We start from the raw sequence: 58056 nt of genomic DNA on the forward strand, positions 1-58056 counted from the left end.
ATGCAATTGTTGAAACGAATTACTTCACGATGTTCTCTTGATCAACGATTAGTAGATAGTGATTTCAGTGGTGTCTTGGCCGGTGATGTTTCGGTCCATAGTAATCTTCATGAATCTTTGGCAACCAGTGGTCCACATGATGAGACATCTTGGTTACTACTCTAGAAAATAATCTTTTCGGCTTTAATGCAGTACGTGATGGAAGTTTATCAGGTCTTGCTACCAATTCTTGATTGCTAACCAACCATCTACCTTCATAACAAAAATAGGAAACCATTCAAGCTTTATACATATTAAAAGATTTATTATCAATGCCAAAATGACTTCAAAACAGTTGTTTTTTCGCGAGTGAACATACCTTCGGCGCCGTAAATATGGAAGCTTGAGAGAAGAAACAAAATGAACATTAGATAAAGCTTCATAGTTTGTGAGTATTTAAGTAACCAAGTTGAGTAACAATTTGTGGGCAATGAATAAGAGAAACTGATTAGAAATGGTTTGTTAGATGGGCATCTTCACAAATTATTTATACAAACAAGCTTTGGATAATGCTATATTTTCCTATACTTTAATGGGTTACATGCTTTGTGCTCCATTAATTTGATTATTAAATGAGTTTGAGGTTTCAAATGAAAAGGTCAATGTGGTAGTAGGGGACAAAAGTGTTCAGACAAAAAGGCATTGTTTCCATTTTCTTAAAAACCATGATCTTTTTGCAACTTTATGAGACGAATTGTTGTTATTGTAACATAATGTTTTGAGTTTGACCTATTGGTTTTTTTTGAATGGCAACCTATTGATCAGAGGTTAAATACTTATGTTAACCTAATCGCTATTAGGGACAATATGGGTTCGTTGTAGGCCATGCTGTGTTGAAGGCGGAATCATGTGAAGTAACTAAACACGCAAAAGTTATTTAGAAAAACAACACGCTTTTATCCGTTTTATTTTTATACATTTGGTCTCTCTTAGCATCGGAGGCCATATAGAATTATTGAACGGAGTTCAACGCATTGTTCATGGTAATTTTTCGGTCTCTAAAACTCAAAGCTTTGTTTTAAGTAGAACTGGTTTTAAGGGGTTGCGCTGTAGCTTCTTGCCCACTGTATTGTAATTGTTTGTCATTCACTCATTCAACATTCCAAATTTATTAACTTAAAAAGAATTAGTTATTTGGTATTTCTAAAGAGTGATGATATAAGGTATTCCAATACGTATTTTCTTTCTTTTTTTTTTTTTTTCAAAATGAAGAGATATTGGAAGTGAGGGGTGTATAGTACTAATTAACTTTTAAGGATTATTTGTATGACTTCATTACCCTTTTTAAGGTATGATGTCCGCATAGAAGGTATTCCAATGTCCATGTTATAATTCTTTAATGACTACAAGTACAACATACGCACGTATGGGTTGGTGACAGCTATTGTTTGTTGGCCACCAAATAGGCTTTTTATGCTTATTTTGTCTCACTGGGCAGCCTTTCATGACGCTCAAAGGTTATATGTTATGGTTTAACTAGCAAAAACTAGTTAAAGCGTTACGTCACTCGCACGAAGGCATTGATACTTTAACTAGCTCACATGTTAACTAGCAAGGGTGCTATGGGTCAACAAACTTTAACTAGCTAGTTATGGAGTTTGGATGCCCCACCGTTTCCATGTTGAGCGCTCTTTAATGTAGTACTAACACCCCATAACACCACGGCACGGTGAAGCCGGCGTTAAGGCCTTAAGGGTGCACCACCATAGTATAACGCTGGAGATTACCCATCCACAACAAGCCGCCTTATTATTAAAAAAAAACATATAGAACGCATTACACATCTAATAAGAGAGCTTGGCTGTAAAGAAACATCAAGTTCAATGAATTGCTCGTGAACTCATGTTTGACGGGAAGTTCGTTTATGTTTTTTTGTTTAATAAATAAAGAAACATGAACAAAGAATTTCGTTTGATTAAGTAAATGAATGAACACAAAAAAAACATACACTACGTTCGATATAAATTTTATTGAAAAACCAATAAAGGTTTAAGTATGATATGTACATTTTCTTACTGTTTTTTTATTAGTCAGGTTATAACTATACTACACTTTTCTTACTTTTAGATTTCTTTTGTTGTAATGCTTTTATCTTTTCATTAAAACTAATTTACACTATATTTTTCTAAAATGCCGTTGTGACATGATCACAATTTTTGACGTAATTGTGGAACCACATACGTATACAAATCATCAGAGCTCTTCAACGGCTTCATTTTATTTTTGTATAAACGCTATATTTAGTAATTTACCTTGCTCATGTTATGAAATTTTAAAACATTTTTATCTACTCTTACACATAAATTTTATTCTAAACCTAGTGTCACAAATTTCCACCATATCATACCTCCCCTCGCAATGCACGGGGTTCTATTCAATTTAAACATGCATCATGAACTTTAAAATCTTAAACAACGTACGGCCGGGCTACTACATCTAAATAAAGAACTGGTTCAACGTACTAATTCTTACTTAATGTAATGGTTTTGAAAAAGATTTGACCGGTCGATACCCATTACCAACTTATAAACAAGCTTCAAATACTTGCAACATATATATGGTCAAAAGATTGGGCTTTATAACAAGCCAAGCATATACACATAACACACTTGCCACTTGGCAGGTTCACTTCTCGAACCCCATCACCCCATCACATTCTTATTCATATGGGATGTTACCATTTTGCTTTGTCATATGTTAACATGTATGATCATCTCGATGGCGATATTACAAAGGTGAAACTCGTGTCAAGAGATCATATGGGGACTCACGGACGTACCGTCTAACCCCGCCTGACCAAATGTTTTGTCATGTTATGTATGTACAAGGCAAATTGAATTAGGCAAATTTCTTGATGAGGGGACATGCATGAAATGATCATCTTTTTCTCCTCAACCATACTATGTCGAGTACAATATTAAAATCTTTAATGTCAATTCAACATTCAGGGATAGTAATTATAAGACGAGTTTGGAACGAGTATCAGTATTCTAGTCCCACTATAGTCCATAATGTTTCGGATCTCAAACTTCTTTGCGGGTTCAACTTTTTCTACCATCGCTAGGATCATGGGATGTGGTTCTTATTGGAAGTAATTTCGGACTCCAAGTCACAAGTCGGTAAACTTGAGGGACCAATGTTGACAAGATTTTCATAGTTGGTTATATTCCTAATTAGATTATGTTTTCTAATTGTGTTGTAATTATAATAGGTAATGTCAACCAACTATGACTAGCTTGTCAACATTGGTCCCTCAAGTTCACCGACTTGTGACTTGGAGTCTGAATGTTTTCGAAGGTCAAGATCATGGGTCAAATCAAAAGGAACAAAAGAGATGTGTTCGAAGTTAAAGGTCCGCCTTATTTCGGTTTGGAAATTAAGGGAGTGATTGTTGGAGTTAATTCCCGAACCAAGTTATGGGTCGGGAAGGTGGGGCCGGTTCGAGCTAATAGATCGATCTCATTAATTAATTAATTATTATAATTAGAGATAATTATCTATTTTATTTATTAGATAGAGATGGAATTTTATTTAATAGATAAATAGGAGTTTGTGTTTTACTCTAATTGTAATCGAGCCTCTATATAAACCCAAAGAAATCATGTAAGGGTTATTGAAGATTTGATCAAGTTTTAAGTTATTTTCTAAATTAATAAAATTGGTGAGTTATGTCAAAATATTTTCCAAATTTAGTTTGTGTTCAATTCAATCTGTGCCATTAGTTCTTACTCCTTAGTCACTAGTATATTAGTGATACCACCTTAGCTTTCATTCTCTATCACTCAACCACGAAATTATCCATAACTTGAACCACTCTCCACTCAACCACGAAATTATTATCTAAATAAATACAAATAGTATTTTACATTTTAAACAATATAATCATATATAATATTATTATAAGACCAATATTATTTAAAAATTATTAATATTAACATAAAATACAAAATACACCACTTCAAATTGAAAAAAAAAAACGCAATAAAAAGTAAAGAAAAAAAAATACATAAAATAAAATAAATATCTAGTTATTATCGTCGTCTAGTTCTAATTAAGTGTGTAAATGAGTTCCACCAAAGTTACAGATTAAATTTGTGTCAAAGCCGCTTACGAGATTAACAAATGATTTTTTTTAAAGTTTACGATAAAACTTATATCAGAATGTTTATAAAAAAGATTAATAACTTCGTATTTGAATGGCTGAAAATGTTAAACATAAGTTATTAATTATATTATGATCAAATTAAATGATAAATGAAATATTATAATAAAACAATCAAGGTCGTTGCGCGTGACTCCAATCACATAATATTAATAGTTAATCGACGTTTATTATTTGTTAATATTAATACTTTTTAAACAATAGTGGTCTTATAATAATATATTATACACATTTAGTTTGTATGCATACATATTTTATTATTACTATTATTTTATTTTTATTGTTATCGTTGTTGTTATTATTATTATTACTATTATAATAAAGGTAAAGTTATCGTATAATAATCACTTAATATATAATAGGTACGTGAATCACGCTCAAGCCATTTTATAAAAACGCTCAATTCAATGTTAAAATTCAATACGCTCAAATCCATGCCAGTTTCTCCTAAAATGCTCAAATCACATAAATTACGCTTAGAAAACGTCCTTCCATTAAGAACAGTAAATAATTAATCAATTAACGATCCAAATGTGTTTTTAGATGATCTGATAATTAATTGGATGCAGATTGATGATTTCAAGGTCATATAATGTGAGTTCATTAATCAGTTTCATGAATATAGGTTCTCTTGTACCTAATGTGTGACAAACAATTATTGTATTGTATCTTTTATCGTTATAATATTAACTACACTATTTAGAGATATTTACGATGATAAGAAATGGTTGTTTGAAGTGAAAGAAAGCTAGGAGAGCGATTAGCATAGACAAAAACAGTTTTTTAGAAAGAACAATAATAAATAGAAACTTTTATTATATTTTTGTACGTGTACTATTACAAAGCCCTGCAAGGCTGACATGTGATCAGTGATTATGATTATGATTATGATAATCGGTAACTATATATCATCCTAATTAACCGATTAACCGTATAGAACTTGCAGCATTACATTTCTTCAATGTGTTATTATAACTTAATTATATGCTCCATAATATTCCACTCTATATATTTCCAAAAATATTTGTATGCTTTTGAATAATTGTTGTTCCTTATTATTTGTTTGGAACTCAGTTGTGTATTGGAGACTTCTTCCTTGCAGGAGTATAATCCATTTCCGCAATGTTTGTAACATCCGGATATTGCTCTTCCTTCCCAGCTAATTGACGAGTAGATTTCACTTGTAACTTTGGATCATGTTGATTCTTCTGTTTCTGTGCATGAGAATAGCTTTACAAAGTTAAAAACAAAAGGTTTGTTTGACTTATTAATCTTTTTAGGGGCTGTTTGTCTGAATGGAACCATTTAGAAGGAATATCTAATTCATTAAGACTTTAGACTGTTTTGTTCCAGACAGAAAAACATTTGAATAGTTAAAATTGGGTCTAAATCATTCATACTCATGTTGTTGCTAAATGGGACAGAGGCTTATTCAGATATAGCTCATTCATATCCGAATGAACCAAATAGCCCCTTAATCTCTTACTGTTCCTTAAGAAAATATAATTTTGATGAAAAATAAAACCAACCTCTGAGCCTATGGAAGTTGTACTAGAAGAAGTAACTTTTGTGATTAACTTTCTATTTATTCCTGCAAAAGAAAGAAAAAGGACTTAAAAAATAAGCAAGATTTAGGAAGGATTTTCAACAAACAAATGCCTACTATTTTGTAGAATGCATTGAATATAAACTTGGATTATTGATAGTTAGTGTTAGTCCACTGAAAAGTGATCAAGAGAAAAATGGTAGATTAAAGGCTTTATAGCATTTTAAACAGTTTTGAAACTAATGTTTTAAGTTAACTAGGTGAGGGACTTCAAAGGTGTCTTGGGCCATAGTAGTTTTCAGATTGTCCGCAGCACTGCAACACATTCTTCCTGCACGCAAACCTACTAAGCATGTCACATTAGATTTTTACGTAAATATATTTTTACCCTCAACACTATCGCATCCATTCTTCCCACATGCCGCCTACATTTTATTATTTATTTAAGTATTTTGTGAAATAAAAGAAAAGAAAAATTAAATCCGCACACGTAGCCCCCACATAGCCAAAAATGTAGGCTCAAGGGCAGTCATGTCTCAACGCGACATGGCCCACATGCGGGTGCCAGTGTGCCACATAAGGATGGGCCAAGGGTAACGCGTTGGAGGGACTCGTTGCTATTCTACAAGATAATAATATCTTCTTGTTGTAGTACCTGATGAAGGTTTGGCACTCTTTGCTTGCAATTGGTCATCTTAAAAGCTTCCTATAATTAATGATGAAATCTATGGAACATTGATAACCAAAATATACCATTAGCTAATTGATATTAAATTGCAAGAAATGTTTGGTTTTATACACAAATCAATGAATAAAGTACCTACCTTGATGATATCTTGATGGTTGCTAGCAGATGAAGCAACTTTTCCTTGCCTTATACCTTCATAAAATCACAAAAAAAGTATTTACATTAAGGATCATCTTCATGAGAATCAACTTTCATTAAATTTATACAGAAATTTGATCTTATATTATGAATATCATCCAGATAGAAAGATTGACATACCTTGAGCTTTATAGGTAATTAGGAAACTTGACATAACCAAAAGGGTCATCAGATAAAGCTTCATACTTTGTGATGGTCAAAGGATGAAAATTTGTCAACTTAAGCTGGTTAAAAAATTTTGTATATCCAATTTGAGTAACAAAGATGTGTGCGTTACATGCTCCTTAGCCCGGCTATTTATATATACGGATGAGGTATGGGACCCACTTCAGGTTACTGATTATTAGGGTTTCTAACTGTTTTTCTAACTTCTTTAATTGGCTTTGAACTATTCTAATACTTACATATTAAATGGGTTCGGAAAGGTTCATGTACAAAATAATCTTAATACGAGAACTTAGGAAATAATATCAATATACTAAAAAAGAGAATAGGAAGCAATATCAATATGCATAAACAATGCTTTATAATAACAAAGAAAAAAAAATATAATAACTGCAACAAAAGAATCAAAATCAGTAACAAAATACTAACAACAAATACTTATAATAGCATAAGAAAAAAAGCTTAATAATAACAACAAAATGTAAATCAACAAATACGAACAATAAATAACAACAAACAATTATAAAGCAAACCTAATAATAACAACAAATCGGTTCCAACTGCTTTCATGTTAAGAATAAAATGTATTTTATCATAAACCTTCAATTTAAAAAATAGTGTGGAATGAGGGGACAAAGTCACAAAACTGTCCACACAAAAATCTGGGTTGCCATTCTCTTGAAGCTATATATTTGTCCATATTTAGTGACATGACAAATAGTTAGACCTGCAATGCTATATGGAACAGATTGTTGGGCCATCAAGAAGGCACAAGTGCGGAAGATGGAGGTAGCAGAAATGAGAATGCTACGTTGGATGTGTGGGCACACAAGGCTAGACCGAATAAGAAACGTTGTGTTTCGCGAGAGATTAGGGGTGGCGAACATAGCAGACAAGATAAGAGAGTGGAGATTGAGATGGTTTGGACATGTAAAGAGAAGACAGACGACGAATCCTGTTAGATCCGTAGAAAACATTACTATAGAGGGGAGGAGGGGTAGAGGACGACCGAAATTGACTTGGGATGAGAGGATTAAGCATGATTTGATAGACCTAAACCTCTCCGAGGACATGGTTGAGGATAGGAATTCGTGAAGAAGTAGAATTAAAGTTAAAGATTTTTAGAGAGAATTGAATACCTTAGGGCTTAGACTTAACTTATTTAGGTCACATACCATAATGGTATTTCCCTTACATATATTATTATTATTATTATAATTATTATTAGCTTTTATATAGCTGTTAAACTGTGATCTTATTATTAATATTATTATAATTAGTAGTAGTTTTTATATAACTATTAAACTTTGATTTCCTTTATTTTGCTTCATACACATGTACTTAGAGCCGAGGGTCTCTCTGGAAGCCATCTCTTTATTCCTTTGGATAGAGGTACGGTGTGCCTACATCCCACCCTCCCCAGACCCTACTTATAGCTTTGCTGTCGGTGGTATTTTACTGGGCATGATTGATTGATACACTAAAACAGACACACATGCCACCTACTTCTTGTCAAACAATGCCACTCTTTTCCAAAGCTCTTGCACTAAAAGAAGGTATGATGCTTCCTTGTCTCACTTTCTCTTCTTGGCCAATGAGAGTGTAGGGCCTTCTAAAATTTATTGAAAATCACAGGTGGCACTCAGTTAGTCAGTTATAGCATGATTAATAGAAACCACATGAGTTTGTCCAAGGTTCACGTATGTTGTTAAGAGAATGGTTCAATCGGTTTTGGTGGTTACATGTTGGGCTATGACCTCATTTTCAATGGCAAGAAGGCGGTGGTAATTTGTATTGTCCAAGAAATCAAGGCGCTAGGTTTTTTTTGGGTTCAAAATTGTTCTAAGCTTACTGCCTTAGTCGAGCCTCTATGGTGTAGTTTTGATTTTTTGTAATTCTATCTTGGGTGATGTAGGTCCTCTAGATGGATCTCACAACTTGACTCGGATCAATTCGTGTTGTTGGTTAGCGAAAATCACCAACGACACTCGGATTTCGGATCTTAGTTTTGTTTATGTAAAAAGAGAGAAAAAGATGAAGCGGAAAGAGAAAGACTTTATTTCTTTGAATTGTTTCTCTTGAGTTGTGAAAAGGGTTGTTTGGAGAAATGTGTTAAGTGACCCTTTTATAGGGTCCTTATTTCTCCAAAGTTTACATAATAAACATACAAAATAAACATACCGAGTACGTACTACACCGACTAAAAGCAAACTAGAACGACATACACAATCCTAATAACAATATAGAATATTGGCCCTACAGTTGGTCTGGGCTTTGTTTTGTTCCGTTCTAGGTAATTTCTAGTTCAATTCGTTTTGTCTGTTTCTAATTAATATATCACCGCCTTTCGAAAAAAAAAAAAAACAAAAGGATTACCTGAGCTAGAACACACAAATTCTAACATAGTGTATACAGATGGTTAAAAAGTAAACAGAAAAATTACATTTAATAATACATAATAACATAACTTATGGATTTATAAGATATAAATAATTTTTTTTAAAATACATATATTAGTAAAAATATTTTGTATTTTAAAAAAAATCAAAATGGAAGGTTGTGAATCTATAACAATTAAGAAAAAAAAAGTTAATATCAATTCATTCTAGTTGAGTTAGTAAGTCACAAACACCTTAAAATTAAGGTAGTGAGTTCAATTCCTATCAACAACATGGAAAAAATATGTTGCTTTAATATATAGGTTGATTACATGAAGTGATCATGTAGAGTGTAAATTAAAGTAGTCATCGTCCCATTAGGATATTCGTAGAGTGTAAATTAAAGTAGTCATTGTCCCATTGGGATATTTCCTGATTTCCAGCAATAAGTTGGTGATTTACTTAAGTCATGGAGTATAGTAGCACAAGTTAGTCCCCAACTACCCCACTATCCAGTTTAAGTTACAATTAACTAATATTTATTAATACTTAACCTAATAGTAATAGGTTAATACTTATAATTCTAAGGTTAAAAAATAGGAGAAACCAAGGCCTATGAAAGCTCTGTCACTGAAAGGATTAAAACAAAATATGCATTTAATCTATTTTATTAACAAACTTATTTGACTAAAGTTAGCCCTTTATACTCAATTACCTACTCCTTTCTACATTAATCAAATCTCATGGACATGTTTATATAAAAGTAGTGTGTGGTCCTATCTTTAGATCACCCCACACACAAACAAGGCAATAAGTTTCAATTAGAATAAGCATACTCCACCCATAGAATATGTTATTATGTATGTCATTTTCCACTTTAATAAATCAAACCGAAGTTTAATTCTATAAGGAAAATATATATTGCAACTTCTATTAAAAATGTTGATCTTGAAATACCAATAACACCTCAATGATTAAACTCTTTCTTGTCATTCTGTCTAATTCTTTGATTGGATTCTACCGATGTGGATAATTTTGAACTCTCTGGATATAGCTCTATACTTCCACTACGCACGAAAACATTGAAAATATTTTACGTCTTTGATGAGCTCTCAAAGCTACGGTAAGGTTTAGCAAATACAGATAAGTATAGCATTTGTAGCTAAGATACGGATAAAGTTTAGAAAAGCTACGGTAAATCTTCAAATATAGCATGTAAAAGGTTACCGATTACTAATTGTATCAAAGCAATTTGTAAATACATGGTGTTGATAGGATTACTAATTGTATCGCCTAAATAACCCTTCTTACACGTGCACATGGAGAATTAAAATAATTTGTGTTTTAAGTGTGGAAAGGGTTATTGATTGTTTCAAATTAATGTGTTTAGACGCACATGCATGTCCAACTTAACATTTTTTAAGGTCTAAAGAGGATTCTAAATCAGGGCACTATTTGTAAAAAAAAAAAAAACTAATAATAATAATACATATTTTTTTTTGTATCCTAACATGTGATAATATGATTACAAGCAATTTTTAATATATGATCGATTTCTAAAAGGTACATAACTAATTAAACGTATTAGAGCTAGTTACAGTGAATTTTAATGAAAAGAAAACCTTTTCAAAAAACACAAAGATAAATAGCAACTCCAACTGAAAATCGAGAAAGCTGAGTGGAGTTGTGATCGAAGAGGATATTTTATAACTTTTTAAAGATGGAAAATGATTATTTAGTGATCAGACTATTATTTAATCCTCCATTTTTTACATGTAAGTATCACATCTTAATCTATCCATGATTACTTTATTAAGGTGCATGTTACAAATAATATTAAAAATGTTTTATTAAAAACCAAAAAAAGCTATGGCTATGTTAATATATAAAAGACGAAGGGTCTAAGTTGAAAGTATAAATATATATGAGGAAAGACACCAGAAACAAAATGAAACTAGGGTCCAAATTCCAAGTGTGTGGAACCTACGAGCATGTGGCAGGGGACTGTGAATAACCATGACCACGACTCGGCTACATCAACGTGTAGGATTTCTGATAAGACCATGTATCTGATAATTAAATATGTGATGATTACTGTTGTGTTATTAGCCGCTTGCTAGTTGTTTGGGTTCACTGAAGTGCTGCCTTTAACAAAAATAAATAAATAAATAAATGAAAAAAGTAAGTAACACGGGATGGGTATTGCCAAACTTTTCTTTACTTGTTAACCCATACACATGATGAAAGCAACGTTGTTCTTTGACAAAGGATTACGCGAGACGATTGAGGACATTGTAGTTTGCGGAGGTTCTACCTTGGAGACCTCCAACGGCGACTTGTTTCCTTACCCATTAAGAATGGGGGGGTTTGGGGTTGTATACGGCAATAAAGACTTCCTCCTATGCCTTTGTAGCCTCGAGTGATAGGGTTAGAACCAATTAAGAAGAAGAAACTTGAATAAGGGCAAAGAATATTATCTCAAACTGATTGATCTTTCATTAATCACGTACATAATTAAATAGAAATTCAAATTACAATAGACACCCCATACTAACCCAAAATAGCCACCCTCAATCCCTAACTTAATAATAATAATAATAAAACATAAATATAAATATATGAAACGTAACAATACCCCCCCCCCCCCCCCCAAAACCCCTTTTTGACCTCAAAAAGCGATTTAAGTAATATTGTCTTCATCCTCCTCTGTTGCTTGTTTTTCATCCTCTACCTCGAGTATATAAAGTTGTTTTTTCTTACACTTGTGCCCCGGAAAAAACTTTTCGGTACACCAAAAACATTCCCCTTTAGTCCTTTTTAACTCGAGTTCAGCACTCGTCAAACGCCTCGAGCTAAGAGTACTATACTAGGTTTAGATGTCGGTGGCATGGTTGTTGGAGTTGGCAATAAGGGAAGTTTTGAAGCATTAACCGGAGGTGTTATTTTGACATCTTCATCTTGCACCCCATCCTCCACATCCTTGAGTCGATTCATCAAGCTAGTGTTATTGATATTTTGCATTCTTGCTAACCCATACGCCTCATGTAGTGTTTGAGGTTTAAACATCTTGACAGACCCCCTAATGTCCGGTTTAAGGGCCTTAAGATAAAGGCTAACAACTTGGGTTTCACTAAGTGTTACCTTATTTAATAGTGAATCAAAAGCCGTATTGAGATCATGAACGAACCTGTCTGGTTGAGGGAAGCCATCTCCTCCAAGGGATCCTCACACATATTCTTCCCACGAGACATCAAATAAGGTAGCCCCGCGTATGCGCATGAAAGCCCTGTGCCATTGGATCGCGTCCCCTTCTAAATGAACAACAGGTCACCTAAGTTTCATCTCCACGGGAGTCACATCAATCGCGAAAAAGCGTTCGCAACGGTAAAGCCAACCTTCCACATCTTCACCCGAGAACTTGGGAAATTCAACCTTCCCGATTCGCATGGGTCAGGTACCCTTCGAGTCTGCATCGCTGAGAGAGAACTATGAACTCGAGCCAAACCCACCCGTACTAACCTGGATCGATTTATCCCGCACCGACTTCAAGATTTCTTCTTGTTGTTTAGCTGACTGTTCTTGTTGTTTCATTTGTACCGATAGCGCGGCTTGGATCTCTGTGATTGCTTTCTCGTGATTCTTGAGAGTGTTTTCAACATCTTGGTTGCGTGTGTTCGTCATGATAAAGGGAGTAATTCCGACCGGAGATCAAAACAGCTCTGATACCCTTGATAGGGTTAGAACCAATTAAGAAGAAACTTGAATAAGGGGTAAGAATATTATCTCAAACTGGTTGATCTTTTATTAATCACGTACATAATTAAATAGAAATCCAAATTACAATATACACCCCATACTAACCCAAAATAACCACCCTTAATCCCTAACTTAATAATAATAATAATAAAACATAAATATAAATAAATGAAACGTAACATCGAGGGCCTGATCGTGGGTGCTTCAGGACCATATCCTACGAGACAGTGGTATATGTGGTACGGATTTTATGACAAACTGAAATTTTTCTTCTTACTCTTTCAGACTCTCATCACGACTTGACTCAAATTTTCGGGACGAAAATTCTTTAACAAGGGAATGATGTGACAATCGTCAATTCCAGGTTAACTCCGTTAACTCAACTCCGTCAATTCAAACTTTAAGATCGTTGAATCTATAACGCACACTTCATTACATTTAAACTAGGGTTTAAATGACGCTTAACACTCACTACATGGGTAGTCTTTCGGGATTTGCACCGAAACGCAAACGAGTTGACGCAAACGATTGATAAATAAACGACAAACGTAAAAACAATAATTATATGATTATTATGTGTTAGGATTATGTGCTATGTGATAATACTATGGTCATGTTAACTTATTGTCCAAGTATGATGGAATGTTCTAGAAAAACAACACTTGGAAAGAAGAGGGACTAGAATGTAACTTGATTATTTATAAATATAACTTAAACACTAAACCCTAACTATTTTCCCTAACCCTACAACTTCCGATCGGAAGTCTCTTGTTCCCTCTCCACGGCTGCCGTCCACAAAGATCACACACACACACATCAATCAAGAGATTAATCCAAGAACTAGGTGCTAGGAAGGTATACTTGATCATCCCTTACCTCCTTGTTGTGTAATTTTGATGTTTAATGGGTTGTATGTAAACCCTAAGTAGGCCGATTATATGTATGTATGTGATCAATATGATTCTTGTTAGTTGCATAATAGATTGATAACTAGATTGATGTTGTTGCATGATTCATTGTTGTCTTTGATTTGGATTAGATCACAAACCCTAATCTTGTATGTATGGTGTGATTTATATGCATGGATAGTAGTTATGGTGTCTAGAGGGTTATATGGATGCATGATAGTTCATAGATTGTTATGATGTTGAGTTTTGATGTGAACAGATTCTGGACAGAATATATATACGATGTTTAACTGACTGTAACGAAGTGTAAACGTGAAAATTGATTGAGATTGTGGGTACTGCAGTAAACTAGGTTGAGTCTAGTTTCTATAAAGTATAAATTCGTAATTTTTGGATAAGTGGAAGTATACTTTTATGATTTTACAAAAACGTGATGCAAAGCTGAGCTGTTAGACCTGCTGTTAGGTTATATTGTAAATTCTATATCTCATGAACTACGAGGCCAATTGGGTTGGTTCCACTTCTGGAAGTTGACTCACTGAGTTAGGAACCAAACCCAAGTGGTCTTGCATTTATTGGATTTTTCGTTTACCGGGAATTGCAAATAACATTCTGTTGTGCATGAATCTGACTGATATGAGTTTACTGTAGTGTTTTGATCATTATGAGAAATCTATATGGAATAAAAATAATATAAAATATGTTCTGGAAACCTAAGACATGTATGTTTCAGTGGTGATTTTTGGTGAATTAATTGAGATGATATGATCGGTGAAATAGTACAATCTTTCAAGTAGAAATTCTGTCACAATGAAACTAGCTGCTGAGTTGTGTAGGAATGCATGAAATATGATAGTTTTTATATAATTGTTGTATTTTGACCAAAATACCCTTGCGGGGAATAGTTGCTAGTTTGATTGTCATGAATTGACCAAATTGCCCTTATGGGGAATAATGGTTAGTTAGTCTTTGTTTGTTGACCAAAATGCCCTTACGGGAATAATTGCTTGTAAGTATGTTATTAATACATGACACGAAAGTAATTGCTCACTCGTGTATCGTATCACAATTGTACTTGTTTAAATCACACACGGTTCACAAACGAAACACGAAACATGATACGTGCATAGGTATTATGTGCCGAGTCTAGAGACTCGTTAAACGTTCCGATACTTAGAAAATCTCTTTGTTATTTTAGAACGCTAGAGAGTTTTCTACGACGCGCATCACTCGGTGATCTAATTTGGAATATTCTTCGCAAACAGTGAGTTCACTTACCCCGCTCTTTGAACTGTTTTCAAACGTTTTTCACTTGGGGGAGATAACATACTCCGATAAACGCATTTTTGAGATAAACACATATTTAAGATTTTGTTATAAATTATATATATCACTTGTAGAGGCTAAGCGGCACGTAACCCTTGAAGTCCCACGCATCGAACCGGTTAATATTTGGAATAGCGAGTCACTGTTGAGTAGTACTACTGGGTTTGACAAACCCCACCCGACGCTAAGCTCAACTGGAGGTTGAGTGGGTGTAATTTTGGCTAACACTTACCATGGTCTGGGTTGACCTGGTGACGGGCACTTGATAAACAGTCAGCTTCGGTCTCGAACCACTTAGTAATACTTGTTGTATAGATTAGCTACCTATCGATATATAATTTGACATAACATTATCTGGTAACACTTAAACGCTGTAACGTGGTTACACACTTAAACGCTGTAACGTGGTTACACACTTAAACGCTGTAACGTGGTTACACACTTAAACGCCGTAACGTGGTTACGCAAAACATTTAAACGCCGTAACGTGGTTACGCAAAACTTTTAAACGCCGTAACATGGTTACGCAAAACACTTAACGAAAACGCTGAACTCAAACGCTAAACGATTTATCTTATATAACTTGTGAACTCACCAACCTCGTGTTGACCCCTTTTAGTATGTTATTCTCAGGTAGCCGAGGCGGGCGCGCGGTTTAGGAGCATGCATTAATGAAAACACTTTTATTCTGCAAACTAAATTTTAACAGTTACATTTGGTTTTAAGTCGTCCTGCGTGACGCAACTTTTGAATTAAGGTTTTACGCTTCCGCATTTACTTTCATTTAAACGTTTTTCTTTGGTTTGGTTATAACTAATGAATCCGATCCTGCCAGTTCACACCCTCTGACGGTAAAACTCCGTTAGTGGATTTTGAGGGTGTGACAGATTTTGATTATTCTTGTGTTTGGCTTGTCTTCGTGATATGACTCCAAGCTTCGATTTTAGCATTTAACTAACAAGGACCCCCCCCCCCCCCCCAAGGACAACATGCATTAGCGTACGCTCTTTTTAATAAAATTGTTCACGATTTGAAAACACACTTTAACAAGACAGGTAGACAAAAAGCTATTTTGAGAGTCTACGAGCACAACATGCTCAAGATTTTTTTCTCGATATCCCTATAGATGGGTTAGGCCAACATATGTCCCATGTGGAGTATCGTACTATCCTTAAGTATCGCTTCATGATTCCTCTATTCCTGGTTGATGAAATATGCCCTGTTTATCACAAGGCATGCTTGGACTCGTATGGGGAGCACATGGTACATTGTAGAGAGCTCACTGGGTTCAAGTACCGACACGATATGGTTAGGGATGTACTATTTGATATATTCAGCGTGCTGGGATCTCTATTAAGAAAAAAAACACCTGTAAATTTCTTGACTGACCAGCTGGATGGACCTTTAACTCTCCGTCTGGCTGACATTTTGGCCTTTGGATGGAGTGGAGGGAAACATGCGTGTGAGGATCTAACAGTGGTTTCCCCTTTGGTGGGCTTAGGGAGTGATAGTTTCACGGCCGGGCAGGCTCCTCTGAAAGTTGTTTCATGCAAGGTGACTAAACATGAGAAAACTTGTTTTGACAACCAACATGTATTTATCCCGTTCACATTTGGCACTTTTGGTTTCTTTGCACTTGAAGCCGTGGGATACTTAGCCGAGTCAAACGGGTCATGCATAGTAATGTTAATCTATTGATATAGTGTTTAAGAGATTGGTTTTTTCTGTTCAAAAAGGGCTTGCGGCGCCGTTTGTTACCCATTTGCCTTCTGTTTTGATGTCAACACTATTATTATTTTTATTAATCAACTGTAAATCAAATCTATGTAATAAGCTATCCATGTGATCAGATAATTTCTTATATGCAATAATTTTGACTTAATAATGTTTATGTGCATGTTTTATTAATTTGGATGTATACATTATTTGAAGATCTATCACTAACGAAGAATAGAGGTTAAAAACTATTGAACTTAATTAGAGTGCTGGATGGTGTCATTAGAAAGGAGATGCTGGATGACATTTCTTATAGAGATGTTCGTTCCAGGCAAGAAAACATCTGCTGATTTGGGCATGAAACTAACTAGGTGATCTCTTAGTTGTTTAATGTACAGGGAGAAGCAGTCGGATAATGTAATTAAGTTAAAGGCGGTTTATTTTAGGCTTTTAGCTTACTTGGTCCATGGTTAGAGAAGTGTGATATAAGGTAACAAACCTAATTAAATTATATCTCCTAATTATAGGAAAATTTATTACAATAAACTTTGAAAGATATATTGTTCATTATATCTACTAGTTTAGATTTCCTAGCTTGAAAGCCTTTATCAAACTCATTTATTTATTATCTTATAACAATTAGGAGATGTGTAAACCGATCAGTATGTTTTTAAAAGTGACCCTTTAAGAGTCTTATGAACCATTCAGAGATGCATTTTAAACACACTCCACGCACCTTTGACTGATTCAAATGTAGCATTTTAATAGAATCATTAAGATGTAACGCTTATTAGCTTAATCCTAGAATTGATATGATTTTTCAAACAGAATTCAAAAAAACTTACAACATGAAAATGTTAACTAAGTTTTAGATGCATATCGCATCCCCTAATATTGTTGATAATTAGTGGTGAACAAGCCCATTGAGTCAAGAGTCGGTAGTCATTATCATTCAAGTGCACATGATTCGTGGCTGCAAACTAATGCACGCGAATACCTTGAAAAACATTTGTCGTGTCGGCACCTGCATATTAATTAGATTCAAACAATTGAACGGGTGATTTACAAGTAACACGACCTCTCTCATTCGTTCATCGTCACTCACATGGAATGTTTCCTTTTGATTAACATGGCCATGGATTGTGATAGTGTAAGGGTGCATGCGTACTAATGTGCATGGGTTGGTCACCTGCTTTGTTAGACAGCAACTCGTGGATCAAGTTCTATCAAGACCTTTTTAGCCTTCTATAGGAGGACTTATATGCAAAATGTCTAGTCATGTCTAAATTAAAATTGAATAAGTTAAATGGCTTTCTTGTCAACAGGCCGATATTAAGATAATTAATTTGACCATTGACATTAATATATACAATGTTATATAGTTATATGGTGTATAATGAGGGACTTCGTAATTCGTATGGTATGGTGGTTGGATGTTCCTCATTATAATTTTTTTTTAGTATTATTATAGTGTAAAAATTTTAACAAATTCCTGCAAGTATATATCGATAGTCAACTGAGAAAATTTACAACCAATGTGAGAATTTATTTTGGGTCCGCCACTAATGATCTTTGTATGCTCTATTAATAGATATGTTGTTATACTCAATTAAAAGATTCATTGAATCTTAACACGTGTGAATAATTAATACTATTTCTGATTTGTTACTTAAGTAGTGTTTGTTTTTGTTCTTTAAAAAAATAAGTTGATTATTTTGAAGCGAAAATAAGTCGTTTTCATTCAACTTTTTGGAAATTACCGTGTTAGTTCTCGTTGTTCACACAGCGGTAACACGATTGGCTGATCGGTTCTTAGCGCATATGCGCATGAAAGAATATATTCTTTTTTTAAATGACTAAAATACCATTACTATTAAAAAAACTAAATGTGTTATGACCGGATGAATAATGATACCTAATGTTGAAATCTCCAAAGAAAAAAGTTGAGAGCAATTAAAACCATAGTATGAACATACTACGCTACTAACATAATTAACTATTCAACTTAAATCGAGCTATATGGTCGTTCAAATTCCTCCTTTAACAATATATCAAAGTAAGTTGATTTAGTTTAGGGTTCTAAGCAAAATTTTAAAATCAACTTGCGAACATAATTTTAGCTTAGTGGGCAAAGGAAAGGGAGGCGGTTTACCTTGACGCAAATCAAATCTCGCAGGGTAGAACCCAAACAAAGTTGCCCTAAAGTGTGTAGGTTGTATATCCATAATATCTGTCTAAATTGATAAGACAAAAAGATTTCTTTCAAAGAACGAGAATTCTTTTATGTGATAATTTGAATGAATTTGTGATAAATTTAGAATGGGAGAATCCTTTATATAAGTAACGAATCATGTGCGGTGAAATCACGCGAAAGATAAGTCACCAAGGACAACAAAATATTGAAATGGCGAATCATATATAGTTATGAACTTATGATCGTATTGTAAAGGAAAAAAAAAGAATAATTTTCTATAAAAATTCGAGAAGTACGTCACCCAAATTGGGTAAAAAACAGGAAAACCAATGTTTTAAAAACCGGTATTTCACTAGTACCGGATTTGGTTTAAAAATGGTATAACCGGTTGAACCAGGATGTACAGGAAGGTTCAACCGGGTTGAATAGTTTACCATGTGATTCCATATAAATACAACTTTAACTCAAAAAACAGCTCAAAAGTACATTAATAAACCTCAAACATGAATCAATCATCACATATTAACAGTGATAAGCCACATAGAAACTTAATCCATTACAAGATATATAAAGAAACCAATCTTAGATTTGCAGGATATAAAATTTGTTTATTGGCGATTCGTCATTTACTATGAATACTCGTTTCAATCTTATCCGCTAGGTTAAAAGTCATTTTCAAAATATATGGGCAGCAAAAAGTATCAAAAATATCTTGGTTTAAAACCGGTTTGCCGGTTTAAACCGGTATTTTTAAAAAACCAGCGACACGATGTTCTGGCAAATTACTCAAAAATACCGGACTCTAAATACCAATTGCCTTACCAGAATTTGGTAACACCTGTTCAACCGGCCGATACGTACCCGTTTTTAAAACACAGGGAAAAACCGATAAAGAAAACCTTGTTAATGGATCATATAAAATATTAGAATAGCCTTCATTTAGTTTTGTATATCTTTTGGGCCTTAAAGCATTGGGCTTCAATGCTCCATACTTAAGTTGAGTCACTGATGATATTTTCATCAGTGGAAACCAATTTTTGATGATATTTTCACTGATGTTCTGGCAAATTACTCAAAAATACCGGACTCTAAATACCAATTGCCTTACCAGAATTTGGTAACACCTGTTCAACCGGCCGATACGTACCCGTTTTTAAAACACAGGGAAAAACCGATAAAGAAAACCTTGTTAATGGATCATATAAAATATTAGAATAGCCTTCATTTAGTTTTGTATATCTTTTGGGCCTTAAAGCATTGGGCTTCAATGCTCCATACTTAAGTTGAGTCACTGATGAGTGACAAGTAAATGACTTAAATATTTTTAATGCATTTCGACTTTATAACAAGTAACAACTAATAGGGTCAATTGGTGGGTATGCTTTGTTAACAAAATATCATCAAAAATTATGATCACCTAAATAATGAATAGATAGCTTCTTAAACCGACCAAAACAAACCGAATCAAATTCGCTCAGTTGATTGTTTTCCAAATTTTACTTAAACTTGAATTCTCTTTAATCAATTTCATATTCGAATAAACCGAACAATACAAAAACCAAATGATCTGAAACCGACCCGATGAACACTCCTGTTGATGTACAAAACCGACCTGAAAAATGTGCATACTCATGTAGGAAACTCTTTCTAGAAAAGGGGTTCACAACTTGACATAGGATGAAGAGAAACACAGAGCACAGTCACATGTAGTGGTGAGCAAAGCCAAATATAAAAATGTTGTTGTATGTCTGTATGTTAATAATATTTCAAAAGATAACAAAAGATGGTTATATAAAAATGAAAAAGAGAGGTGTGCAGCGTGCACTTTCTGAAACATGTTATAAGATCTCCCCTCGTGCGGCTCACACGCTGACCATTCTGTTTGTCCCATGTCCTTTTTAATTCCATTCCTCGTGTATTTGTCATCTTTGACCTTTGACCACCACCCTATTGTGTCATTTTTGCACCTTTGGTTTTCACCCTTTTGTTTAACATACCCTACTGTTTCTAAATCCTGAATTACATGTTTATCGACATGTTCGATCAGTGGCGGATCCAGAATTTGTTTCCATTAGGATATTTTTTTTCAGTGTTTATATTTTTTACAGCCAAACATTATAATTTTTGGGTCGATTGTCATTTGGGGTCTGGTCGGGGAGAGAAGCATAAGAATTACTACACCTTACGTTTAGTTTAAATTCCATTTACCATCCTTAGGTACCAACCGATTCATGAAATTTGAATTGGAATCGGAAAACATTCCATCCAAATATATATATGTTCGGTTCATCTACGGAAAATATTCATTCAATTAATGAATTATTAATCAGCATTGATTCTTTGGTTCTTATTTTCTAGAAACAAAAATCAAAACACACGAACGAAAAAACTTTATAAAAAAAATTAATAAAACATGATTTGGCAATGACCGTTAGTTAGTTAACAAAGGATTTACCACTACTCCAGACTTAATCTTAATAAAATTTAGGTTCCATTTATTTATTCTTACGAATTTTATTAAAAATTCAACATACTCTACGAAATTTTTAAAAATTATTGAGGCAGACCAGGACCCCGACCCACATGGTGTGGGTCCGCCCCTGTGTTCAGTAAGGTGAAAACCTCTCAAATGGTGAAGGTTCAAGTTCCATAGTGGACAAAAGGTATTATTTACCGTTATAAAAAATTGTTGTTCATCATGTTTTGAACTTTTTATACAAATATATGCAATATAAATATTAACACTTGTTCGTTTATTCTTTATTAAACTTAATAAACCGCAAAAAAGATATAGAACATAAAAAATTAAAGTCTAATTGTTTATAGACGTAGTACACTATAATATATTAGTTATTAATTTATAAAACACAATTTTAGTATCTAAAATCAAAATTGGACTCAAAAATTAAACAAGCTGAAGAACATGGAAATAGGAATATTTGGCAGGTTCAAGAAAGACGGTTTTTATTAAGAGGGATAAATTGGATATATGAATGAAAGAGTCAGAAGACTTCAGATCATTGGATCCTCTTCCACTTCACTTTTTCATTACTTGATCTTATAAGAGGGTTGACACACCATCCACTGCCATATATTGCTATTGGCGGACCAATAAATTCTTTTATGGAGTCGGTCGAGATTTTAACACATATATAATAAAAGTATGAATACACCCTGATTATTATCGACCGGTGTTGATTCATCGCATAGGAAACCACGCTGGTTTTATGCTGAATGTAGATGTGATATTGGTTTCATGATTAATCTTGTGGAAGTGCATGGGATATACAATTATGTCTAATTATATAGTGTATTAATCTTTGAGATATTGTTAACGAACTTAGACTATAAAATTTGTTAACTTTGGTTGTTTGCATATGACTTTACATGCATTTTAACATTAAGTATAGCTCATAGTGAACAAGTTCTTTATGGCTTCAAACCTCAAGAATAATCATATCTTGGAGTAAGTTTAATTAAAGAGAAAGTGCTCCAGCAAATATGCAAAATTAGGGCAATATTAATTGGGTTGGTGGCATGGTTTCCCCCCATACTAGTGTTTATTGAGTTGGTCTTGTTTCTAAATTATTTAAGCACAGTTTTCGGATATGGAGCTGTTAGTATTGTTGTTGCCATGGTAGTTTTCATCCATGATTCCCTCCAACATGTCTTTGGCCATAAAAACATTATAAATATTTATATAAAAAAAACAAAGCAAAACAAAACTATCAACAAATTCATCAGATTATTTTTGTGTTCATGCAACCTAATTTGAGAATTTTCATACTACACCAATCATTATTGTGCTTGAAACTATATTCATTTTGTATTAATCAACAGAGAGGCGGGGCGTGTACGTCAATTTGTTGTATTATATATCTGTAAAACAAGTGAGGGTGTTTGTGCGTGTGATGTTCTAAACCATTTATATTCCCAAAGATTAGATTTATTTAGGCGTGAATTTATTTTATGATTTAGTTTTATCTAAAAATAACTGGTTACTTAATAACGGACGCCAAATAGTAGCCGATAATTCAATGATATCCAGGTGTGTTATATATCATGATAAACATGTCTTAATTAATTATATACCTAACTATATGTTTAACTATCTAATGTTTATCTGCATTTCTCCTTGGCCAACACCGTATTTTACCTATACATACAGCTTGCTCCAACCCAATTTCACAAAGAATATTTTATACAGTAATAGTGTATGTATATATATTATATTATTATATATGTGTGTGTATTTCAAGGAGAAACATATATGGTTAGTTTAGGGCTAGAGAGAGCTCTTTAACCAAAGTGATGGAATTAATTTTTTATTAAGTTAAAAATATGAACTTCGAAGAAACCAAGCCAGTATTGGGAGACATGGTAACAACACCCATGTTCTCTCAATCATATTTAACTATATTAATAAAAAAAAAACTTTCCAAATCCAATATATTCTAGGGTTTTGATTTCATCCCAAATCTTTTTCTATTTAACAAGAGAATGGTTAGGTTCTTCAATCTGTCCTCGGTTAATTTTAGATTTTTACTTAACTAAGTAACTGCATTTGATCCTTGTTCTACATACATCTTGTGCAGTAAGTACTATATTAAATCTTTTCGTTCTTGTATTATATACTTGGTTTAAAAATCATGTCTAGGCGCTGATTAATCACCAATAAATCGATAATCCATACACCAATGACTAGTCATCGATTAAGCGTCATTTGGTCAGAATTAGTCCAAATTGAAAATTTTTATATAGAAAAACTGGTAAATATATGTATATTTTGAAAAACTACATATAATTTCCAATCCAATTAATCCATATTAAACCCTATTAATGATTAATCATCAGTCACTATCCGATCACCTAGTGAGTTTTACAAACACTGAATATGTATGTTTTTGAAGAACACATAAAGGCCAAAATATATGCAATTTCACATAACTAACATATGTAGCACTAACTACATATGACATGATACTGTCCACTTGACAATATTAATTTTTTATTAACCCAAGGAATACATATATACATATGCATATATATACATATGCATACTGTTTGTTTTGCTTTCAAATTTGCAATCCTCCACAAATACACTTATCCACCAATCAGTCATCTCTTCCCCTCAAAGCCCTAGAGTTTATGTTGTTATGGTACACATTTATTTAAAATCCAAATTTATCTTTTCTTCAATTCTTGAAAAGTGAAAACTTTATTTGTATACATTTTCTTTTTGATTCATAATTCATATATTGCATGAATGCTTACATACATATGTAGGGAAATCAAAAGCCGGCTTGGTTAGAAGCTCTCTATATGCAACAATTTTTCACCGCGTGTTCAACTCATGAGAACTCAAAGAAAAATGAGAAGAATGTATTGTGTTTGGATTGTTGCACGAGTATATGTCCACACTGTTGGCACGCCCATAGATTCCATCGGCTCCTTCAAGTTCGTCGTTATGTATACCATGACGTTGTTAGGCTGGAAGACCTAGAAAAGCTTATTGATTGCTCAAATATTCAAGTAAAATTCAAATAACTAAATCAAAACTTTTATACTTTAATAGCATAATTCTTATGAAATACTTGCTTACTAGCCTTATAATTCTATCAGGCTTATACGATTAATTGCGCGAAAGTTTTGTTATCAAGAAGAGACCTCAAAACAGGCAATTTAAGGGCGCTGGAAACTATTGTACTTCCTGTGATAGAAGCCTCCAAGAACCATTCATCCATTGCTCTCTAGGGTGTAAGGTAATTCAATTCCAATTTACACTAATTTAATTAATTTAATAACTTGCCCATCCCATCATCTTATGCTGGAATATATTAAAGTCTCTTAACAATTTTTACTTTAAAAAGAGTGAAGAAAGTTAATTATGAAGAACCTATAAATTGTTAAAAAGAAAAAAAAGAAAGTTGAGTTTCATTTTGGTCTAGCTTAAGCCACCTAGTATTTCCAAAAACTTGAAACTGGGAACAAATTAAAAGACTATAAAGGTAGAGTAATTAAGTAATTAAATCATAAAATATTTATAATTACTATGTAATTACATAATTACTCTACTTGTATATATAATTACTCTACTTGATTCTCACAATTAGCACGTTAATAATTTCATTTGTATCTGATCCAAACTCAAGAGTTAAAACCCTAATGTTCACTTGGGCTAGTTTAATTTTACTATGATTCCAAGCCTAAAAATGTTGCTTAAAACTTCAAATTGTGAACTAAAATAATCTGTAATTAAAAAAAAAAGCATAATTAAACATAAGGAAGATATCACCCAATGGTACCAACTAGCTAGCATTTATGCATTGTTAATTAAACAAGAAGATGTTGAAAGTATAGAGTTTAAATTTTTATGCGAATTAACAATATTAACATTAGCCTGTGGCAATTTTAGGGATTCATTGCATCACATTCATGTGGAATGTGAAAATATGAACTTGATCATTTTAAGATACATAATTTGCATTTGTGTTATAGTCTTTTGCTTCTGAAATCGTTCTTTATACTAACTCCACCACAATTTGATGTGTATCACTTGAATTTTCAGTCATACAAATTAACAAAATAATCTTATAGGTTAGAGGAATTTTCAATCAATATTCTTTTAGTAAGAAAACATAAGGACATATAACAAAAATAAAAATGAGTACACATGTGATCTTCTTTCCTTTCTATGATGGTAAGTACTTAAAAGAAAGAACTATAAAAGCCTTATATCATTTTTCATGGGTTGGAACTATATAGCAACTATATGAATGAACGGTAATGAGGTAAATTATAGATTGTTAAAGATATCAATCTATTGCGCATCAGTATAGTAATTCGTAAAATTTTAATGAATTCAATAGATTACTCTCATATTAGGGTGATCAGGGTGTATTCGGTATAGGTAATTGGGTGGATCGGGGCCACCGGCGCTGATGATCAATTACAGAGAATCTCCCTCGTATTCTCCATAATCTTAAATAGTGAATCGTGAAGTATGTCTTTTATATATAATCTTAGTTAGTGACTGGCCCTAGCTATTAAATTTTCATAATCTCCATATATATTATAAATCTTATTTGGCATTCCCTCATTAGTTGATTTCATTCTCTATAACCTTTAAGATCCTTTGATTGGATATATATATTGTTATGTATGCAATTTTATCATCTAGCCTTTGTGAAACTACACCTCGATCTATAAAATTTAATAAAGTGGGATTCGACGCTTTTATTGCCTTACGTATTTTCGACTTGTTTTTTATAACAATTTAAATCACAATAGCCTATTAATAAATCCAAAGTTTTATTACATTTCATTTTGATCAATTTCAAAGATAAATGTTTATAAAACCAAAAATGAAGTTTAAGAAACAAAAAAACATTAAACATTAAAAGGTTAGGAAGAATAAAATTAAAAGGTTTTATAAACATTATTAAAGTTTAAAAGATGAGTAAAGTTAAATTTTAAAATGATCAAACACCTTATATACAAGAACTAAATTGCCTTCGAAAATATTTTAGGTGGATTTTATACTCCAACATTATAGAGACCTCACACCCTTCCTAAGGGTATGCAATTCCTTACAACTTGGTCCAGATTTTTTCATTCCGAACGACAATGGAGAAGATGACACGACAAACGACATGCCTCATTCGACCGTTGTGGATTTTGACGATCCAATGACCTCATGCTCGGCTAATTCTTCCGGTTCAGAAAACATGAGCATGTCGATGTGCACCGAGTTTGTTAGCAGAAAGAAGAGAACCGGACTATACACTTGGGGAAGATATTCTTCTAATAAGGTTCATTCTGAAGAGGAGATGACTTCAAGCATGAATAGAAGAAAAGGTATTCCTCAAAGATCACCTATGTGTTGACTGTTAATTAAGACGAACTCATAATAATAATAATAATAATAATAATAATAATAATAATAATAATAATAATAATAATCAGGCTATCTCTTTCCTACATTTAGATATGTTTTTTTTTTTCTTTTTTGAGAATACTTTTATCTTATTTTTTAATCTAGTGCAACATATCTAAGATGTTCTATGTTCAAGTTAATTACCACTTAGTTGGAAGTTTTTTTTTTTTAATTGCGTCACGTGATTCCCAATTCCAAGCAATATGTAGTGTTGTACATTTTTCAAAAATTTCCGTATTAAAAATTCTTAATGTTGGTGCATGCATATGCAATATTACTCATTATCATCTCAAAATTATGATGCCTCTAATTAAAAATACTGATACAAAAAAACTCATTGATCAACATTTTATATATAATAACTGATCAGCTAGTAAAAGTTATGTTTTTCTATACCAAGGTGTTGGATAATAATTTATCTTTTAATGTGTAAGGGATTACATTATCGAAAAAATATGCGCAATTTAACTATTTAATTTGTTAAAAAAAGTTATGTTTTTTATATATCTATAGTGGAAACTAATCAACTGTTTTCAACAAAAGAGCAAAAAACATTGAGCTTCATGTATAAATGATTTCCAACGACAAAAATTTATGAAGAAACACATACTAGCACGATACTGGTGGTGGAAACTAGTACCTAATACGTTAGATTAACTCAAGCCAAGTCAAAAAAGCGTGACGGCCGCAACTTGTTACACGTTTACCTGTTACTTTTATTATAAAAGAACAATAACAAAGCCCACGATTTGTTTAATAAAAATCCATAATTTTTATGGAGCACATGACACCAAGCACAAAGCCCACGGTTTATTTATTTAATAATCAAATGTTAAGCCCAAAGCTCAACAAATAGACCATAAGATTCAAGTTTAATTTGAAAATTGAAACTCAAATAAGAGCCCAACTCAAATTTAATTGGAACTCAAATAGAAGCCCACCAAGCCCAATATATTAAACGAGTCCAAGAAGAATATATATCCCAACCACAAAACACGAAACACTATTATTAAATGAGCCTGCACTTTCGCATCTCCTAACTCGTTAATTACTAATAATGTTCATTAGATCATCAAGTTAACTCAATCACGTTAATCATGTTGATAACACTAAAATTACTAACAAAAGACATGTGTATAGCTACTTTTATGACCGGTGACTCGGTGAGTGCCACCTCCTTTTCATCTTTTGCTTTATTTTACCAAAGCCCAAAATTATATTAGAATTTATTAAGTTATATTTATGTATTTATATTAAGCTAGATTGGTAGTATACATTAATGTTGATAATTGTAATTATACTAAACAAAGGGTCACGGAGGTTAATTATGCCGGTTCAAGTTCATTGTGAATTAATCCAAAGGAATACCAACATCTCTAATCGTGATCCATCATGAACGTTTAACTAATGAACATAACAACATTTTCTCTTAATAATCATATTCGATTCATTTCATCTTCCAATAAATTAGTGGTACCTCCCATTCTTCTCCCAAGTTGAGGTGTACAAAACCGGTTTTAAACATAAGCCGAACCGATTTGGTCAACGGCTAGTCAACAACGGTTTAGAAGAAAGATAGGCCAGTCTGGTCACGTCGGTTCGGTCCGGTTTATAAACCGGTTTTAGTCGGTTTTAAACCGGTTTTTCTCAAACCGGTTCGGTTTTAAAACCGGTTTGATAGATCTTAAGGGGGGGAACCGGTCCTGAAACTGGCAATTTCAGTTAGTTTGGGAACCGGTTTGGTTGAAGCCGGTTTTAAACCCATACCGGTTCGGTTCGATTTGCCTAAAACTGGTCCCAAACCGGTTTTTTTGTATATCTCTAATCCCAAGTCCCAAGTGAAACTTTGATGGCTTTCTGCAATGTCGGGCCTAGTATGTGTCAATTATCAAATAACGAGCCCACCAATTAGATTCATGTACACTAGAGGTGCACAAAAAACCCGAACCCAGAACCAGACCCGAAAAAAAAATACCCGGAAAAGGTTTTTTTAATACCCGGGTTTTTGATACACGAACCCGTACCCGACCCTACCCGTAGGGTACGGATAGGATATGCATTTCAATACCAAAACCCGTACCCGGAACCGGACCTGATTTATACCCGAAACCCGGAACCGGTTCCATACCCGAAACCGGGTTTCTCCAATACCCGAAACCCGGTTTTTCAAATACCCGATTTATATCCAAAATTACCCGAAAAATATCCAAAAATACCCATAAAAAGTGCATCCTCTTAAAAAAAAACCAATCTATACCCGAAAAATACCCGGGAAAAAGCCCAAAAAAACCCGAAAAAACTTTAAAATAGGGTTTATTCAATACCTGAAAATAGGGTATTTAAATACCCGGTTTTTGAATACCCGGTTCTATACCCGACCCGAACCCGATGCATAGGGTATGGTTTTTAGAGACAATACCCAGACCCAAACCCGACCCGGGTATTGCCAATACCCGATTCCAATACCCGGTCATGCCCGAACCCGGTTCCATACCCGAACCCGGGTTTTTGAAAAACCCGATTTGTGCACCTCTAATGTACACTTCAACATTCAACTGGATCAGCCCCATCTTCTCATTGATGGTTTTCTTGGGCCTGCAACTGCAGTAGGCTTTTCATTTCTTTACGAGTTTAACTTAAAGTGTTTGGGCTTGTAAGCTCTGGACTGGGCTGCGGGTTGCTCACTGCTTGGCCCAGTTTCTTTTCTTTTCTTTTTTTTTATTTTCTTTTTGTAAATTAAACAGAATAGCAAACAAAATTAACAGGTTTTTATTTAATATTCGACGATAAACACTTAAATAATAAAACCATAAGTTTAAAAAACCTACAACTCCAACTTTATTTTTATTAAAAACTAATAATACCTGCTGCTTTATTTTTTTTTATCATAAATAAAAACACGCCGTCAACTTCACACAACTTTTAAGAACTATTAGGCTTTTAAATCACAAGAAAGTAAATATTATTCGTTAATCGTTTTTTCCGGTCAATTGGGGTCTGATAAAAAGAGCTTCTCTGGATCTATTAGTTTATATATAAGTTATATATCACATTTTTATTTGCCTTCTATAAGTATTTTTTTTAAATACTTTAAGTTAATAAATTCTTCCAAAAAAGTGAATTGATATGTTCTTTGGATGTGTATCTCAAGTTGCACTTTGTTTTTTCTCAAACTAACATCCGAAGTATTCATAAACCCTATGATAATCTATGCCAATTTTAAAAACGACTTTTGGCTTTTTTTGTCACAAGAAATTATTAATTTTCAACACTGGACTATTTTATTGAAAGGTATATACGTAATTAATATCTTTTGGATTATTGTCTTGTATTCCAACTTAGAGTATTGACAACTACAAATTTCTCATAAACCATTTAATATTTAATTAAAACAATATAGTGGCTAAAACCAAATAACTTACAACAAATTAGCAACTTATTTGAAAGCATATTGTGACCGAGCTAGCTAGAAGCGAACGGCAACAATGTGACTGTCTTTTTATCGCAACCATAAACGTCACAATAAGTTTGTGATGTTAACAAGAACACAGTTACAATGCTAACCATGAAGGCCACAATTTTCCATGACGATTCGACAAAACGCCCTATAGCCTTCAATACCACTAATAACCAACGTGCTAGCTTCTTCAAGAGCAAATATACTTCATTATCACTCTACTTTCGTAAACCTCGTTAATTTCATCGATTACTTCTTGCACCTTGGATTTCTCTTTAGTTTTCATGGTCGGTATGGAACTGCTCATCCCTGTGAATAGTTTAACAACTTCATCCGCACCCATGTCTCCTCGGATAATATTCTCACTTTTGAGGTAATTAGCATCATCCTTGGTCATGACAAGCCCACACATTAAACCCATGTATTCATTAAGTGGGAAGCTATCGGAGTTCGCAGTTAATGTTTCGTAAGTAACCAAGTTTCTTAATATGACATCCGAGTCATTGTTCAAAGTAATTCTTGGCAGGTAAATATACTTCCCTTGAATGCATATATTCTTAATGCCTTCGTCTTCCGCTAGGCTGCAAAACTTGAATCCACCTTTATCATGAAGTTTGGAAGCCAAGGGACGAGATTTTTGCTTTGGGAGAAAGTTTCAAGAACGGAAACAGTTTGATCATATGCTTGAACAATCTCTTTCCGTGGAACCTTTGTAATGCAATTATAAAGGTCTTCAATAGAGCACGCTATCCCCGCTCTTTGGCTATAGCCTTCATCATCTTGAACATCTGGTTTTTCGGTTTTGTGAGATTCATTGGATAGTTGTTCCACAAGGACATTGTTTATGATTGAATAATACATATACTGGAGAAGATGGTCTACACTAGAAGGGGCCTTAGACTTTGAACACAACTTAAGTGGTGAATGGATCTTACAAAATGTCGAAACATCAAAGGTGAAAAGTTATTGGCTGATGACGGATGCAAAGCATCGTCGATCTCCTTCAACACCATAAATGGAATTTGGTTCTCCACCATCAATATATCTTGTGCTATTAATCTTTTTTTTGGACCAACTTTGGGCTCATGATGAGGAACATGTAATATCTTTTCCCACTCGATTTGATCGTCTTCAGTCACTTCAATTTCATTCGGACGTAGAAGTGGATCTAGCTCCTTGATTCGATTCTTTAGAACCGCTTTATATGCATGATCTTCCGGTAAAGATAGTAGATCCTTTTCATTTACAACTTTAATTTCATATGCTTTGTGTTTTAAAGAAAGTAGATACTCATCCTTTCCTTCTTCGATTATATGAGTATTATAAGTTTGGAACAGATTAAGCAAGAGGAGACCATCAATGGCAAAAATCCTAGCCAAGGAATCATCATCATCTTGTGGGAACATGTCATAACATGAACGGACCATGGGGACAAACTTTCGAACTTTATCAAGGACATGGAGTTTATAATCCATAATATCGTGATCCTTTAGGACCTTTCGCATGACATCAAGTTTTTTCTGCTCCATCTTCTTGTAAAGTTGAGGCGGCAAGTGATGAATCGGATCTAGCCCGATCTGTTGTGGTTCATAGGCGTCAGGTTTTGTTTGGGTTATGGTTTCCGGTACTTGAAATAGCGAAACGGAAGGGGTTTCAAAATCAATTTCGAGTTGGTGATCGAAGATTTCGTCGATTTCAACAACCCATTTGTTCTCTTTTGGGTCTGAAATCAACAATGCATCTATGGAGGCCATATTAAGATGATAAAGTTACAGTTGATAATACTTTGGATGCACAAACTATGCAACTGTGATGTGTTTATGTAATATACAACTTGGTGTCAACTTGTGCTACTTGTAGTTTAAAAAAGGTTAATTCGTTTAAACTATTAATCCCGTTAATCATGCTTTGCTTTGTAAGTAAATAATAAATAAAAAGGCTTGATGCACATCTAGAAATAAATTACGTCACCGGTGCTTTGATAATTATCATTTTATTGCGTGATATCACACTCGATCCATTGCTAGCTCTTTGGTTTTTCATTGAATAATGGATTAATGATTTTTTTTAGCATGAATGAAGATGCTATTAGATTTTTATGGTATTCGTTTTTTTTTTTTTTTTTCATAAGTACTTATTTTGTTTTTGGGTTTATTTTTCTTAAAACTTTGAACTCGTTATGAATGTTGTTGAATAGAATGATATCCACGTTTAAAGACCACTCACAGTTGTTACTTGTTAGTCATCTTTGGGTAAATACTTGTAGAATGTATATCAAATTGAAAAATCATGATATCATGAGGTTTGTAATTCAATGTAATGTTATTATGGCTTCGGTACTAAAAGATCTTTGTGGCTTTGGTATCTTGAGGGGTTCATCAAGAGGTACTCCGAGTACATGGCCATTCCACATCCATCCCACACACCTTCTCCTCTTTATCAAGAACTAACACAATTGTTATCTCCTTTGTAAGTTGCCCTACAAATGAACATGAACTTTCAGTTAACTATTCGTGAACATTCGACGGAAAGTTCTTTTAACTACGTTTATTTAATAAATTAACGATTATGAACAGATTTCTCTATTCATTTAACTAAACAAACAAACATGAACAAGTGTCTCGTTCGTTCTTTATTTTAGTGCATTTGTTCATTTCAATTCATTCATGTTTGTTATTCTACTTTTTATTATGATTGGTTTGTTTTAGTTCATTCATTTACGTTTGTTCATATATTCATTCATATTTTCTAAGCTATTACATGTTAGTTTAGTTTTAATAACTTTTTCACGCTCAACACATTATTGTTACATTTGCTTGTAACTGATATCATTTAGGTTCATTGTCTATATTCAACGGCGCTCGTTTGTGAACCATTCCTTTATACTTTAACGAACAAACATAAACACGTCATTTTCTTAATTAACAAACATTGGGAAGAAAAATTTTGTGTTTAATTGTTCTTGTTGTTTGATTAGAGTTACCTAGAACGAATACGAGCATGCACACTTCATGTTTGTTCTAATCACTTGCATGCATATTCATAGTTTTATGATTTCGTATAAATCTGATAGCTTTTCAAATAATGTAAAAGTTCACGAATTAAAGTAGTTCACATCTAACTAATTACGTGAATAAGACAGAAAGCGATTTTCCAAATATCAAGCTTTTTCTTATAAACTCAAAAGTGTTTAAAATTGGTATATGAAATTACACTAAATGATTCATTTATATAGGCATTAAACAATTACAACATTACATCAATATCAGGAACTCTATTGGCTAGCAATTTATGCTACCAAAGTTAAAGATAAACAATTTTCAACCGCATTTCGCTGCTGGAAAAATGTCCATACAAAAGGTTTGTTTTTGGGGGCCGATTTTGAATAAAATTTACACAATAACTTAAAAAAAATATAATAAAATATACGATACACAGGCAAGAACCAATGATTAACATATTGAATTTAATAAAATAGATTTAGATCGGAATCTACGTTAATAAAAAAAAACGACTTTTGGCTCTTTTGTCACCAAGAAATCAATAGCTTTCAGGTGGACGTATTTTATTAACGTGGTTTAATAATATATCTTGGATTATTGTCTTATGGTCCAACTTATAGTATTTAAAAGTACCAAGTTCTTCATAAACCAGTTTATACTTAATTAAAACAATAAGGTAGTTACAACCAAATATCATATAACAAACAACTTAGAAGAAGACACATGACGATTGAGCAAGAAACACATCAACCAAGGTTACAACGTATCATCGAAACATGAAGCATAAGCTTAATAATAATAATAATAATAATAATAATAATAATAATAATAATTATTATTATTATTATGCAACAATAATAATTTAAAAGTTTAATAATAGTCTGACCAGAGCAATGTTGTAAAACTCCCGACTACGCGGCCGAGTACTCCCTGATTACTCCCCGCCTAGATTGAGTACTCCCCGCCTCGGCCGAGTACTCCTCAGGTATTTTCCAAGCAAACCCCAATACTCCTTAGTACTCGCGACTCCCCAGTTGACCGCCTAGGACCGTCTAACGACTTTTACAACCTTGGACCAGAGTGAGGCAACAGAGCTCTCCGAATTTGAGGAGTGCGGTAACCTAACACATAAGAAAGTCTCCGTTCCCAAAAAAAAATGAGCTAGCTAGAACTGTATGGCAACAAGGTGACTTCCTTTTTATCGCAACCATAAACGTCACAATAAGCTTGCAATGTTAACAAGAACACAGTTACAATGCTAACCATGAACGCCACAATCTTCCATGAAGATTCGACAAAACGCCCTAGAGCCTTCAAAACCACTACCAACCAGCTTGCTAGCTTCTTCAAGACCAAATATGTTCTCATCCTTATTCCATTGCCATAAACCTTATTAATTTCATTGATCACTTTAGTCAAGTGGGATTCCTTAGTCTTAAAGGCTGGTACAGAACTACTCATCCCTGTAAAGAGTTTCGCAACTTCATCCGCACCCATGTCACCTCGAATAATATTCGTACTTTTGAGGTACTTGGCATCATCCTTGGTCATGACTAGCCCACACATCAAACCCATGTATTCAATAAGCAGGAAGCTATCGGAGTTAGTGGTTAATGTTTCGTAAGCAATCAAGTTTCTTAATATGACCTCCGAGTCATTGTTCAATGTAATTATTGGCAAGTAAATATCTCTCCCACGAACGTGTATATTTCGAATGCCTTGGTCTGCTTCTAGGCTATGAAACTCGAATCCAACGCTATCATGAAGCGTGGAAGCGGAAGGGATTAGGGCAATTCGAGTTTGGGCGAAAGTTTCAATAGCGGAGACACTGGTCATAAACACTTGAGCAATTTGTTTCTCGGGAAGCTTTGAAAAGAAATTTAAACCATCATCAATAGCGGAAATCAACATAGGATGGTGGCCTTGGTCGTGGCCTTGATCATCTTGTTTTGGTAAAGGGACATTGTGTATGATTGAATAGTACATATAATGGAGAAGATGGTCTACAACATAAGGAGCTTGTGACTTTGAACACAACATAAGAGGTGAATGGAGCTCACAAAAAGCTCTATATATGGAAGGCGAAACGTACTAGTACTGCCCGAATAGGAAGTATTACCATTGCCTGATGATGGATGCAAAATATCGTCGATCACAGGAAACACTATATACGGAGTTTGGTTCTCTACCATCAATATATCTTGTGCCTCCAATCTTTTCATCGGACCAACTTTGGGTAATTCGGGCGAATGATCACTATCATATTTATAACTATAAGTACGGAACAGATTAAGCAAAAAGAGACCATCAATGGCGAAAATCATACCCAGCGTCGAATCACGATCTTCTAGAAACATGTCATAATATGAACGAAGCATAGGGGCAAAATCTAGAAATGTATTAAGGAGATTATCGTGTTTTTAAACTTTAGGACACTATGCATGATAGCTAGTTTTTTCTGCTCCATCTTCTTGTAGGGTTGTGGCCGAAAATGATGAATCGGTCCTAGCCCAATTTGTTGTGGTTCATAGGCCTCGGGTTTTTTTTGGGTTAGGGTTTTAGGTACATGAAACATCGAAACAGAAGAGGCCGGTAAAAATTCGCTATTGATGATTCATGATTTCGTTAACATCATACACCCATTGATCTTCTTTAGGGTCTGAAATCAATGATGTGTCTATGGAGGCCATATGGTGATGATGGTAACAGTTGGTGGTACTTATGATACATAAACTTATGGCATTGTGATATGTTTATATAATGCATAATTAGGTGTGAAGTTTGTGCTGCTTGCAATATAATAAGGTTAATTCGTTTAGTAAATTATTACTGTATTTCTTTGTTTTTATGATTATAATATAAGAAAATGCGTCATTCGGTTCTAGAATTAAATTAAGAATTTTAAAAATATGCATATAGAGACGAGGAGGCCTATATAATAGAATGGTGACTTATGTGTAACTTTTATCAGGACCTTTGCTCAATCTTTATATATGGTATTTTTTTTTCTGTCTTTTATCAACAGATACGTTATTTGTTATTTGTTATTTGATTTAATTTTACTTCAAACGGGTGCTTGCTTATGGATGTATGTAAAAAGTCTTTTTGGAAATATAAGCGATACACTACTTATAGGAATGATGAGGAAAGAAATCAAACCTGGATCACATAGAACACCTTCCTTACCACTTTACTAGGAATGAGCTAGGGATGGTATTGGTACCAACCAATACCGATCCTGAAATTTGAAAATATTTGGTACCGGTATCAGTTCGGTACCAGTATTTCGTACAAAACTCAGGAAATACCGATATTTTACCGTACCGATACCGAAAACTCAAAACTTGATACTGATGGTATCGATACCAAATCAGTACCGAATTCGATACCGATACCAATCAGTCACAGTATCGATAATACTCATACCTACACTGCTTCACTAGCTCATTAACTTTAAAATTTTTAACCCTAACCCAATGTGTCCTTGAATTAAATAAAAAGGTCAATCGTAAAAACTATGGATGCCAGCTAGCAGTTGGTGTAGTAGGTATGGATTTTTTTTACTAGGGGTGGGGTTCATAAAAATACAAATATGCCACTAATTGCGACAAACAAAACGTGGGTCCACCTTTTGTACTCACCATACTTTTCTTGATAAGTTTTATTTTAATAAATCTAAATACATATATAAAGTTAACATACTATAATATAATGTATAATGTATAATAATATTATATTTCCATATGTACTCCAATTGGCTCTAAATACATATATAAAGTTAACATACTATAATATAATGTATAATGTATAATAATATTATATTTCCATATGTACTCCAATTGGCTCAATAATATAATAACCATAATAAGTTAATCTTCTCAAAATACAACAAATGGCTAAAACCACAATTAGCTTATTCAAAATATATGACTAATGATTTCCTACTGGATCAAAGACGAAAATATCCCCAAGTGGTCCGTGACAAAACTAACCAACGTCTGGGTCGAGCTCGAACCACTGACCTGCACCAACGCCTCACGAGCCAACACCAACGTCCCCGAAATACTAACCAAAAACGTTATCGCCTTAGCCGCGGCCCGAACCTGCTTATCGGCCTCTTTCTTGATCCGAACACTCGGCACACTATCATAAACCTTATTCAACTCCGCCACAGTCTTTCTCAAGTTCGACTCCCCGCTCATATTCCCGAGCGACCGCCCTATCCCGTTAAACAATTTTACAATCTCCTCGTCTCTCAACTCGCCCTCGATAATATTCTGCTCGCGCAACACCTTCACGTCTTGCGCGCTATCGATAATCCCGCACATAAAATCCACATACTCCGTGAGCTCGAGCCCGAACCCACCCATTAAACTATTTTTCGCCATTAATTTTTCGTACGCCATCAGGTTTCGTAAAATAACCTCGGTGTCGAAATTAAGCTTGATAACGGGAAGATAAACGCTTCCGTTATCAAAGCTTATGTTTCGAATCCCTTCCTCGGTTTTCGACAACACGAACTTCACCCCGGCCGTATCGCCGAGTTCGGATACCGAGGGCACCCGAATCTCTTGAATCGAGGATTCCTCCCCCGTTTCGTACAATAATTTCTCGAGATTCTGCAGAATCCCGAGAAAGGGTTTAGCAGCCGGGATTATCCCGGCCGCTTGGATTACCGCTTCCATTAACTCTTCGGTCGCGGGTTTTTCATTCGGGACACTCCCGGGTTTCGTGAAACTAACGTCTCGCGAAACCTTTTCGTTGTTCACGATCGAGTGATACGTGTAACAAAGTAAATGGTTAACACGCGCGAAATCGATACTCTCTTTCGAGAGAATAAAAGGCGAATTCATTTGCGCGAAGTATCGAAACTTCGCTTCCCAAAAATCGTCAGCGCTTTCGCAGTTTTCGCTCTGCAAAAGCGTTTTTTCGATTTCTTTCAATACAACTAGGGGAATTTGGTTTTCTAACATGATTAAACCCTTTTCATCAATTGCAAAGCCTTTTTCTAAGTAAACTCCCAATTGGTCTAGCAAAAAGAGTCCATCGATAGCGAATAACCACGCGAACGCGTCCTCGTCCATCTCCGGGAACGTATCGTAGCAAGGCGAAACCACGGGTACGATATTTTTAATATTTTGGACTACTTGATCTTCAAGATCAGTAATTTGATGGGGTTTTAGGACACGCTTAACCGCGGTGAGTTTATTTTGTTGCATGTTCTGATAGAGCTCGGTCCGAAAATGATGTTTCGGACCGAGCCCTATACGCTGAGGCTCGTACGCCTCGGGTTTTTCGTCTTTAAGGGTTTTTGGGATTGAGAATATGGAAAGTGGTGGGGTGTCTATGGGTACGGCTATTTGGGTTTTTAAGGTTTTACGCATTTGATCGACCCATGGTTGGTCGCCGGTGGTCGGAGCAATGAAGGGGTTTACGGAAGCCATGGGTCAAGATTGGTTAATTGGAAGTGTACAAGTGTATGATGATGTTTGAGTAAGTGTTTGTTTTAAATGTACAAAACAAATGAGTTTGGTTGGTGCGACGTGATTCACGTGGTGCTTTAAGATATGGTTGGATTTTTTATTAATGAAGCATGTGATCCATTATTCAAACTAGAGATATTAAATAATGTAGCATGTGATAGCCAACACCCGCAATTATTGCCATGGTAACATATATATATATATATATATATATATATATATATATATTTTTTTTTCAAAGTAGTAGGTTTAAGAAGGAAAAAAGTGGTTTTTAGGTGTCTCATAATGGACCGAATTGATTTTAGGTGTTCAGCCAGTTAAGATGGCTGGATCATATTTATCTCTCATAGTGGCGTAAAACCTAATTATTACGTCCGGGTAGAATCTTACAAATCATGGACATGGGTAGAATCTACATCCGGGTTGCGATCAGTTCAGGATGTGCGAACAACATATTGACCACAACGCTATTAAAAATTTATATACGTGAGGTAGTGTGGAAGACTTGTAAATGGAAAGGTTGGATAATATACAGGGAAAAAGTGTGTGTGTGTATGCGGAATCAAAATTATCATTTCCTGTGACTTATTTTGCATAGAATACTAGTGAGAATAGTGTTCAAAAGATATTACATTCCGTCAACTAAAGTAATATTCTTTCAAATCAGATTTGCATCTTCAAAGGAGTACATCCATGAGTTTGGAGTGAATGAAAGTAGAAAGTTCAATCCAACTATTTCAGATGGTTGATATTATCTTTTGTTGCAACGTGACGAAATGGTGTGAAAGGGAATAAAGTAGGAGTTCAATTTAGCTATTTCAGATGGCTGGTCTCATCTCGTGCTACCACTTAGATCCAGACATCTGAGATAGCCGATCCAATCACCACAGACGTACACGTCGTCGCTTACATGGAAAGTCATTAGGAGAGATAAACCCAATCTAGCTATCTCAGATAGCTAGATAACTAAAATCCATTTGGTCAATGTCAGATACCCAAAAACCACTTTTTTCTTTATAAATCTATTACTTAAGAAAAAAATCGAATACATTGCCATGAAAACATTTAACTTTAATATCAGACTAACAAACTCACTTTTGTTTTTTCTTTAAACAATTAGTTTTTATAATACATTACAGTTTGCGTGCTGTGGATTTGGAGCCTGGCTTTTAATCATGAGGCATACAGGTTAACTATTATGATGTCCCATTAGGAACAAACTCATTAGAGTTCAAATATACTCTTTGGTGTCGAATTATGAACAAATGAATACTAACAACAAATTTGACTAGGCTTGAATTGGCCATAAATTTGGTAATTATTATCAAGTACTTGATGAATTTGGTGTTAATCCTTGGGTATTAATCAACTTTGGACAAGGGTTGACTGAATTTGGGAGCCAAAGCTGGTGAAGTGAGCTCATATGGTTTCCAATTCAAGCGATTGATCAATAAAATTATCCATTTTATTAGACGATTTACCTTATTTATCACGAGAAGAGTTTTGTGTAATCCTTCACTTTTTCAAATGTATAAGACATGGGTGTTGCTAAACGTATCCTACTTTACCAAAACTTTACTAAGCATACCCACTCTCTCATATTTTACGTTAATATGATTCAAACCTTTCTTGTTTCTTTCTTTTCATTTTGTTATCCTTTATTATTGTTATTCTTCAAGCACATTTATTTAATAACAAAAAACATTTTTCCTTATCCTTTATTATTGTTATATTCTTAAAAACATGTTTTTAATAACAAAAAACATTTTTTCTTATTTAACATAAACATTTTTTACTATTTAAAAATTAGTTTTCTTTTCTATAATTGTTTTATTTTTAAGAGTGTTTTTTCAAATATTGTTTTAGTGATAGCTTGTATATTTTAAAACAGTTTTCGTATTCTTTGTTAAATAACATTTTTTTTATCTATGTATATAATTTTTTTTTGATGATTAATATTTTAACATATAAATGGTGTTAGAGGGTATAATATATTAAATAAAATTGTTAAAGAATTGAAAGTTTAGAAAAAACTTATGACAAGTAAAATACGGGAATGCGTTCAACCTGACCCATAAGACATATGTGCTTGTAATTGCAAGTAATTTTGTAAATGGTCAAATCAACTTTTTTACTTTAATTATTTACTGAACTTATAAATATCCATATCTATTGTTCTAGTTGTATGTTGTCCACACTCGTAAGTATAAGGTTATAGATTCAAATCTTTACAAGTGTGAGATAAAAAAATTTTATTTTTTAAACAAATTGAAGAACCGGTCCATGACTGATGAGTTTCCAATTCATTTTCTTTTTTTACTACCATTTATGGTTGTAAAATCCCGACTAGTGTCAATTAATTGCTAGTCAGTACCCTATCGGTTAGTCACCGATTAATTGCTATTTAGTCAAAATCAATCAAAATTGAAAATTTTATATATAGAATTTGGTATATATATGTGTATTTGAAAAATTACACATAAATTCCAATCTGATTAAACTCTGCTGATCTTGATTAATCGACGGTTCCTATCTCATTTGCCGGACTAGCGGTAACGATGCTAAAACAATGCTTCCGTTCATATGGTAAAAGAAAGGCAAATGGCAATAATGGAGGATGGATGGCCACCTAATTAAGATAATTCAGAAACAATTGTGAAGATGAGAAATATCATCCGAAAATAACATGTAAGTAAATGATTGTCGTTTTTTGTTGATATTTGTCAAGTATATAACAAAAGAAAATTATTATTTAATTTAATTATACAAAAATATATACTAGTGTTTTATAATTTAGTTGATAAACGCTTTTATGTTTGTACTCTTTATGAATTATTCAATTTTTTTTTACTTGTAAAAGAAAATTTTGTAATAGCAAGTTCTAAAAATAAGAAATTACTTAATTTAGGTAACCAAAACTATAATAAAAATATTTTTAAAATTTGTTGGTAAACCTTCGACTCTCATGCTCATACAAAGTTTCTAATTTCACGTCTTATATACTAAAATACATATTTTCGTAAATCTTTTTTTTTTTAACTTAAAATCGTTCTAGCCACTGAATCATGTCACCGCTTTCGACCGCTACATATAAAAAACTTATCCGTCAAACTAGTAGGATTCAACCCTAAAACTGGTGAGTAGTCAGATTCCCTCAAACGGGCAGGATTTTAACAACATTGAAAGCAAGGACGCCTCATTATAAATATCATCCCGTGCAATAATTTATGTAGCTTGTATAAGTCAAAGCTAAAGATAATGTGTCGTGACCTTCACCTCTGGCCGGTCCCATAAGCAAACAATGAATACGGCAAACTGTCAAACAACATTATTGCTTATAAAAAATATATATTTTTTATTTTATGAATAAACTATAAGTTTATTATCAATTTGATGCTAAAACAAGCCTTTAAATCTAGCTCTAATCTTTGCTCAAGATATAGATGTTTTATAATTGTATACATTTTTACATGTTATCGCAGTTCAACATTTTTAAATGATAGTTTAAACAAAAACAAATTACCTTATTTATTAAACTAAAAACAAGATTATTTATTTATATTGTTCAGCACACTATAATTTAGAATGGATTTAAAAAGAAATGCATTTCTTCTGTTTGTTTATGAGAATATGATATAGATGTCGTGGTCTAATAAAAACAACTAAATTATCGTGTTTAATTACATATATACTAGTATGGGCAATTAAGGTCATTATACTGAGAATCAGTGAAAATTGTTATGTTGTTAATTAAACTGACGTATGCAAATGATGTCAAATGTTCTTTTATGACAGTTGTAAAAACAATTGTATAAACGAATTACTTTCAAGTTTTAAAACAAAAACAGCTGGAAGGAAAATCAATCACCGCATGTTTAGGTTTAGCAAATAACCAGTTCAACTAATATAATTCTAGATAGGAAATTTCATAGACATGATTTTGTTTAAATTGTTCTTGTGAGTTCAGTTAATTAACCAATCCAACATCAAATTATTCCCAATAAATAAAACCGAGAAATGGTCCTGAGTAAAATTAGAAAGAGCCAAAATGATTAAATAAATCAAACAAACAATTGGCAAAAGGCTATACAATTCTTTTGTAATTCCCTTTTTGTTGCATTAGCCCAATAAATGTTCTGGCCATACAATACGAGCCCAAACATCACAAATTTATTTAAGAATTAATTACCAATAACAATGAGTGAATTGTGCTTATCATCCTCACGGTTTATTCAAATCTGCCATTTTAGTCTAAAAGTTCAAAATACTATTTCCGTCCCTATGGTTTCGTTTTCATTGCAAATTTTGTTCTTCTTGTTAACCTATTTTGGACTAAAATAGTAGATTTTAACAAACCGCAGGGACGAAAATTGCAACAAAAATGAAACCTTTTGAACGAAAATTGCAATGAAACCTTAGGACAAAAATAGCAAATTTTAAACTTTTGGACTGAAATAGTAAATGCAAACAAACCGAAGGAATGAAAACACAATTCTCTCAATAGCAATTCTAACCATTATTTTCCACTTTGAACTAGTTACATGTACTTTGTTGTTAGTATATTATTACTATTACTATTATTATTACTTTTATTATAATAATAATAATAATAATAATAATAATAATATTGTTTTAAGCTCGTTTATTTATAACCTAATCAATAAAAAAACAACTCAAAGCTATACATTTAATAACAATATCGATGCATTTTTAATTAACATATAATATCAGTACCAAAAATGCACCGATCAGAATACCATGTTGTTATGAAGCCGCCATAATAATGCCACGGATAATGTTCCTTTTCTTGTTTGACACCAAGAAGGAATCAATCCAAACCAAAATACCCGAAGAGACCTAACCAAGATTGGAGAAACATCTAACCATGTAGTAATTGAATTCTACATTCTAGCCGCGATCCCACATTGACGAGATGTCAACCCCTCGTACAACCATATTTGGTCTAGTTGAAAGACGATCTATATTCGAAACCCACCATGAAAGAATGTTGACCTAGATAGACATAAAGCGGTTCTATCTAGTTGAACGACCCGCATTTGGTGAGAGCATGCAATTAATACGTCTGCCAATGGAATTTTTAGTAATCATCTGCATCAGAGGCCCACACCCAAGAATCTAAATCATCAGAAAAAGTAATCTGATTGGTAATCTCTTAATGATAAAATCAAATTTAGACTTTAAATATTTTCAATATATTTTAAATGTTTTAATAAAATTATCGTCATCTAATTCTTCAAACCAATTCGATGATCCAACCAGTCGAATCAGTGTTTCCATAAAACTGTTGGTTGATGACATGTCCAAATATATATAATTGTTGATTCGTTTGTATATTTGATTAACCAATGCATGGGTAAGGTTAAAATGAAAACTCACTTGAGTTGTGAAAACCCGCGAAAACCCTATGTAATATCGTTTTTTTTTGTTACATGCAATATATGTTGTAACATTTAATACAAAACATCAAAAAAAATATTTTGCTATTTTTTAACATTTTTATACTAGTTTTTATATATGTTTTCAAGAGAGAAAAAGTTATATTTATATTTACATTTTTTATTCACTTTAATTGTGGACCACAAGATTTAAACATTAATTAAAAACGTGTGGTTAAGAATGGGTTTCTAGAGTTTTCACAACTTAAGTGAGTTTTCATTTTATACTTAGCCACCGATGCATAATGCATATATGTGAACATCATCATCATCATCATCGTACTCAGTATATCCCACCAATAGCAATGCTATGGTAGGGTCTGAGGAGGGTAAGATGTAGACAACCTTACCTCTACCCCATAGGGATAGAGAGGCTGCTTCCGATGAGACCCCCGGCTCGAATATATGTGAACATCATATGTGAAATAGTCATGGTTCACAAGTGAACCGTACTCGTAGTCTTATTTTATATTGTAGTTGCAAACTGTTGATGGTATATATTTATCTAGAAGTTGTAGAGAAAATATCTTTCCATAGTTATAAAAATTTGTTAAATTAGGCTCTGGTCTTGAAAATCATGCTACATCCTTGATATTATTTTGGATTGTACGTGCACTACAAGAAATCTTGTCTAATAAGACGAAATCACGTGATACACATTCGATGCTATCGATTGTGAACGAGAATGAAAAAATCTGCTGCATTGTGTGGTTAAAGTATCTTGGTATTGTTGCAGGATTTCATAAGGCTACATCTAGGCCTGTAAACGAACCAAACGTTCGTTAAATTGTTTGTGAACCGTTTGGCGGGAAGTTCGCTTATTAAACAAACATAAACAAAAAATTTGTGCTCGTTTAATTAAATGAGTGAACACGAACACATTTCCGTTCGTTCATTTATGTTCATGAACGTTCGTTTATGTTTGTTTATTTATATTTGTTTATATATTAATAGAAAATAATTAAATATTATATGGATAAGCCATATACTTAAAGGTTTTATATTTGTTAAATTTTGTTCATTTAAGTGTTTTCATTTATATTCGTTTATATTTGTTTATGTTTTTATATACATTTGTCCATATAATGCTCATTTATATTCGCTTATCTTTGTTCAGTTATGTTCGTTTAAATTTTAAACAAACGAACACAAATGTTCATTTTTTTAAATAAACGAACATGAACATAAATATTTGTTCGATTAAGTGTTTGTGTTCGTTTAAAGTTAAATGAATGAACATGAGCATGCTATTGTTCGTGTTTGTTCGATTCGTTTACATACTTTCATTATTCGCATTGATGAATACATCAGTCTCAATTTCTAGCCTTTTGCTGATTTTATTTGTGTTCGTGAACACACTCACTTCCTTAATGAATGAACACGAACATAAAACCTTGTTCGATAAGTGTTCGGGAACATATTATTTCCTTAGCAAACGAACATGAACAAGGCTTTATTCATGTTAGTTCGGTTCCTTTACAACCCTAGCTACATCTAAGAATAAAACCGATCTTAATAAAACTTGAAAATAAAGACATTAGATCATATTTCAACATAAAGCCAGTGGCATAAAATTTTAAGATTTCAACAACTAATAACACAAACAAAAATAAGTAAACAACATGATGGAGAAAGTTAACATACAAGTTAAATTAACATGCTAATTGGAAGAATCACATAGAGTAATTATATTTTTAAGTTGTGTAATTATATAATTACATCATAGTGTAATTACACTACACTATAATTACACTATGTTATAAATATAATTACATTATTTGATTCTCACAGTTAGAATGTTAATTTAATTTGTATTTGATTCAAACCCACAACATGATTAATATAGCTATTGTTTAGATAATTTCACTCGGTGGTGGTTCCCTTGGACCGAAGTAGGAACGAAGTAAACCACCCAACCTGATCTGAATAAAACGAGCCACCCTCATGTGGTATGAATCCGAGCCATAAACCTTCAAAAACACCTCGCGAAACAAGAGCAGTGTGCTCGCAACGCTAATGATCAATGTGATAACCTTGATCGAAGACATAAATCGCCTCTCAATCCTCCTTAGAACCCAAATCCTCGGTGTGCTTTCGTAGACCATGTTTAGTTGAGCCACTGTCTTCCTCAACTCAGAGTCGTCATTCATTTTAAGACGCGATTTCCCTATCCCATTAAACAATTTAACAATCTCCTCATTGTCCAAATCGCCTTCGATGATCTTCTGCTCGCGTAGCAACTCAACGTCTCTCTCCTTGTCGATTATCCCACACAAGAAATCCACATATTCGGTGAGCTCAAGACCATATCCATCCATAAAGTTGTTCTTTGCCATTAGCTTCTCATAAGCCATCAAGTTTCTCAAAACAACCTCCGAATCGCGATTAATAGTCATTAGAGGGAGATAACAATACCTCACTTTCCCTTGGACAAAGTTTATGTTTCGTATGCCTTCGTTTTTAGGCGACAAACGAAACTCCACACGGGCAACTTTGCGTAGTTCTGAAACCGAAGGCACCTCAATCTCGTCGGTTGTTGGTCCCTCCGTGATTTCAGGAAACCTTTTCATTATAAATTCAATGACTTGCCGAATAGGTTGAGCTCCGGGCATCACTCCAGCAAATTGCATAACAGCTTCAAATAGTTCTTGCTTAGCCTCGGTTTCAGACTCCGAATCACTTTCAGGGTTCGTGAAATCGACTTCTCTAGGTATCAATTTTTCGTTGTTCACGATGGACTTATACATATAATCAAGCAAGTGGTTAGCTCGATTAAAATCGATACTCTTGTGAAAGCACAAACAATTGAATGTGACTTACAAAAATACCTAAACTTGGCTTCCAATGAATGTTCTTGCTCATTAGCCTTTGGTCCCAATAAGGCCTTTTGTATCTCCTTCACCACCACAAGCGGAATCTGGTTCTCTAACATAATCAAATCATTCGCCACATCATTTGCGCCAGGCGCATACCCATCATCTGAATAAGCATTCAGCTTATCAATCAAGAACATTCCATCAATAGCCAACAACCATGCCAACATATTGTCATCCGCATCATGGAACAACTCGTAGCAAACACGAACCAACGGGATAATCTTTTTAACCTTTTCCACTATTTGTTCTTCATAGTCAAGAACTTGATGAGGCTTCACTACCCTCTTCACCGCGTTTAGCTTCTTCTGCTCCACCTTGTTATAGAGCTAGCGCTGAAAATGGTTATTTGGCCCGAGGCCTACTCGTTGAGGTTCGTACGCCCCGGCTTTTCTGATTTTATGATTTTGGGGACTTCAAATATGGAAACTGGAGGTGTATCTATTGTGATTGCAATTTGTGTTTTTAGGGTTTTGCTGATCTGATCCACCCATGGTTTCTGACCAGGGGTCGGATTTAAATACGGGTTTAAAGAAGCCATTTGATATACTCCCAAAATGGGTTCTCATGAAATGATCCAAGATGTAACACTATGACTTTATATTGTATATAAGCTCAATTGCTTCACGTGCATGGTTAAACATGTAAATATTATTTATTTGAATATGTATAGTTCAGGTGTGAAAAATGTGCTGAAATTTCATAGAAGAATATATATGTATATTTTGTATACACTATCTTCATTTTGCAAGATGATAAAATAGAGAAGATAGGGATCATTACTGGCCACAAAGAACAAGATTAATATTGGATAACTAGTGATTATACCATCCAATCAAAACTGGTGGTGTGTTTTGAGTAATCTAGTGTATATCTCTTCTGTCTTGACATGGAAAACAAGACGAATTGGTCCCTAGCTAGTACAAAACTACAAGTCCAATATTAGATCACGGGGCTAAATATAAGATGGTGTTGGAAAATTGGATAATGCGAATGGAAATTTGTTACATTATTAATATTAAATTCTTTATGTCACTTGTTTGATTTATTAGAATTTATATTAATATTAAAATCTTCATATGGTAAAAAACTATTGAGTAGAGCTATTTATGAACTTGATTAGTTTTTATTAAACTTTATGTCTCTAATTAAATTTTTAATTAAGAGAGATTATTCACCATCTATAACTCTTATACATAGTAGGTTATGTGCCTCATTTTTGATAATGCTAGAAAAATATAAGCTTGAAAAAACAAGAAAAAATGTATGCATACATGAAGTGTTCTTGGTAAAGAAGAAAGTTTTGAATACCCAGATGTTGAGAACCTATAGAGATGAGTTTTTCTATTCGATTCATCTACCTTTTCATTCTTTTTATTTTTTCCACAAGTTCTAACACTACAATTACCTGATGCATGTAACCTCGGGCGCGTGGACATCTCCGGCAGTACAAACTGCTTCGGCTGTTGTACCATGGGAGACAGACGCGTTGTCTTATGTAAAGGCGTGAAATCTGTTTTAAGGGAAGCGTGTTAAACACGTGCCTCAGCCTCAACCGTCAACTTTGGTTTTGTTCATTCTTGTAGCCAAAGAGACTACTAGAAGTCGTTGTTGTGTCAGAGAGAATACAAGAAGATATTGCTGAATAACAAGTTGAAGACTTTATCATTTGAAGTTCTTGAGTTGATTCATTTAACATATTTGTTATATGTTTCATTGTTTATTTTTATTTTTGTATTACGGTATTTGTACTATTTATTTTCTCATGTTAATAACGAGAGTATCGCTATTATTTGTATTAATTTAATATAATAAGTGATCCATATTCCTACAGATAGGTACCAACATTTTAACCAAAATTGATTTCCAAATTAAGTAAGATTATTGATCTATACTATATATCGTTCATTCTAGCCAAGATTTTTTTTAAATCCTAGCAAACGCAAACTAACACGAAAAAATTATGGATGTAACAACGTTTAGTACACGATGAGTATATACATAACTTTAAATGATAAGTATCTTCGTTTAAACATTTTTTTAAACGTGTTATACAGGGCTATATATGATATCAGACCCTTCTTAAGTTCTTAGGCTAACAACCCTTTTTATTAAACTTGTAAATAAACAACTTTTTTCATGACCCAAATGGTTTATCAAACCAAATACTTCAACATTATTTTAAAAGTGTTATACTCGATCTCTTCTGTTAGTGGTTCTGCTCTCCATTACTTATAAAATCAATAATGCTAGACAAATGTCTACCATCGTGCTCAGACCCTCGGCGTCCAAGAAGGGAGACACTTCATAACAAATTAACCAAGATACCATTAGGTCAAATGCTCTTTAATGAGTCTCAATTATATATCTATCTAGCTATACTATTAAAGCAAAATGATTGTTTCACATGGCATCATTATAGAGTGTCCACATTGGATTCCACATAAGCAATTTCCTTAAATACATTTTTCATATAATTAACATTTAATTAACATTCATTAAAATGCATAGCAATTTATTTAATACATAAAACCCTTTATCTATTATTTTTCATTTAATTACCATTCTCAAATTATAGCAACTATTCATATAAATTTATAAACACTAATATTTAACCTTTTAAAATTCAATATAAAATTCTTTATTAATTTTATGTAATATTCATTTAAATCAATAACAAAGTTTGACTATATAAATCAATACAATGGCTAAAATTTTGGAAAATTATTAAATGGTGAAATCAGGATAAATCTTTTATTTTTTTATATATATGTAATTCAATTTTAATAATTTAAGTTATAATTTGATTTAAATAAATATAAAATAAAAGTTATAAATAAAAATTATTATATGAAATAACTGGATTTACGAATTACATATAATAATTTTTATTTTTATTATAATTTTCACCCGTGTGAAACACGGGGCCTAACCTAGTACTATATATAATACATAAGGCAAGGGTAAACTAAGACACTTGATTTTAAGAGTTTTACAAATGCTAATGCATAAAATATATGTGTAAAGGGGTAAACTTGTCTTTTAAAAACAATTCACCAAACTTACAAGTTTGCCCCCTCACCTTTTACCGTATTATATTTTTAATTTTAATCTTAAGCTAACTTCCCACCATTATTTATAAGCAACCATAAATTTTTCGTATGCTAATATTTTTGTAAAAAAAAGTGTACCATAAAATCAAGCATTTTATTCTCTTTAATTTGAGTATGATATTGTTATAATTTTTTCAATTTTTAAAAAATTAATAAGTTACGTAAGGGTGCTCGATGCCTGTTTTTGATGGTTCGTAATTTAAACTTGTGAGCCCAAACAATAGTATCGATTTTTCGTCGTCCAAACCATAATTGAATCATTGAAAATTGAAGCCGAATCGTTACCAACTCTCTTATATATAACAAAATAGGAAAAATGATAATTTTAGCAACATAAATGGTAAAGATTAATAGAACACATAGGATGCGAAATTATAATAAGAACGAGGATGATAAAAAATCATACTGAAATTAGGTTAATTAAAAGTTATAATAGTCATGTATACTTGTATTAAAAAAGGCTTTGTTCAATTATATCTTAACTATATCTAATATATATAAAAAAACTTGTCAAATACAAAATAATAAAAGAGATTAAAATGCATACAACATTTAAGTTTGGTCTGATTTCATATTGCCGGTTTTAGCATAAGCCGTGAACCAAACCGTTAGCTACGGTTTGAAAATTTTGAAACCAACCAACCGAGTGAATTAAAGTAAAAAAAAGATTGACCGTGAAACCAAACTGATGACCGGTTTAAAAGGTTTAAAGGCTTTAAACCGAACCATGAACACTGTTAATTGTTATGTTATTCGCAGGGTTTGCGTTTGGACACCCACCATATTGTGCGGGCACCCGACTAGTATATATATATGTGTGTGTGTAGGTAGGAAAGTTACGTTTCAACTGATTCACCGGATGTGCAACACTAACGCTTCTTGTACTAGTTAAATTCTTGAATTATGTTTCCATTCTAGCAACTAGCTAGTCTCTTGCTAATGTCCTTTATAGTATTTTCGTCATATAAAAAAAGTAAAGTAAAAAATTATTTTCATAGTTGAATTTAGTCCGCTAGCTTGATTGGTGGAAAAAAGGGTGCTTAGAAAATAAAACACAAAAGTATTTCATATTATTTCATTTGAAGAAAAGAAATCACAAGACTATACAATGTACAAACCTGCCATATACATGCTTAAACAAGTGTAGCAAATGAAAGAATCAAATAACTAAAACATGTTATGAAACAAATATTTACTTATTCTTGTCTAGCTGCCGCCGCGAAAGAGCCTAGGACAGCCATAGAACTCGCAAAACAAGTAAAACAACAACAGCAACATCAACATAACACTCAACAAATGAGCAGCCACCTTCCATAAGAAAAACCACCTTTTCTTCATGAACTTAAACATCCTGACTGACAACCTCTTCTTGTAGTACTTATTAATCTTGGCAGCGGTCTTGTTACCCGGCATTCCTGGTCGTTTTGTTTATCCCATTGAATAGCCCGGCTATCCCATCGTTAGTTAGTTCGCCTTTAACAATCCCTTTTTCCTTTTTGCTTCCTCAGCACTATCGATAATTCCACTTAATAGATCGATGAATTGTGACAATGAGGGACCGGAATTTGAATAGTTCATAGTGGTTTCATAAGCAACCAAGTTCCTTATTATTACCTCTGAGTTAAGATCTAGGGTTATTACTGGCAAATATAAAGTAGCTTCTTCTTCCACAAACTTAATGCCCCTTATACCCTCACTTGTTGGCTTGAATGTTATACCAGCATAGTAGTGTAGTGAGTATACAGATGGTATTTTAATCTCCTCCACCACTGGACCTTCATTGTTATCACGATCCTTGACAGCTTTTAGGCCTGAAATGGTCAATATTTTATCCCATGGTATGTCTTGTATAACCTGGACTGGCTTCAATATTTTTCTACCAATCCCAAACTTCATGGCTAGCTTTGTTATCTCACCAATATTATCACAAGCTGAGTTCATATCCTCCTCAATGTCCTCCAAATCCTGTGAACTATTTCGGCTTTCGGAACTCTCTCCTTCTTGAGAAGATCTTTCGGTTTCAGGAAAACCGTTGACTATCAAATGGTACATGAGATCCAACAAATGCAAGTGGCTTGTTTCATTGTAAGAGCTTGAAGCCATTGATGACATTAGGAGTGGAGAGTTTGCTCGACAAAACCGCTCCATCATCAAAACCAGCTCCGATTCATCAACATCTGTTCGGATAAACCCGTTTTCATTATTCTATAAATTTCTCTCAATACAACAAATGGGATTTGATTTTCTTGCAACATTAAGTCCCTAGAAAGGATGGTGTCTCCTGCCACCTTTCTATTTCCAACCAAATCAAAATGTTCTTGCAAAAGATTAATCAAGAATAAACCATCTATCGCGACAATCCAAGATAACGTATTGTCATCCAAGTCCAAATAGCTATGGTAGCAACCTCGGACAACATGATCGAGTTCTTTAAGTTTCTTGATTAATATTTCTCGAAACTTGGTTTTTCCTTGACCATCGAAAAACGACTTAGCACACGAAATCTTGTACCGTTCCATATGATATAAATGTGGAACCATGTGATGATATGGACCTAGAGCAATCATATGAGGGAGATAAGCCTCGGGTTTAAAGACGGTAATCGATTTTGGAATATTGAAAACACAAACAGGGTTTTCAGTGGAAATATCAATCGAAATTTCCCGGATGAATTTCTTGCTAATTTGATCAACCCATCTTTGTTCTTTGGAGGCTGAAGAGAATATTGTGGTTGTGGTCATGTTTGCTCTTTGGAGGCCAAAGAGAAAGATGTTAATGGCAATGTGATTAACACATTATTTCCAAGATTATGCCTCTTTTATAGGTTTTCTGTATTGTAAAGTCAAATATCAACATATGGTTTAAGATATCATTATCATTCTTGTTACGTCTTTTGACATATTCATACGTACGTACTTACCTTATAACTTTCAAAATTCCATGCATATAATTAATGTATTCTTTTCTTGCAACCAAAGTAACATAAACGTCTATGTAAGCTATCCAAGTTTTGGTCTCACGCAAGAGAAGCAGTCGCAACAATTGTGACCATTTTTTATGGTTGCAAAGTCCAGTTGCATATTAGCAGCAACTGGAACAAAGCAATTATGACAATTACGACGTGTATTTTTTCCACCGCATTTTCATTTACCGCAGGATTATTGCTACCGTTTGCGACCCAGATAACCCAAATTTCTAGTAGGGCACCGTACCATGCTCTTCATGAATCGCTTTATAGTCATGGGCGGACCTATGGTATAGGTGGTGGGGTCGGCCGTCCTTTGTGAAAAAAAATATATTTAGCGTTATACACACGATAAAATCCCGGCCGACCCCTGTAAAATATTGTAAATTAGAGAAGAAAAAAAGATTGATCTAAAACCCACCGGAATTTTTATTCCGACAAGAATTATCGTTGCAAGTTTTTGTAACAATTGAGTGGGAGAGATGGAACCAAGATATTTACTATTTTGCCTTTTTATGTAGGCTAGCCTAGATATAAAGATATAAGAGTTATTTCATTTACAAGTACTTCAGATTTCTTTTCCTTGGTCATTTCAAAGAAAGATGTGAAAAAATTAATAAAATACTTCATAGTTAAAAATAATAGAAAAAAAGAGAGTGATAGTTTTGATTACTTGACTTTTTAGCTATCAATTAAAGTATTTATTCTTTCTACTTTATTATCCTACTCAATAATTTTTAAAATTAGTAAAAAGTTAATATACGTTAAAAATGTAAACGCATACATAATGAGTTTCCCGTTAAGAGTTTGTCTTCGCCATTATACACCCAAACGATATCAATAGTACGTCTTTAGCTACATAGTTTTTCTTATGTGATTTGAATTTAAACCAGGCTCAACATCAATTTAAACTTAACGTGCAAGTAATCATCATTTTGATTTCAAATACTACTATTCAACTTTATAATTTTATTTATTTATATAATATGTATTTTATCCATTTTTAAATGTATTATATTATTTTGTGCATAACTTGTATATATTTTATCGTATACGTAAGTTAGTGTATTTTTGCAACTAGGGCTCAGGGCAGCGTCATCTAGGTCAGTCTGGCGATTGATGAAATTTTTTTATGTGTTTATAATTTAATTTTTATTTTTTTATTATGTGACCCGACCCGTCCTGGACGAACCGAAAATTTTGTAATATACAGTGTTATTAGACGATTGACCCTCTATACTTTCAACCCATGTAAAAAAGTTTCTGGGTCCGCCACTCTTTATAGTCACTCTGCATTCAAGCGGCATGGTTGCTAGGGCTGTCACTGTTATCTGAAACCCGACCTGAAAAAACCCTTACCGGAACCCGAACTAACCCGACCCGAAGAACCCGAACCCAAGAAAATACTAGCCCAAACCCGAACCGAAGTAATTTGAGTTGGTTCTCGGGTTTGATTTATAAGTTTCAGGTCAACTCGAAAAACCCAAATAAACTTCTAGTTTTAAAATTAAATATATTTTTATGTAAAATAAGCTAAGTCTTAGCCACTAAAGTTATCATAATCTAATTTTAATCGACTGTTGTCATTTTAACTATTATAGATCGATTATTTATTATTAATTTATGTAACACCGTGAAAATACCTCATCTAGTTTTGGGCCAATAATGTCAAGATTTGAAAGTTAAGGGGCTAAAAATGCCAGTTCTGAAATTTAAAAGACTGAAAATGAAAATTTTGGGTTTTTAGACCCATCGCGCTACGCGATGGTCCTCTGACTAACTTCATCGCGCTACGCGACAGAGAATCACACAATTCAAGAAAAAGGGGGGTGACGCGCTACGCGACGGCCAAACTCAACTGGTCCATCGCGCTACGCGATGACCATGTTAAGTAACCTGGGACACGTGGCTAACCACGTGTTAACATGTGGCAGCTTCTGATAATTGCGGCGTCGCGCTACGCGACGGCCTTGGGGAAAAGGCCATCGTGCTACGCGATGCTCTTCAAAATCTGCCTATAAAAGGGCAGCTACGGGCTCAGCTCTTTCATCCCGATTTTCACACTCATTTTCACACATTTAGCTTAAATAAGCGTGCCTGGAAGTGCTGAAGTGTCGAGAGCTGATTTCACAAAGAAACAGGGCGTTGTTACGCTGTTTAACGAACTGCTGATCTCGTAATCAAGATACGAGCTGAACTGCTGCTGAATTTCTCATCTTTTGTTCTCGTCTAGCCGGATAAGGTAGGATTAGGATTAAGTAAGCCTGTTATCTAGTTATTAACACCTGGTTATGGTTATAGTCGTTAAACTGTAATTATTTTCAAGTGATGTTTTAAAAAGCAAAGACGTTGCTTCCACGTGAAGTAATGTTATTAAGATTATTATTTTGACGGGCATGTAATAACTGGAAGGGGGTATCATTAGTAGACTCTTCTTGCCTAAGGAAAGCAATTCGTACAAATCCCAATCAACCGCGGGACCCGTTTGCTTACCTGGAGAAGTTTGCCAACGTGATATCCTTTATTAGGCCAAAGCGTGCTATTCCAAACGTCATATGTAAATCCAAAGTATTTTCATAAAACGACTATAACTATACTAAGGTTAGATCAGACATTAAGTCTGCTGATCAGACCTCGAGTCTGCTGAATTGAATCAGACATGAAGTCTGCTGATCAGACCTCGAGTCTGCTGAACTGAATCAGACTTCAAGTCTGCTGATCAGACCTCGTGTCTGCTGAACTTTAACAGACTTAAAGTCTGCTAAATAGTATCAACTAGATACTTATGCATGCCTATTATGAATATAGGTTAATAGCATACTGAAGTCAAGGAGGTTGATATTTCCTACTGATATACGAGGTGAACACGTTAACCCTTTACTGTCTGAGCTGATTTTACTCTTGTAATAGACAGGTTGTTTATTACAAAGAGTCTGATAAATGTTTGCATGAGATATAATCTCTAAAATCGTTATAATACAAAATAGATAATAAAAAGCAACTCAGATCGAATACACATGTGTCTGGATCCAAACATAACTGATAATCGGCATACAAAACTAAGTTAGTCATAACCGGTTCTCCAACAGAGTTATATAGCCTAGGGGAAGGTTGTCTCCGAACAGGGGCTATATACTCGAGAAGTCTTTGAATTGTGTGTGTAGGGCAGTGGTACAAATCCCGGGAATGGTCAGGCATTCTTGCTGAGTTTGTGAAACAGAAAACTATGTTTGTATTTAACGACTGTTATAAATGTTTTATCGAGTCAACGTTTCACCAGCATATAGCTGACGTGTTTTTCCACCCTTGCAGGTAACTAGATGATAATAGATGATATACAAGAATTGGAGTCATAGAAGATCGCTCGAGATGGCTCATTTTTGAATATTACAAATCCTTGTATTATTAATATTACGTTTTTGTAAAACTGAAACTCAGTTGTTTAATTCCCGAGAAATTTTGATAATGTAAATTAATATTTTAAATATTTAAAGACTTCCGCTAAAATAAACCCGCTACTCTGATATATTTACAAAACAGGTACCAACTGATGGTCACACTCCTAGACCCTGGATTGGGGTGTGACAATTTATGTTTTCCGTTTATTACTAATAGCAACCAAAATCGAACAACCAAATCACGCCCGATTGAATACGATCAAGGCTCGAGTTAGATTTACTCTTATTTTGAATTGTTTTATCAAGTTATGTTGGTTTGATAATTGATTATTTTTATTATAAGCAAAGAAGAATATGTTGTTTTAATTTTAGCATTGTAGTTTTTCAAAAAAAATTTGTTTTTGTGTTTTTTTTTCCTTTTGTTTGTTTGTTTTTTAAGATACTCGAAACCCGACTAACTCAACCCGAAAAAACCCGAACCCGAATTACCCGAACCCGAAAAACCCGTGAGAGATTTGGGTTGGGTTTCGGGTCAAGATTTAAAATTTTGAAACCCGAAGAACCTGACCCAAAAAACCCAAAACCCGAAAAACAAACCCGAAGAACACCCCTAATTGTTGCTAAAGGAGTAAATGCATTTATGCATGCATAGTGGAGGCCATTAATCTTTCAACTTGTTTTCAATTTATACATACTTTGATAGTAGATGTCTTGTAAAACAACCTAATAATAATACATAAAAAAAATTGCATTATCCAAGCACCATTGTCCCAGGTTTCTTTTCTTTTTATTTTCCTCTATTTTTTTTAAACTTTTATATACCAAATATATAGTATTCTAATTTTCTTTTTGCTTATTTCTCAATACTGTCTCTTTAAAGGGAATTTCTGAACATTGTCTCTTTAAAGGGAATACATAGAAAAGTCGTAAGTTCATTGAAAAGTAAAGGATATAGTTAATTGCTAGGTTAAAGTACCATGACTATTAGTTAAGCAAGATAGTGCAACACATAATGAACATGCTTATCCAACATAATTAAAAAAACGCCGTTAAAACTTAATATGTTAATTACAAATATGCATAGTCAATCTCACTTATATACACCTTAAGATAAAATAAAAATAGGATTGAAAATGATGTTTACAAACCAAAATAAGAAGTATATATACAAGTCACTTCCCGTATATAGCTTAAGAAACTAAGATCTCCTGTTACAAAGGCTCACTCGGTTATTGAGTTTAGTTCCAAACGTTGAATTAATAAAAAAAATTGATGTGATTTTAGTTTTAGTTATTTT

At 33.5% G+C, this 58056-nt stretch overlaps 3 protein-coding genes and 3 pseudogenes across 3 annotated transcripts; 1 reads left to right on the forward strand and 5 right to left on the reverse strand.

Moving 5' to 3' along the window:
* Positions 1–16309: 16309 nt before the first annotated feature.
* LOC143578265 (protein RGF1 INDUCIBLE TRANSCRIPTION FACTOR 1-like) lies at positions 16310–26967 on the forward strand (annotated as a pseudogene).
* A 3502-nt stretch (positions 26968–30469) lies between these two features.
* Positions 30470–32223, reverse strand: LOC143578273 (putative UPF0481 protein At3g02645; annotated as a pseudogene).
* A 2409-nt stretch (positions 32224–34632) lies between these two features.
* LOC143578266 (putative UPF0481 protein At3g02645) lies at positions 34633–36076 on the reverse strand (the record flags this gene model as incomplete). Its single annotated transcript, XM_077061899.1, has 3 exons — positions 34633–35562; positions 35661–35742; positions 35862–36076. Coding segments are annotated over 3 exons (1227 nt in total), but the record flags the coding sequence as incomplete, so codon positions are not given.
* Positions 36077–37374: 1298 nt separating this feature from the next.
* On the reverse strand, positions 37375–38915 carry LOC143578263 (putative UPF0481 protein At3g02645). Its single transcript, XM_077061896.1, has one exon. It carries the CDS (start codon positions 38913–38915, stop codon positions 37413–37415), a length of 1503 nt encoding a protein of 500 aa, XP_076918011.1. The 3' UTR covers positions 37375–37412.
* Positions 38916–46263: 7348 nt separating this feature from the next.
* LOC143578274 (putative UPF0481 protein At3g02645) lies at positions 46264–47824 on the reverse strand (annotated as a pseudogene).
* Positions 47825–51860: 4036 nt separating this feature from the next.
* LOC143578267 (putative UPF0481 protein At3g02645) lies at positions 51861–53137 on the reverse strand. The gene is made up of 2 exons (XM_077061900.1): positions 52685–53137; positions 51861–52601 (listed from the first exon to the last, which is right to left on the reverse strand). The coding sequence occupies exons 1-2, from the start codon at positions 53135–53137 to the stop codon at positions 51861–51863; spliced, it is 1194 nt and encodes a 397-aa protein (XP_076918015.1).
* Between the last annotated feature and the right edge of the window lie 4919 nt (positions 53138–58056).

The sequence above is a fragment of the Bidens hawaiensis genome, unplaced genomic scaffold (genome assembly GCF_021521415.1).
Source record: "Bidens hawaiensis isolate Kalapana, Puna unplaced genomic scaffold, B.hawaiensis_p1.1 tig00029107_1, whole genome shotgun sequence".
In the NCBI taxonomy this organism is placed as follows: Eukaryota; Viridiplantae; Streptophyta; class Magnoliopsida; order Asterales; family Asteraceae; genus Bidens; species Bidens hawaiensis.

Bases quoted from the DNA above. Each gene is read 5' to 3' on its own strand.
- LOC143578267 (XM_077061900.1), bottom strand. From the start codon at position 53,137: ATGACCACAACCACAATATTCTCTTCAGCCTCCAAAGAACAAAGATGG. The intron at 52,602-52,684 runs GTGGCAGGAGAC...AGAAATTTATAG, and splicing joins ATTTGGTTGGAAATAGAAAG to AATAATGAAAACGGGTTTAT.
- LOC143578263 (XM_077061896.1), bottom strand. From the start codon at position 38,915: ATGGCTTCCGTAAACCCCTTCATTGCTCCGACCACCGGCGACCAACCA.